General features: G+C 46.1%; 1 protein-coding gene across 1 annotated transcript; it reads right to left on the reverse strand.

Annotated features, from left to right (window-relative positions):
• Window positions 1-10,749: 10,749 nt before the first annotated feature.
• On the reverse strand, window positions 10,750-46,766 carry GLRX3 (glutaredoxin 3). The gene is made up of 11 exons (XM_066601195.1): window positions 46,653-46,766; window positions 40,288-40,396; window positions 36,179-36,253; window positions 29,405-29,606; window positions 22,771-22,943; window positions 22,626-22,687; window positions 20,481-20,538; window positions 17,525-17,577; window positions 14,470-14,509; window positions 13,039-13,131; window positions 10,750-11,030 (listed from the first exon to the last, which is right to left on the reverse strand). The coding sequence occupies exons 1-11, from the start codon at window positions 46,721-46,723 to the stop codon at window positions 10,980-10,982; spliced, it is 987 nt and encodes a 328-aa protein (XP_066457292.1). The 5' UTR covers window positions 46,724-46,766; the 3' UTR covers window positions 10,750-10,979.
• Between the last annotated feature and the right edge of the window lie 25,323 nt (window positions 46,767-72,089).

Genomic DNA, 72,089 nt, shown 5'->3' on the forward strand with positions numbered 1-72,089 from the left:
GAGGGTCGAGTCAAGACATCGCAAATGGGAATGAAACCATTGAAAATCATTGGTTTCATAATCATGCGTTTTCACTCTCTCATATCGCAGGAAAGACTATCGCCAGTGGGTACGAGCCCTAAGGGCACCTTCACGTGACATGATTGCGCTGTGAAAGGAGCGCTAGCACACGCGTATCCGCACATTCTACTGTATGCTTTTGCGCTGCTGTGCCTGTTCACATCGGTGAGAGACAAACCCATGCTGTGATTGAACCAGCTGGGCAGCCTAATTAGTCCCCAGTGTTAGCAACACAACAAACCCATTCTACTTTCTGCGCAAAAGATTTTGCGCGCATAAATGTGCACAAAATCGCCCGTCTGCAGGAGGTCTAAGGGTAAATTCAAGTCCTTTGACTTTCAAGCAAAATTTCCCCAAAGATATTTGCCTATAAGATACAGGAGACTTAGAAGATGCTTGAATTAGGGAAGAATTGAGAGTAGCAAGCAAGAGGTCCTTACAAACTCAGAATCTGTTATGCTCATTAGAAAATATAACATTTTTGATCAGGAGGGTCTTTTAACCCCCCTACCCCTCCCCTTACAGTTTAGGACAAGCTCTGTCCAAAACTGTAAGGTCTGTTACCTGACGAATGAACAAACAGAGCTCATTCTACTTTAAACAGCTGTAGCTCTTGTTCTATCGGTGCTAGCAACATTTTAAAGCAAAGATTCCCGGTTTAAGGCTGCATTCCCACGAACATATATCGGCTCGGTTTTCACGCCGAGTCGATTTACGTCGTTCTTATGTGCAGGGGGGGGGAGGATGGAAGAGCCAGGAGCAGAAACTGAGCTCCCACCCCCTCTCTGCCTCCTCTTCGCCCCTCTGCACTATTTGCAATGAAAGGAGGTGGGATGGGGCGGGGCTAAATTACGCGAATTAGCCCCGCCCCCGCCCCACCTCTCCCCATTGTAAATAGTGCAGAGGGGCGAAGAGGAGGCAGAGAGGGGGCGGGAGCTCAGTTCCTGCTCCTGGCTCTTCCATCCTCCTCCCCCCCTGCAGATGAGGAGGACGTATATCGGCTCGACGTGTAAACCGAGCCGATATACGTTCGTGGGAATGCAGCCCACAATTGACATCAAAAGTTTATCCGTAGCGTACATAGAACTGGAGTTAGAGCCAATTAAAGTGGGGCCGGGAATGCTGAATTTACAGGTCATTTCATTCTGAGTGCAGAGCAGTAAGGAAGGGGAGGCAAAGAGAAGGATCTGTGATTCTCCTGCCTATCCCCTGTCCCAGGAAAGGGGTAACAAGGACTTTCCTTTATGTTATCACCGTCTTCCATACCCAGCTTATCAATCAGAGAACATATTTGCTCTCTCATTGTCACATAGGGAGGGTCTTTTTTTACCCCCCTCTCAAAAAGTGTAAAGGAGTGATAGGCTGAGCATTTGCTTATCTAATCACTCCTCTGTGCTGGTTAATCCCACACATGCTTCAGTTATTGCTGACCACAGCATCTACACATTTTTACATTAAAAAATGTAAAAAGCTTTTTTATTGGAAAAAATAAAGCTAAAGAATCATAAATTGGTATCACATATCCATGACAACCTGCACTAACAAATATTACATTATTTATCCAGCATGGTAAGGGGCTTATTAACAGGAGCGTATATCTGCTGCCGTTATCATGGCCAGCTGATATACACTACCACCTGAGCTGTCTTCCCCCTTTCCCCCCTCGCTGGCTGTTTGCAATAAGAGTGGGGCGGGATGGGGGGAAACTCCATCCTGCCCCCTCCCATTGCTGGCTGCAGACCAGGGGAGGGGCTTAGCTGCACCCTTGTCCCACCCCCTCTCATTGCAAACAGCCAGAGGGAAGGAGAGAGGCAGAGAGTCGGCGAGGGGGAGGGAAGGGGCAATACAGCTCAGATGGTAGCGTATATTGTCCGGCCATGAAACCGGCAACTGATATACACACCTGTGAAAAAACATTAACCCTTTCCAATCCACTGTCTGACGTCTTCAGACATTCTGATTGAAGGCTGTACAGCTCCGATGTCGGAAGACGTCCGGCAGGGTATTCTTAATGTATATTACTGGCCACTCTGCTGTTGGGGCCTCTCCGGCATGTCACATACTGCAGTACTGGCTCTAGCCAGCAGATGGTGCCATTGTATAATGGCAGAAAGAGAAAGCCCCCATAGGAAACCCTGAATCCAAAATTGGATTGCAAAGGGTTAATTCTGTAAAAAAAAAAAAAAAAAAAGGAAAACACCAAACTAGCTGTTTTATGGTCATCTTATACCCCTAAAACAGTTAGCTGTGACTTTTTAATTACTTCAGGGTGGATTCAGACGACCGTATATCAGCTGGGTTTTCACGCTGAGCTGATATACGGTGTCCTCATCTGCAGGGGGGGGATGGAAGAGCCAGGAGCAGGAACTGCACTGTTTGCAATGAAAGGAGGCGGGACGGGCTGGGGCTAAGTTCTGAGGATAAGCCCCGCCCCATCCCGCTTCTCCTCATTGCCAATAGTGCAGAGGGGCGGAGAGGAGGCAGAGAGGGGGTAGGAGCTCAGAGCACTGCTCCCGTCTCTTTCAGCCTCCCCACCTGCAGAGAGAGACAATGTATATCGGCTGGGCATGAAAACCCAGCCAATATACGTTCATCTGAATTCACCCTTAATAGGTCTAAATGGTACCAATAAAACTACAAGTCATCCTGCAAAAAACAAGCCCTCATACAGCTGTGTTGACAGAAAAATAATACTGCTCTGGTCTTGGAATGCGGTGCGATAAAAAGTCTTTTTGTAAAAAAAAAAGAGTTTTTATGTTGCGCAAAAGTAGTAAAGCATAATGTATTGAATAACTTGTATTCATATGTAGATTTCATATGTACCTGAAATTGGTTCCTATAAAGACTAGAACTCATCCCACAAAACACAAGATATCATACAGCTACACAGACAAAAAAATTAAGGCGTTTATGGCTGCTGGAACACAAAGGGGTAAAAATTGGATTTAACAAGACTGAGTTCTGCGCCAAATATATTTACATGAGACTATTTCAAAACCTACTATAAAAAACAGACCTTTTCAGGAGGGTTTGTCCAATATTAACGTGATTGTCAGGGGGTTCAACTGGAAGAGGATCATCAGGCAGTGGTGTAATTGCTATTGCCAGAGTGATTGATCACATCAGCAGTTGTTATTGAGCCAAATTTCAAGTGCGCACTGTGTGCAAATTAAGGTCCCTCTCAATCTGATTAGTCGGCACCATGTGGATGTGACCTAAGCACTTTAAAGCGGCGCACACTATATTGGTACCCTGAAGGGAAGGGAATTGTAATCTTAACAACCATGAACAGTATATCTTACAAACACCTGAACATGTAGCGTAGCTCATAATATAAGAAAACCCTGAGTGGCATGAACTATGGAGCAGATGCCAATTGATCAGTTTATTTCTTGTGCTGTCCTGCCCTCTAGTGTTCAAATGATTAATTACACTCTGCAGACCTTTTAGCTTGTTCTCTGCTGCCATCTTGTGAAAATTCTTGAAACTGCAAGAAATTTTATGTAACTCAAAATCATAGTAACATAGTATAAAGGGCTGAAAAAAGAAATCTGTTCACCCAGTTCAGCCTCTTATCCTGCAATGTTGATCCAGAGGAAGGCAAAAAAAACATAACAATGAGGTAGAATCCAATTTTCCCCATTTTAAGGAAAACAACTTCTTTCAGACTCTAAATCAGGAATCGGAATAATCCCCGAATCACTGACCCTTCTGAAGTGATTAGTGATTATAACATGCTAGGCGATATACCCATGCATTGCATGGCAATTTTATGAACAGCGGTCCTGAAATATACAAAGTGGGCCACAAAAATGAGCCTAGCACCGCACCCTTATGAAAGCTGTCCAAAATCTGTGTTGTCCATAGCAACCAATCACAGCACAGCTTTTATTTTACCTCAACAGTATAAGAAATGAAAGCTGAGCTGTGATTGGTTGCTATTGGCAAAAAAAAAATTCCAGGGGATGTTGGTGAATTTTCAATTTTTAATTATACCAGTATCCATCACCTGGAGCTGAAGAACTTCACTCAAATCAGACCAGAACAGATTTTGCATTTTATATATAACAATGTTGTATCGCTCAAGAAAGGCGTCCAGGCCCCTCTTGTACTCTATTAGTGAGTTGCCCATCACCACGTCCGCAGGCAGAGAGTTATGCAGCTTCACTGCTCTTACAGTAAAAAACCCTCTTCTATGTCGGTGTAGAAACCTTCTTTCCTCTAGACGTAGAGGGCGCCCCCTTGTTAGAGTCACAGTCCTGGGTATAAATAGATGATGGGAGAGATCTCTGTATTGTCCCCTGATATATTCATACATAGTTATTAGGTCGTCCCTCAGACGTCTTTTTTTCTAAGCTAAATAATCACGATTTTGATGACCTCTCTGGTATTGTAGTCCGCCCATCCCGTTTATTACTTTAGTTGCCACCTTTGTACCCGCTCAAGCTCTGATATGTGCTTCTTGAGTGCCAGTACCCAAAACTGTCCAGACAAATTAACTTTTAAAATTGGTGGGTCTTTGTGTCCTCAGCACAATAAAACATGCCCTGGGGCAGACAAAGTACCATTTAGGACCAGCCACAGTAAATTTACAGTGGCTGATCCTGGGCTTAGAGCACCGCCGATAGTAAAATTAAGTCTCCTGCCCTCTGCAATCAGTCAGAGCCAGAAACGGGTTATCAGCTGTTAGTGACAGCTGATAACCCGGAGCAGAAGGGGTTTTTAACCCTTCCTGCCTTCTGCTTCCCCGATATACAGTGCTCAATGAGCACTGTATGGGGAAAGTGAAAGTAACATGTACTTTCACTACGGGAGCCTCGGGGGGTCATGTGACCTCCTGGGATTTCCTGCTACTGAAGGGTCAGACTAGACCCTGGCAGATCTGCAGGTGACTAATGTGACCACAGGGGTTGCTTTTCCCTGTAACTAGGGCTCCTATGGACGCCCCAGCTATAGTGGGAAAGTGTCAAATAAAGAAAAAAAAATATGTGAATGTCCCCCAGAGGTCTTACATGACGTCATGGGGGACACAGATAGTAAAAAACACAATCACATACATCAGTAAAACAAAATAACAGAATAAAACAACAATACATACAAAAGAAAGAGAATAACACAAAGCAGACGCCGTATGCGCCCTGTAAACCAAAACCATACATACTATATATCAAAACGTCCGAAACAAGTAGAGGAACCCATTCCCATACTTTATTTTAGTGTAAATAGAAAAATAATTTTTTTTAAATTATAAATGTTAAAAAAATGATTTTTTTTTAGCTTCTTACCCACAATAAAACTAAAAAAACGGGGGGAAAAAGTCAGTGAAAAAGATATAAAAAAAATAGTCCTATATGTCACGGGGAAAAAAATGCAGCAAAAATTATTTTGGTAGCTAAAGGAAAAAAAATGGAGCAGTTAAACCGCCACGTGGGTAAAATCCCTTAAAAGTGTCTGGTCCTTAATGGGTTAAATTCTGATTTTCTCCATGAATTAGGTTGAGTCAGTATTAATGAGATATATGTTCACACGGCCGGAGTTTGGGGTGTATGCAAAGCATTTAATAGCTTTCATTTATTAATATTTTGGGGAGGAACTAGAAGAAAATTTGAAATCCCATCTTATTCTGTTGAGGAGCGTGGGGGTGAGGGTTGATGTGACAACTTTTTCCTCTGGGTCTTTAAAGGGGATTTTGGGACCGGTTTACATTTTTTGCTATTGATGACCCATACGTTATCAGATAGTTGATCAGCAGGGACTCACCACTCAGGTACCAGGCGATCAAGTGATTGCCAGGATTGCTGGCACTACAGTCAGTGAATCTCCATTGCATTCGAGCACTATGGTGTCAGTGCTTTCAGCTCCCTCTGCTGACCATAGAGACCACGGATGATTGGTGGGGATCTGAGTGGTGGGTTCCCGCTAATCACATATTGATGACCTGTCAGTCACCAAGATAAAAAAAAATTAAAAGTCCCAGAATACCCCTTTAAGATTATGGTGATTGCAATTTTATCTATTTATTTTGTTACTTTTGCACAATAAAAAAAAACACTTTTTTTTCTTCAACTAATGTTTTTGTGTTCCCGCGGTTCACCATTTGTTTCTCCCCTGCCATCAGCACTTCATTGGGACTTGTGGGGGACTTTGTTGGCTGTATGGTAATTGTATGCCATATGATTTATTAGTCTTTATTCAGGCTGGAGCGCACAATCACGTTGCGCAACATAAAGTCTCAAAAAGGTTGCACAGCAAAAACATTTGCGTAACTTGTCTTGAACTCGCTGTCGTCGCACAACCGTTTCAGAGCTGCAATTTGTTAAAAAATAGGCAAATCAGACAGGAGGCAGGGAAGTAGGAGGCACCTGCGAATTGCATTGATGTCTATGGTGGAAAAGCTGCCAGCAAAAGCCAACAGATTTGGCTATTTTACGATTATTGTGTTGTAGTGGCATTAGGTCACAGCGCCACCCTGTGGACAATCATTAGGTGTGACGTCGTATTGTATGACATGCAGGTCGCTGTGTAGCGCTGAACCTTACTAGAAGGGGAGATCGATGTAAAACTGCAACTCTTGTGCCGCTTCATTATTTGGTCATCTGTGGGGGATTATAGAACAATGCCTCTACAGCGCCACCTATGAGAAGGGAGCATTCCTGCAAGTCACTGTTCAACCTATTAACAATGACTGGGAATATAAGTCAAAGTCTTCTCCAGAAGGGTGACTACCCACTAAAGTTTTTTTTCCACTGCGAAATTCGCAGCGTTTTTTTCTGCAAGGGTCTATGGGACTTGTACTGTTAAAATCGCGATCGCGCAAAATCGCAATTTACCGCAAAATCGTGATTTTAACATTACAAGTCCCATAGACCCCTGCAGGAAAAAAACGCTGCGAATTTCGCAGTGAAAAAAAACTGTAGTAGGTAGTCACTCGAAGGAGGAGGTAACCATGTACCAAAGGACTGTTTCGGGGGTTTTACCCCTTGGCCGTGTGCAGTAGGTTGCTGAGTGAGTGAGGGGCCTATGATGTGGGAGGGAGGAGTAAAGTCTCTTCTCAGGGAGACTACACAGAAGGTTTGAGGAAACTTGTAAGGCCATGCATGGAACTCTGGGCAATTATGCAAATAGGAAATAGGGAATGAGTCTTTTAAGAGGTCAGACACTGACTTGCAGGAATGCTGCCTGCTAATAGGTGGCGCTGTTGAGGCTTTGTTCCATCTTACCATTTGCATAAATTTCCCAGAGTAGCATGCATGGCCTTATAAGTCACCTCACAGCTACTAGGCGTTTTCTCTAATTAGAAGCTTCTTACTCCTGTGGGGAATGGAGTTAATAAGGTTGTGACCTGAAGGTTGGGAGTTCAATCCCCGCATGATTCAGGTAGCCGGCTCAAGGTTAACTCAGCCTTCCATCCTGCTGAGGTCGGTAAAATGAGCACCCAGCTTGCTGGGGGGGGGGTAATAAATAAATTACCTGAAAGCGCTGCGGAATAAGTTGGTGCTATACAAATAACAAATCTCTTCCCCTCCCTTCCCATAATATGATTTTAAGTTTTTTTGTTTTTTTTTATTTGGGATTTAGCTTTATTTACTTTATTTTGTAGTCTCTCTATGGGACTTCATTCTGTGGTCAGTTCATTGCTTGCTCCACAAACACTTCTTAGGAGGGAAGGGGGGGGGGGGGGGATATTTTTGACTCAACAAGCACCACAAAAGACAACTAGAGGAATAGCAGAAAAAATGTGGCCTTTTTTCTAAAAGAGCTTTGTGTGACACCACCTCAATACAGTGCAATACTCCCATACTGCAGTGTTATGCTTTAGCTAAATGCAGGCCAAAGATCAATGTTTTGATTTCCCATGCCAATATGTATTTTATGGAGTTTTTTTTTCCAGTATGCTTGGATGCATGAGGCCTTCCTCAACCATAAACAGTGAGGAAGATGTTAAATGGCAGATGTGTGTGGCCAGAATGCTGGTTCCCATTGAACTCAATGAGCTCTGTATAAATAGGTCTTCTTTAAGCTCCTCCCAAGGTTCTCACAGATTTGTTCTGATTAATTAGTGTACCCCCAAAAAACAAATTAGGAACATCATAAGTACAGTAGGCCATATGTCTGTCAATATGTTAATCCTTGAATTGGCTGCTACAGTATGTGTCGCAGCTCTGGAACATGGCACAGGGAATCTCATTAAACCCATGTTACACCCCCCCCCCCGGTCTGAGTGTTGCAGTCTTACCCCATCCTACCAAAAGTAATTGGACGCCTGAGCAAGAATCAAGTGTTTTTTTTATATATGTTAATACGTAGCGTGGCCTAATGACATTGGATACTCTCTGCGGTATACTTTCTACTAACGTCTGATACACTTCAGCTGGTATTTCCCTCAATTCATCCTGCAAACATCTTGCGAGTTCTCTCAAAAGATGGACCATGTTCATATTTCTTGACCCGCCATTCCGGTTTGTCCCAAAGATGTTCAATAGAGTCCATGAACCTGTGTAAGCCCGTCCAATTATGGAACATCCATATCCTCAAACCAACGTAAAACAGTGTTGGATGTGTGACGAGGCGTGTGGTCTTGTTGGAAGTAAGGCCGACCATTCCCAGAGTATTAACCCTTTCCAATCCAATTTGTATCCTGGTTTTCCTAGGGGACTTACTCTTTTTCTGCTGTTATACAAGGGCGCTATATGCTGGCTAAAGCCAGTACTGCATGAGGTAACACATTGGATAGGCTCCGACAGCAGAGAGGCTGGCAATATACAGTAAGAGAACCCCGGTGGACGTCTTCCAACATCAAAGCTGTACAGCCTTAAATCATGTCTTTAGACGTCAGACAGTGGATTGGAAAGGGTTAACACATTCTCAGCAGCACATTATTGTCTAGACTCTAAATATTATTTTGATTTTTGCTGGTACTTTTGATAGGACAGTGTATTACCAGCTTCATTCTTCTTCACTCACACTTCTCACATCCCACTTATCCCTCCGTTGCTATCCACAGCTCCTGCCTGCCAGAGAGGCACTTTGTGCGACATCAGTTATAAAAATGGACACATTTGCTCTCTTTTGGTTGAGAACATCTCTCAGAGCAAACAATGAGATGTGTTTAGATGTCAGTTTTCCTTTGATAGTCGGAGTCCACTTTGTTTCACTCCATTCATTTAAGTGAAATTTCTAACCTTGCAGGAACAAGGTAGCAAATGGCCCGATGTCATTCTCCAAGAAGCGCTGCTCCTGCCTAGAGCTGAAGACAAGTGATCTGTTCTCAGACAAAGTGTAATAGTTTGGGTTTCTTTAATTTAATGCACCATTGTGCACCAAAAATGTATCAAGATTTTGGCACATAATAAGGCCACAAAACAAAACCAACTAATACGGAGTTTCCCCAAAAATAAGACCCTGTCTTATTAATTTTTTGCCCCAAAAGAGTCAGTGTGTCTTATTTTTAAGGCATGTCATATTATACTTACCTAGCAGGCTCGGTCCATGTCCCTGAGCCACGGCATTGATTGGCCAATTCATAAATCCCACCTCCACAACGTGATGGCTGTGATTGGTTCTCGAGCTCCACTCAGCCAATCAATGCAGCGCTGGAAGAACAAATCACAGCCATCACATTGGTTCACTGAGCGCTGCTCAGCCAATTAGAGCCATCGCTTCCTAGAGGTAGAATTTATGAATCCCATAACCAGGAAGCGATCTTCTGTGGGCGGCCAAGAACTGCAGGAAGCATGCTGGAGTTCCAGAGAGCAGTGGGAGTGATGTGGACTGAGCCTGCTTAGTAATGTATTGTTTTTTGAGGGTTTTTCTTACGTAATGCAGATAGGGCTTATTTTTGGGGAAAAGAGGGTACATGGCATAAACAGACTAGAAGTTCCAGACTTATCATCCAGGACAGGATTAGTAAATCTGCTCCACTGTCTTTCACTTCGGTCATATATGGCCATATATTCCATCCCCGGTAGAACAGCTTATTTCTTGACATACAGATTTAGTGGCAAGAAAAGTATTCATCTCACCATTTAGAGAATGGCAAGACGTGGCAGATATCTTGTGATGTGGATTTTGCCGTGGATCTGAAGCCCATGTTTGTATGTAGATTTACATGTTTGCCCTGCAGAGGATGAATTTACAGTGAAAATTCATCACAGAGTTGGGAGGGCAACAGAACTCTATGGAAGCGCGCAGGCACAGCGGTCTGAAAAAGGTCAGATTTTCAGGGCTCATTCACAGGAGCGGATCATAATACGCTCAAAAAACCATAGCGCAAGGAATTACGTATCCCCGCGTTTTGAATCGTTTTCCTGCAAATGATCACGTATGTGTTTTTGGGTGCGCAGGCCTGCGTACACACAGTACATTTTATGTAGGCATTGCATATCATATGCGCCCATAGAGATCAATAGAGCTGTTACGCACGCAATACACTCTAAAATACAGCACGCTGCGATTTTTCTTACGCACGTTATATATGCAATAAATATATGCAAGTGCGAGTGGAACAGCGAAAACCATAACTTTAAAAATGCTATGTGTACGCCCCCTGGAGTCATCAAGGGAGGATCCAACACAGCGCCCTCTACTGGCTAGAAAGTAGAGCTGGTGTCTCAATAGGCACAAGGCAGCACTACATTCCCCTGGTACGAATGACCCTTATTATTAACCCCAACGTAAAGGAGAGCTGAATCGATTGTAACAAGTTTATTAAATTAAAACACTTGTGTCGATTTGTCCTGGAAGCAGATTTCACATAATGTGAGGACCTTGTCCTCTCCAATTCCCTATATACTGTATCCCGTACAGACTGTGACCTCTGAAGGAATCATTACAGAATAATGGCTGCCGAGATGCAAGACGTCGAGGCCGAAGACCCAGAACGGAGCAATTCATCAAGTAGTCCATGGCATCGGCAAGCATTAATGTCCAGACTTCAGCACGGAAGCCAATTCACCACTTTCTTTTAACTCCTGTATGAAGGAAACATGGAAGCAAATTATGATGTAACGAAAGGAAAGCAACACCATCCTATATCATCTGTATGCGGGACATAGTAGTGCTTCCCGCACACATAGGACTGGGGAGGACTAAATGTGCTGAAAACTTCACATCCCAACAGAACAATGCAAAAAGGAAGCTGCATTTCCAGAACTGCGGGACTAAAATGCAGCTCTGAAGTCTAGATTCAACAGGCTATGTATGGAATCTGCAATACAAAAGGGGCTCAACTTGTACAGACTGAGCACAAGCTGCAGCCCTCAAAGTTTCTTCTAGGACTATGAAAAACATAGAAGCTTAACCCTTTCCAATCCACTGTCTGACGTCTTCCTACATTCTGATTGAAGCTTGTACAGCCTCAATGTCAGAAGACGTCCGACAGGGTATTCTTACCGTCTATTGCCAGCCACTCTGCTGTTGGAGGCTCTCTGGTGCACGTACACTGGCTTTAGCCTGCAGATGGTACCGTTGTGTAACAGCAAAAAGAGAAAGCCTTTTAGGAAACGCTGAATCCAAAATTGGATTGGAAAGGGTTAAAACAGAGTAAAATAATGGGTAAAGAAAAAGTATATTCACCTGTTTCAGGGACTCCCGGTCCAACACTGCAGCCAAGCCCCCCATTCCCCCCCACCCCACCCCCCGCCACTTGGAGCCCAGAAGCTGTCAGGCAGTCACATGCCACTCATTGTAAACATGACAACTCAGCCAATCACAGGCTTCAGCGGCGATTTTTTTTCCCACGGCCACTGAAGCACGCAATTGGCTGAGCAGTCACATGTACGAAGTATGGCAATTTATTATACAGTCCATGAAAACCCTTTTAATATACTTTAGGGCTGCACTCAAAATTCTGCAGTTTTAGGGCCGAAATCCTGCAGCATCAAGGTTTGCATGAACTGCATAAGGGTACGTTCACATGTACCTGATTGAATGCAAATTTTGGTGCGGCTCTGCGGCGCATTTCACCCTCTCAATTGAATTCCAAATAAAGTGGTGAAATCTGTTGCAGGTCGGCACCAAAACACACAACCAAATCTGCAGCAAATCCGTGATGTGTGAATGCAACCTAAAGGTAAATGTTATCCTCGACCTTTAACCTCTTCCAGGTCTGTAAGTTTTACTACACTGGAAAGTTGTTGTTGTTTCCATACAATGCCATAAATGTACAATGTGGGCGCAGGAGTTTTGCAGTATACTATTAAAGCAATCAAAGCATTGCAGAATCAAGTCCCATCATGGGACTAAAACAGAAAAAAACCCTCTAAACCTGATGTGTATTCAATAAAGAGACTCAGTTGCCTACTTTTAGCCCTATGAGCTAAGCTAATGGGCTAAAAGTAGGCGACCCGCTGAGTCCAGGGGTGTAATTTTATAATGGGCGGACTACTAAGCAGCACCGCTCAATGCACTAAGTGGTGGCTTCCAGCACGGACGCCAGGGAAATGATGGAGAAGGTAGGTTTAACACTTCCATTCCCCGACTCAGCTTAAACTTATGGGCTAAAGGTATGTGACAAAGCCTCTTTAGGCAAAAAATTATGATCATGTTCAATATAGTGCATGATAGATGTAGAAAGAAAAAACAAAATTGATTAATCCTTAAACATACAACTTAGTCGGGGCCCTCAAGGGGTTAAAGGGCAATACAGAGACAAACGAGGCCGAGGCATGAACATCATACCACCGCTTTGGCGGCTGGACCACCATTGTGATAGGAATGACTGATGATTGGAGGGTTCTCTCAGGATTGGGAAACAGTTTCCACAGTTTGCCATGTGGTAAAAGGTCGGGAGTCGCTGCTTCAAAGGGGCATTCCGGTTACTAAATGTTTTTTCAAAGTTTTCACACATCCACTGAAGGGAAAAAGAAAGTAAGGAGGACAAGGAAACAGGACCCCTGAAAACTTGAAAAAACATTTAGTAACTGGGAGTAGCGGTTTAACCCTTTCCGATCCAACGAATATACAGCAGTCCTAGGCTACCTTAACAATGTCCAAGCCTCCAATAAGTTCTCCTTTGACATACAGCTGTGGGTAAGTGGGCCAATTAGAGTAGCTTTTTAATCCTTGTCGAACCTTAAAGACAACAAATAATAGAACCAATCAGAGAGAAATATAATATAACAAACATGCAGAAGCAGGAATATCTCACACAGGATGGGAGAATAGTTAGCGGTGCGCACGTGTGACCACCGCTCCCTTCGCTTCTAGAGATTAATGCACTCTGCAATCTCCGCTCAGCCCATAAAAGTCAATGGAGCGGTGGTCACCACTGTTCCATTCGCATGGGGAACTCAGGATGCGCAGATCTCCAGATTAGGGTGGGGGTCCCACCTGCTCCAGAGTCCCCAGCGATCAGACCTATAACCTAGGGATGGGGAATAGTGGTCATTACTGGGAAACACCTTTAAAAATCTGACACAAATCTGACACAAATCTGACCAACCACATTTACCAGAGGATTCCCCGTTCATCCGTATTGGTTGTAATTTAAGTTTCCTAGAAACAGAAGTATTTTATAGTCCATAAATGTAATAAATCTGGACATGGCCCACTGAAAACCTAGGCTTCTAAGTGACTTATTGACACTACCAGCTGCATGAGGTTTAATGAGCAGCAGTCACCTCTCCTGGCAGGTCTGTTTTAGTACATACTTGTGTTCCCTATAAAATAATGTTTCAGCATTTGTCATCCCTCTACTATTCCTCCTGGAAATGTATTACTAAATGTGACAGTTGGGTGTTAGCATTACTTTTGCCAATCACACGACACCACAGTGTCAGCGCTGCTTTGAAAATGTAGGAGCAAGCTCCATTGGCCGGAGGGATGGTGACCCCCAGTGGCCAATTTGGTTTTTGTTTTTTTACACATTACTAGGAGAGATAAGAGGAACTGCACAATACAAAGTTTCAGGAAAAGATGCTCCGAAATTTTTATTTTTGTACCCTACTAAAAGCAGTCAAGTCAGAAGCGCTTTAGTTATATAGCTAGTAATTTTTAATTGACTTTTGAAAAGTTCAGTTTGGCCGGTTCGCCACATTTTGGCAAAACGTCGGTCCAAATTAGTTTGGAACTTCACCCAATATTCCTAAAACTGGTGAAAAGTAAAAGCAACAAAAGGAAGAGGGAAAAAAAGACAAGAGGAAAGGAAGAGGGAGAAAAAAAAGGAGAATTTCCAGTTTTTTTCTTCCTCCTTTTCTTGCGGGTTCGACCAAGATGAACGACTGAGGTGCGGGTTCGCCCTACATCGCATTTTTGTACAGTTCGACCTGAAATAGGGTTCAACTGTTTTGGTTCGCTCAATGTTACTTACAGCAAAAAAGATGAACCATTAGATCATCAGTTTATCACAGGAGAGCGTCAGACCAAGATATGGGCACCTACTCACTCATATATACATCATTCAGTTCTTACCTCCTCATCCTCCAATATGTCGAAGGTTTCATAATCCACACTGAAAGATAGGAGAGGGGAAAACATCATTACCAAATGAAAAACTACATGTTGCTACGTATGTTACTGCCTGTAGGGGGCAGCGGCTGACCAGTACTCTTCTAGCAGACCGTCTGCCCCTAGAAGAGATCCCCAACTCTGAGAATTTCTCGAAGCATTATTTGGTGTCCCTTTGTTATAAAGCCACTAGAATATGCGATCACTTCATGATTGCTGGGGATGTGACTTCTAGGACCCCCACCGATCCTGAGAATGAAGGGGCCACAGGGCTGATACAAAACTGCCTTCACTTCACTGTTTTTCCCTACACATCTGCGCCCTCGCTACCCTCTATATGAGGTGCATTCAAGTTTGACGGTCTCCTAATTTTTTTCTTGGGAACACATGCAGATGGAAACATGGGACACGGGCATTCTTCGTGGATGAGCGAGACAGATGGCAGCATCATCCAGAACCCGGCGGCTGGAGATAGAGGGGTTTTAAATACTGCGTGAAGACACGAAGATGCACAAAGCGCACATGTTCTTCCATCGAGACGACGCGCCTGCTTATCGGTGGTCCTTATTTAAAGGGGTTGTCCCGCGAAAGCAAGTGGGGTTATACACTTCTGTATGGCCATATTAATGCACTTTGTAATGTACATTGTGCATTAATTATGAGCCATACAGAAGTTATTCACTTACCTGTTCCGTTGCTAGCGTCCTCGTCTCCATGGTGCCGTCTAATTTCAGCGTCTAATCGCCCGATTAGACGCGCTTGCGCAGTCCGGTCTTCTCCCTGGTGAATGGGGCCGCTCGTGCCGGAGAGCTGGTCCTCGTAGCTCCGCCCCGTCACGTGTGCCGATTCCAGCCAATCAGGAGGCTGGAATTGGCAATGGACCGCACAGAGCCCACGGTGCACCATGGGAGAAGACCCGCGGTGCATCGTGGGTGAAGATCCCGGCGGCCATCTTGCTAAGGTAAGGAAGAAGTCGCCGCAGCGCGGGGATTCGGGTAAGTACTAAACGTTTTGTTTTTTTTAACACATGCATCGGGTTTGTCTCGCGCCGAACGGGGGGCCTATTGAAAAAAAAAAAAACCCCGTTTCGGCGCGGGACAACCCCTTTAAGGGTTTCTTCATGAGAACAACTTTGAAGAGGTTCCTAATACTCCCTACTCATCTAAGCTTGCACCTAGAGATTTTTGGCTTTTAGCTACAATAAAGGACGCTCTCTGAGGTCGCACATTTTTACAGGGGGCAAAACAGACCCCCTAGAGAAGTGTTTGCAGCGGCCATGCAATCATGGCATCAACCTGGTTAAAAGTGTGTATATCCAGAAGGATTTTAGGTCGAGAAGCGAGAATACTTCCTGGGGTTAGTAGTTTTTAAGGGGAAAAAACTAGGAGACCGTAGAACCTGAATGAACTTCATACAGAGACCTACAGTATGACCCTACTTAAGTAATGGGGGTCGCTGGGGCATCACTTTGCAAGGGAAATGTAGTGTAAAATGCATCATTACACCATCACTGCATCCCCTTCATTCTGAAGATCAGTGGGGTCCCGGAGGTCAGACCCGCAAGGGATGGCATATCACAGCAATAGGCCTTCATTTTATAAGATGGGAATAGCCTTTAAGAAGTGAATTGTCTAAAAAGGTATCAACCCCTATAGCTTCCATTTTGTTACATTCATACGAGAACAACAGTTACCCTATGACAGACCCTCCAACGTCCAAAAATTATCATTTATACGCAAGAACACCGAGTCTAATTTTTAAAGAAACAGCGCCAATCTTCTCCATGGGCTGTGTCTGGTATTGCATCTTGTCCCCATACAATTGAATGAGTGTTTTGTTTTTTTTTTAACTTAGAGGGGTTAACTTACTGAGAGCGCAGTGCTCACCACTGAAATCCTCACCGATCTTGAAAACCGGGGGTCCCGTGTCCCCCTTCTCTCAATACTACAGGGATGCTTCTCCCACTCATAGGGACGTCGCTTTGAATGGAGTGCTGGCGGTACATGTGCGTTTGATGCTCCATTCATTCCAGTGGGGGTGACTGAAACACGTGAGCGCTTGTCACTCATTTATCTCTTCAGTCCCTTTAAAAATGAATGGAGAGCAAGTACGCTTGCTCGACCAGCGCTCTATTCAGTTTCACTGCAGGGGATGCAGTATGGACACAGTGAAGGCGACAGGGTACATAGGAACCCGGCTCTTTGGATCAGTGAGGGGTCTCAAGGTGAGACCCCCCCCCATCAGCAAATTATCCCCTATCCTTCTGGTGCAACACCTTTAAAAGGGTATTTCCATATCAGGGGAATATAAATCTGTAGGTTGTGGCCACCGGTGGCAGGATAGCGGAAACAGACGACTGACCATTCTAAGCATAGAAGAGCACAGAAGTTATAGAAATACAGAATGGCCAGTTTGATTGTTTCTCTAAAACTGGGCCACCTCAGGCAGTAGAGTCGAGCCAAAGCAAGGTGGGGGTCCCAGAGGTGTGCACACATCTATCAGAGATTTATGGAATATCCTGTACACTGACGTAACTATAAGGGATACACGGGATGCAGTTGCACCCGGGCCCAGGAGCCTTAGGGGGCCCATAAGGCCTCTCTTCTCCATATAGGGAGCCCAGAACTATGAATAAAGCATTATAGTTGGGGGCCCGTTACAGGTTTTGCATCAGGGCCCAGGAGCTTCAAGTTACGTCTCGGATCCTGTAGATGTGCCATAAACACCCAAGATGATAATACCCCTTTAATGGAGGAGCAGGGAGGGAATCACTAGTCGATTGGAGCGGTCACCCAGCAATTCTCCTCTAATACTTTCCCATGCAACAGAAATCAAACGGACGACGTGGAATAAATTGTAAGCGAGCACCTACAGAGAAAAATAACTCCACAGAACAGAGATGACGTTTCTTCAATAATCGAGGCTGAACATTAGTAATTACAACTGGCAAAGCAAACAAAGCCTCTCAATTACATCCCGCGAGCTGCAGGCAGCCAGGAGGTCGGTGCAGACAACGTACCCGGCGTTGTTCAGGATCTCTAGAATCTGTCTGCTAAATCCACACTTCGCCATCTGGAACATAAAGAGAATAAACGTTAGCAATTTCTTTTTAACCAGGATAAAAAAAACATTTACATGTACGCCGAGGGGCCGCACTATCACCCCGTCCGCCGAGGGGCCGCACTATCACCCCGTCCGCCGAGGGGCCGCACTATCACCCCGTCCGCCGAGGGGCCGCACTATCACCCCGTCCGCCGAGGGGCCGCTATATTAGAGCCCCGGCCCTTTCACGATTGGAGCTTCCCTGTATGGAAACTAGCCCCGTGTCCCCGGAGTGCAGCTAAAATCATGAGACATGTTTTCCGTGGATCAGTTTCAGTGTGAATCCACATCAGACTGGAAAAATCTACTGATCTGAGCGACTTCCAATGTGGCCAGGTCAACGGTGCTAGACTAGCTGGGGCCGGGGCTTCATACACTGCCAACCTTTTTGGTGTGGAGAGTAAACTGAGAATGATGTAATGAAGGATAAAAATCCAAAACGAAAAAGGATCCTGTGGATGGAAACAACTCATTGACAACAGGGGTCAGAGGAGGATGTCAAGAATCGTTCTGATGAACAGGCGCTGCACAGTTAAGGAAATTGCAGCTCCATACAACACTGGTGCTCTAAGTAATGTGTGCGAATGCACAACTTGTCGTTACTAAGCACGGATGGGATACAACAGCAGACGACCAGTTTTGGCGCCATTACTGTCTCAGAGAAATAGAAAGGCGAGACTTCAGGGGGGCAAAAGAGCACAAAAACTGTATCACTGCATCTCCTGGTCACATGGATCCAGATTTCTGTTCTACAGTGCTGATGAGAGGGGCAGAATTTGGCACAGGCAGCATGGCTCAATGCACTTGTGATGTCAGCTATTCAGAGTATGCCAGTACCTCCAGCTAATTTGTAGTAACTGCAAGAAGCTTCCTGTCCACATGGGCCAATGTTCTTGCGGAACAATTTCAACAACTAATGGGATCTATGTAACGATGAATTGCTAAAGTTACTAGATGGGTGTCCCTAACCAGCTGGCCATTTAGTGTAGAATAAAGATACATATGCCCACATTACAAACGGATTGTAAAAACAAAACGAAAACAATCCCTCCCCTAGAAGTTACTTTGTGTGATTGTAACATTGATATGTGTGATTACAAGATCAGAGCAACAGGATCATTTCTTGTGGAGAACTGAGCCCTTGTAGGGAGGCTCTAGTACCCTGTTGTATCCAAGCTAGAGGTGGTACCAGATGTGATACAGGTGGGCATGGAGGCTCTAGTACCCTGTTGTACCGCATGTAGCTTGGATACAAGATGTGGTACGGGCAGGCATGGAGGATCTAGTACCCTATTGTACCACCTCTAGCTTGTATACAAGATGTGATACGGGCAGGCATGGAGGATCTAGTACCCTATTGTACCACCTCTAGCTTGTATACAAGATGTGATACAGGCGGGCATGGAGGCTCTAGTACCCTGTTGTACCGCATGTAGCTTGGATACAAGATGTGATACAGGTGGGCATGGAAACTTGTTGTATCGCCTCTAGTTTGGATACATGATGTGACACGGGTGGGCATGGAGGCTCTAGTACCCTGTTGGGTCGCCTCTAGCTTGGATGTAAGATGTGATACGGGCAGGCAAGCAGGCATACAGTTTCTGTATGGTTTTCTGTGGCACCTCAGCCCACATTTACTGTAACTGAGCCTCTAGATTGACAGTCTACGAGTTTGCACGAAGTTGGCGTCCCAGATGGTCCCATACATGTTCTAGTGGCAATAAATTTGTTGTGAGTGTTGTGGGGGCTCCTGTGACCCTCTTGTGTGTGCGGCCAAGCATTATCCTGCTGAAAGCCGCCATGAGAGGAACACATGTGGCTGCAGGATGTCCTGAACATATTGCTGAGCTGTCATTGTCCCCCGTACCACTACTAGGGGTTACCGCTTGTCATCTGTGATGGTCCCCAGACCATCACACTAGCAGGGGGCGGTGTTCCGCTCCACAGCAAAGGGTCTCCATACATGAACATGGCTGTCGTCAGCGCCCAAACTAAACCTGGATTCATCAATAAAGACAACCCGGTTCCACTCCGTACCAGTCCAATTTTCATCTTAATGGGCGCCGTGAGACCAAATGTCTTCAGCCAAGCCCCTGGAAATGATTCTGACAGACACAGGAGTGTAACGATGGCGCCCCCTGTCTCTAGATGGTGGACAATGAAACATTTGAAGCCGCTGGTGTTTGTCGGACGCTCCTCTCTAACTGGTGGTCTGTCGGGGGGGTCCTGAGCCCGGTCACCTTGTGTACTCACACATCCACTGGTCCCAACACCCCCTAACAGTCTGGTCAGACGCTCCTGTCTACTGGTGGTCTGTCAGGGATGTCCTGAGCCCGGTCACCTTGTGTGCCCCCAACACCTCCTAACAGTCTGGTCAGACGCTCCTCTCTACTGGTGTTCTGTAGGGGGTGACCTGAGCCCAGTCGCCTTGTGTGCCCTCACACATCCACTGGTCCCAACACCTCCTAACAGTCTGGTCAGAACGGCCCAGTGGGGCACAATTCATGGATACGACCATCCAGCTTCTCACATCCCAATGCGCCCCTCTCAGACTTTAGTAACGGGGTGAAATCTCTTCTGTGTCGTAGAGGCGTCTAGTGGCCAACAACCTCTACACAAGTGGAAGAAGAGGTCAACTACACACAAGGAGCCTCCGAGAGCCTCTTATAAGCCAAGGGGTGAACCACTTATAGGGCCTCCGGTGGCAAGACCGTTCATCTAAATCACCACAACTCTCATCATTTGCATATCTGTCTGAGATGGAACTGCATGCCCAGTTTTGCAGCAAAATGACAACTTCTTGTAGGGGCGCGATTGTTTTTTTTGGCAAAGAGTGTGCATACACATATATTACATACACCTCTATATCATACCTGTTTATTCCCCTTCATGAACAGGATGACTGAAGCTTTATTAATGAGCGCCTTAAGTCTGAAAAACAAATCCACATAACTGGTTACCAGGGAACAGCTGACCGACGACAGCACTGACAGGCCAGGGCACCGCAGCCTTCGGTCCGGCTTCCAATGTCAGTGATTGCAACTTGAAGACTGAATTGAAAGCGGTTAATATAATTACAGTATGTTCACACGTCGCTGATTTGCTGCAGATTTTGTAGCGGATCTGCAGCAGATTTCACCATTTCAATTGAATTCAAATTGAAGGGGTGAAATATGCTGCAGATCTGCACTAAAATCTGCAGCAAAACAGTGATGCGTGAACAAACCCTTACAGGGGTTTTCAAGGACCCCACAAATCGAAGAAAAACCATTGTAATAAGTGCAACATAACTCACCTGTTCACTCCACCTCCGGTTCTTGTACTGCCCACCGATGCATTTTGACACTGCAGTGATGTCACTAAGTACCCATGTGAGGTACTTGACCTTAGTAAAGCATTTGACAAAGTATCTCATACTATATTTATTGAAAAAATGACCAAATATGGGATTGACAAGGCAACTGTTAGGTAGATTCACCGCTGGCTGAGTGATCGTACTCAGAGTGGTCATAAATGGCTGCACATCCAATTGGAAGAATGTATCAAGTGGGGTACCACAAGGCTCTGTCCTAGGCCCAGTGTTGTTCAACATTTTTATAAATGATCTGGAGGAAGGAATTGAGGGGAAACTGATCAAATTTGCCGACAACACAAAGCTAGGAGGGATAGCTAACACTAGGGAAGAGAGAGAGTATTCAAAAAGATCTAGAAGAGCTTGAACAGTGGGCAGCGACTAACAGAATGGTATTTAACAGGGAGAAATGCAAAGTCCTACATCTGGCAAGAAAAATGGAAAGAGAATACAGAATGGGACAAATTGGGCTAAGCAGCAGCACATGTGAAAAAGACTTGTGTATTCTAATAGATCATAGACTGAACATGAGTCAACAATGTGATGCAGCAGCCAAAAAGGCAAACATAATTCTGGATGTATTAAGAGAAGCATAGAGTCTAGATCACGTGAGGTCATTATCCCCCTCTACTCTTCCTTAGTCAGACCGCATCTGGAATACTGTGTCCAGTTCTTGCTCCAGACAAACTGGAGCAAGTTCAGAGAAGAGTTACCAAGATGGTGAGCAGTCTGCAATTCATGTCCTATGAGGAATGGTTAAAGGATCTGGGAATGTTTGCAAAAAAGAAGGCTGAGAGAAGACTTAATAGATGTCTACAAATATCTGAAGGGCTGTCACAGGGCAGAGGGATCAGCCCTATTCTCATTTGTACAAGGAAAGACTAGAAGCAATGGGATGAAACTGAAAGGGAGGAAGCACAGATTAGATATTAGAAAAAAAACTTTCTGATAGTGAGGGTGATCAATGAGTGGAACAGGTTACCACGGGAGGTGGTGAGTTCTCCTTCAATGGAAGCCTTCAAAGAAAAGCTGGACAAATATCTGACTGGGATGATTTAGTGAATCCTGCACTGAGCAGGGGGTTGGACCCGATGACTCTGGAGGTCCCTTCCAACTCTACCATTCTAAGATTCTTTGAGTACTGCAGCCAGTTGCTGGCCCCAGCAGTCATGTGGTTACATTATGGCCTCACCACTGCAGCGGCAAAAAAGAAAGACTGATGGGGTGCGACCCAGGAAAGAACGGTGAGTTATGCTGCTGCTATTGTTTCATAACATTCCATGACTTTTAGTAAATTAATGGGGGTCTCGGAAAACCCTTTTAAACACTAGAAGGGAAACAGTTGTGGCTGCTACTATGTCTCTAAGCAACTGACATCAAAGCCAACGTCAGACAAGCAGCAGCCGATCCAGCATAGAAGGTTTGGCTGCCGTAAGGTACATTGTATTTGTCCTGGGGGCTTCATGTTTGGCATGTGGCTGTCATGGAGCCAAAGATACTTTGGCGGTAAATGCTACGGAGGATCAACATAGCTGAGAGAAGCCAACGTGCCTCTCTGGGCCAGATGGAAAAGACGGGACAGCGGCAAGTGACAGGATTTGTCGTATGTTCTCTCTCGGAGCTTTGTACGGTATTACACATACTACGCTGCAGATAAATAACCTACCGGTCTTCCAGGCTCTGGGCTTTGGGGCACATTGTTTCCAGCTCCCCTGATGCTTCCAGCTCCTAAAAAGGAAAATTCTAGTTAGACGCGGCCATTGCTTCCAAGCACTATAGTGGCACTCGGTGCCGGCGCCACGGCGGCTCACCTTGACAATGTCCAGTCCTCCAATCAGCTCACCGTTGATGTACAACTGGGGATAAGTGGGCCAGTTGGAGAAGGTTTTCAGTCCCTGCCGTACTACTTCATCGGACAGTATATCAAAGCTGCTAAATTGGAGTTTATGCTTGTTCAGGATATCCAGAATCTGCCTGCTAAACCCTGCAAGAAAGTAAATGCGGTCTATAAAACTGCACATTAGAGCACTGGGTCAGTTATTCTTGCTGCAGTCACCTTCACTTATATAAAAGGGCCACTTCTGTGATTTTGTATTCAGTCCTGATGTAGCTATCCCACCCCCGGTATATAAGAGGGCTAGCGCTATCTTGGTTAGTTGTTCCTATCTGAAAGACTCGGCCTCTTTTTCCTCAGATGGTCATGTGATCTCAGTTCTAACCAGCTCAGATCTACGTACTTGGGTTTATGCATTCTCAAATTAAGGCTGAACGAGCACACGAGCGAGAATCTCGCATCCGCTTTTGTGTGTTGTGCGAATGAATGACGGGCGAGAGCTGCCTGTGATTGGCTGAGCACCTCAGCCAATCACATTCAGCTCTTTCAGCACCACAATGCAGGGTACAGCAGGAGAAGACGTGGCTGTGCCCCCGCAGCTGAAGGGAGGAGAGTAATTTTTTTTTGTTTTTTTAAACCACGTTTACTTGATTTTCAGGGAAGGGCTTATATTTAAAGCCCTTCCCTGAAATCAATTGCCAGCAGCAGAATCCTCTACCGCAGCTGAAATGTGTGACAGCTGCGGTAGGGAATTGAACAATTCCTCTGCTGCATCTGTCAGAGATGTGGCAGATGTAGCAGCAGGGAATTCTTTTAACTAGCGGGAATGAAGGAAACATCTTCCACATGCGGCAGATGTGTTCACCATCCCCGCGGGGGGTCACGGCAGCGGCAGAGAGGTAAGTATTTTTTTTTTTACACTAAATTGTTTATTTTTCAGGGAAGGGCTTATATGTAAAGCTCTTCCCTGAAAAAGAATGCAGGGAGGCGGTAGACCATTGTTTTCAATGGAGCCGCCAGCAGCAGCCGCGGCTCCATTGAAAACAATGCACGGACCTGCATTCACGCCTTTTTGCACGTACATTGGTGCGCACTTATGTACGCGCAAAAACATGCTCGTGTGAAGCCACCGTTATAGAAATACAATTTAGGACCTATTGGGGAAAAAAACTAAAAATAAAAAAAAATAAATAAATAAATCACCTGGGAGATACAAGTCTGCGTTTTCCTGCATGTGAAGCCTTAGGACTCTTTCACATGGCTGAGAAAATCACGCGAGATTTGTGCGTTGTGAGAAGCCCGAATATGAACCTCATTCTTTGAATGGAGTCATACACATGAGATGCGGTGTGGGAAAAAAAAATCACGGCGTGTCCTATCTTTGGGAGTTCCTTCGCATTGCCCCGTCCCTTGATTTCAATGGAGCCAGCACAGCATCGCACGGCGTGCAAGGTGCTCACAAGTGCAATGTGAGGTTTGCCATTGAAAACAATGCGAAAAACACCCCGATCCTCCGCCAAGGCTTCCCCAAAGCGATGCGAGGCATCTAACACAAAAATGCCTCGTATCTGCAAGAACATTGCACGTTGGCGAGCGTGATTTTGAGCAGAGTTTCACGGCCCAATATCACATGCTCTCGTGTGAAATTAGCCTTAAAGAGGTTTTACCACAGTTGCAAGTTATACCCAATCCCCGCTTAGACCCCCACCGGTCCGCAATACGGAACTCCCAGGTCCCGTTTTGCCTGTTACTGTGGAGGTCACTTCTTTCCCTGCACTGACATCAGCATGAACAGGGCTGACGGAAACCCCACAGCTCGGGTATCCCTGTAGCTCCATTAAAAGTAAATAGTGCGCTAGTGCAACCATTGCTCCATTCAGTCCCCCCCCCCCATCCCCCACCCTCACTGCGGGCTGTAGTAATCCTGCAGTGAGAAAAATGGGGGATACGGAACCCCGTCCTCAGGATCAGCAGACCCCCACCGATCAGCAAGTTATCCCTTATGCTGCGTGTAGCAGATAACTTACAATTGTGGTACAACCCCTTATATATTCAACTGCTCCCTTGTCGTCTGTGGAACGGCTGAGGTGGTGGGTTTAGTTAAGGTGCAAATCTTTGTGTCCCGTGGCTGACCGCGCAGAGGGGAGAGGTCCCTGCTGCAGCCAGCCATCAAGGGACATGAGGAAGAGGAGGGAGAAAGTGTTGAGACTTATTCATATTCTGTCTATGTTCCTTTAAAAAACATGGCAGCTTCCTTCCAAAAACAGCGCAACTAAGATACAGAGATGATTATCCAGTGCAAATGATACCCCCTCCACCATCCCTTCCTAGAACAGAATGTTTTCCTAAAACTAATGATCACTTTAAATGGGGTGCCCATATACAGCACTATTGTGGCCCAGCCATATTTACTTCAATAGAGTCGAATTGCATTACCGGTCCAAGATCTGCCCCCGCATTTTGACAGCGAAATTCGCTTTAATTATTGCAATTATTGAATTCCAGTGTGAAAATGTGCGCCATTTCTCCAACACATAGAGCATGCTGAGGATTTCAAAATCCATGGCATGACTAATCCGCTGTGAGTGAAGGGGGCGTCTTATAACTCCATTCACTTACATTGTACCGCTGTGGAATTTAGGCTTCAAATCCACAGCAAATCTGCGATGTGTGAACCCTGTAGCAAGTTATTGGTCTATCACACGGCCAATAACCGAGTAGGATGATTCATTAGTCCAATCACGGACAGTGCCGTCGATCATATGACGGACCTTGTTCGTCTGGTAATCGCATTTTCATGTGGCACCAAAAAAACAAATCATCATTGTCAGTGGCTCGTCTCCTCTTGTAAATGTGAGCAGCACATCCCACAATGATGAACGGTCATATGAACAATCGTTCGTCCTTCATACAGGCTAAATCGGCCTTCATAAAAAGTCAGGTAGACAAGTAGCAATCTCACTAATCAGCATTTGTCATCGCTCTCCCATCTATTACAGCGACCCTCCGGTCCTGGATAAGGAAATAACTGCAACGCTTCTGTCTAAGACATTCCACATCTGTTTTCATTGGCTAGTGCCCACATGAGCGTCACTGGCCAATCATGTAGCGTCTTAGGCCGGCTGCACACAGCCGGAATTGGATTGCGGAATCCGCGATAGTCACCTGCGTGGACGATCCGCGGCATTCTGCATCCATTATCAAACATAGAACACTCAAATGTTCACTCAGCGATTGCGAAATCTACGGAAGCCGTCCGACCTGCGGCCCTTTCGCAACTGACATTGCGGAAAGGTCGCCAATTCCGGGTCATCGCCTAGCGATGGCGTAAGAAAAGAATTAACCCTTTCCAATCCACTGTCTGACCTCTGAAGACATTATGATTTAAGGCTGTATAGCTCCGATATTGGAAGACGTCCGTCAGGGTTCTCTTACTGTCTGTTACCAGCCTCTCTACTCTCAAAGCCTATCAAACGTGTCACCTCATGCAGTACTTATTTTATCCAGCAGATGGCACCATTTTATAATGGCAGAAAAAAAAGTAAGCCCCCTAGGAAAACCAGGATACAAATTGGACTGGAAAGGGTAAAAAAAAAAACAGCACCTTAGTTAATGCAGATATAGGGACCCGGCAGTCTCCTTTAAATATAAGAGGATTCGAAAAAGTTTTAGAACTTTTCATTATTAGTTTTCTGCCATCTAAAAAGCATTGATACAGCCGGTGGTATACGTTCATCCCGTCTATGTAGGACAGCGGCTCAGCTTTGGCGCGTACGTTACTACTGATGACGAGTCGATGATTTTGTTTCCCCACGTAACATAAATCAGGCATCTTCCATTACGAGGTCGCCTCCGTCTGCCCCGGCGCCGGCCGCCAATAGCCTCTGTGTGACCTCCATTTTTATACCCTTAGCTAAAATATGGCTTTTCCTTCCAGGGCCGAAGCGGCGCTGCCATGATCTGCATGCGGCGGAGGTGCATCATGTGCACAGCGTTATTTATTCTCTACTGCTACTCAAGTGTTAAGTTCATGTACAGCCCGGAGTAAAACACAGATCCTGAGATGTGTCATTCATGCGGGAGTTCATTAGTAAATAGCTGAAGGCCGATTGCTTTTGGTTATTCTGTTTCCAATACATTCAATCATTTTTACTGTACCGGGCCCCGGCACAAAGCTGTGTGCGAGCTCTAGGCGACGGCGGGAAGATTGATGGCCTGGATTTCGATTTTAAGGGTTAATGCAGCACAGTGTAAATGTTGTGCTGTGGGACAGAACGGCGGCGCAATTTTATTTTGCGCTGAAACTAAGAAAGATGAATAGCCACTCATTATACGCTCAGACAAATCTCAGCGTTTCCTCGGGTCTTGTGTTCGCACCTGATCTAAAATGTTCTGTATACATTATTTTCCTTCATATTGTTATCTTCACTTAATACTTAACGTAAACTTAACCCATTCACAACTGCATTGCGTAAATGGAGCCGCCACTATCGCGATCAGAGTTAGCTCACGTCGCGACAGTTAACTGTTTAGATGCTACGGTTAAAGTTGACTTTGCATCTAAAATGTTAGCGAGGGATGGAGGTGGGTGGGGGACCATAAGTGTGCTCCATTGACACCCCCCTCAACATTGGGGGATTTGGGGGTGCTGATGAGCTAGTATGGCAGCGCAGAGCCTACTGAAGGCTCCCGAGGCTTCCATGCATCAATGCCTAAAAAGCCCTGCTTGTGGCAGGACTTCATAGGCAACATTAAAAATTGCGATATACTGCAATACTGAAGTATTGCAGTATACAGTATAAGCAATTAAATTATTGCAAGTTTAGGTCCTCTATGGGTACTAAATAAAAGGTGTAAAGAAGATTTGAGAAAGTTTTCCAGTTACTGGACAAACCCTTTTCAATAGGATCTCCCTGTGTGAAAATAATGAACAGAGATATACTTACCCTCCTCAGCCGCAGTCCTGCTGATTCCTGTGACTAATAAGGGACAGAAGCATTTGCGCCCATTCTCCTGGTATTGGCTCTTACATACGGAGCACCATGATGCCAAGAGTCAAGAATGTGCTGCTGCAGCTTCTTATTGGCTGCAGCGGTCATGTGATTTCCTGTGACATCATCAGTCACAACAAAGCCCAGGACCGCAACAGGTTGCAACACTGAATCCCGGTGGTCACGGAGGGCTAAGTATACTTATGTTTATTAATTTTCACGCAGGGAATTCCTATTGAAGAGGGGTTGTCCAGTAACCGAACAAACCCTTTAAACTATTTTAAAAGTTTCAAAAAACACTTTTCCCATCAAAAAATCTAAACAATTAAAAAAATAAATAAATAAAAAAGCGCACGTATTTGGTATCATCATGTGAATGAAGGTCTGAATTATTAAGAAAAAAAAGGCAGAATTGCTCCCAAAAAGTTTGAATAATCCGTTGAATCCGGGGGGAAAACAACTCCATTTATTTCAGTTTTAATTTCATTTCTCTGCTCTGAAAATGAAGCAAAGAGACAGAATTATGACTGAAATGTAGTCTTTTGGTGAAAGTAGCCTTGAAAATTTGGAAGCTGTCACCATTAGGGACTCTGCTGGGTTTAGTTAGACAGCAGTGCAGTCACGTGACATGTCACCACCAAGACCATAACCAGCGTTCCTCTGAGTGCTGAGTATGCAGCCATTAGGAAGGAAGACACAGGAAGATACCCGTAAGAGAAGGCAGAAACTGTATCTCATAGCGCTGGAAACACACAGGAGTAAACTTATCAAATATTTTATGGCGGAAACTGGCGTACAGTTAGCAAATTTTGTCACAATTCATGTTGTGTGTCAGAATGTGCAACTTTTACTTTTTTGAAAAGTGCGATGAAAAGGAATGAGGCTTATTGGGGGGGGGGGGGGGGAGGGTGAGCATGGCCTTCCGCAGCCCCCGTCAGTGAGGATAATTTATGCCAGAAGCCGTCATAGACTTATAGAAGAAATCGACATCAGCTCACAGTTGGCATAGATTTCAGTTTAGGCGCCCACGGAGCCAGAGAATTGCCCAATGTGTTAATAGGCATTCGCCTCTCAATACATTAGGCACATCTCTGCTCCAGAACCCACTTTATTAAGACTAGCTTATGAAACGCTAGTCTTATAGGAATTTCTCCAGGACTAAACTACTGGTGACCTAGCCTCAGGATAAGTAATCCATAGTTGAGCCGTAGGTGTTAGCAGCTCAGGATCCTCGCCAATCAGCTGACTGAAGTGACAGTGGCACTCAGGTGAGCACAGATGTCTCTTCAGTCCATACCGGGCACAGGACCATACATTGTATAGTGGCTGTGTCTGGTATAGAAGCTTGATCCCATGGGACTGAAATGCTCTCAGGCCATGACGTCACAGGCTTGAGAAGCAGTTGTGGCCCCTCCGAGCAGTGGAGAGGCGAGGATCCAGAGAGGTGTATTGGTCTTCAACAATTTAGTCCTGCAAATTTGCCCAAAGGAGTTCTGTCTGTCATTACGTTGTTAATGCCATATTTCGTTAATATTTTCACCTGCAGCATCCTACAATTAGTCAGTAAAGGAGAAGAGGCGAGTTGATGAACATGCAATGCTGCACCATCCCTGGACATACCACATCTAGGCTCCTGAGGGGAACCTTTCATGAACAGCATACAGGGAGCCACGTTGATCAGCTTCTTCAGCCTCTCATTGAGGTCTTCCTTAGGAGCACTGTTGGAGGTAGCTGGAAAAGAGGCGTTGGAAGCATGGCGTTGGACTCGTTTGGTCAACTCAGGTGCGTGGGCTCCATCTAGTTTGTCAATCTTCTGAGAGTTCTGAGACAAAAAACAGTGAATGTGACAATAAGCCTGTGCATCAAATGTAGATCGTACGATGGGGAGCGTTACTCCTACAGGCTACATTGCTCATATTAACTTGGTAAGCATTTACTAAAGCACCTGTAGAATCCCTGCCTGGTGTATCGTGATCAATCGTCTAAACATTATCCTAAAATGCTGCACGTTACTGTGAAAAACACATGTTCTGTCAACATATAATAGCCCATCAATAAGACCGTCGCAAAAGCATTTCTTGTAAAAGGTGGCAAAAAGAAGAGACGCGCGTCTAAACGCATCATACAACACGCACCAATGTGATAAATGTGGCATAGAAGCGAATGGGGATTATGGAAACAGTGTAGCACGAGGAGACACTTCCGTTTCCGTAACTCTGGAGCTCACACTGCTATGCGGTTTCTGCAACGGCCATTAACTTCTCTGTGGATTTACTATAAAAAAGTCCAAGATGGGAATACTTCTGTATAGAACAGGTCCCCAAAAAATGAAGCAAAAAAGCCTTCAGTAAATAGAAGACCCCAAACAGTCTATAGAAACAAACATTCTTCATCTAGTTATGCTTTAGTTTGTTTATTTTTGCTTCTGGGAAAGCTGAATGACACGAATTGTGGTCATAATTACACCTACATTACCATCCAGCTTAGCCAGACACTTTTTTTAAAATTCAAATATTTTTTATTAGATTTTTTTCCTTTTTTTTGCGTCCCAAGACACTTTTAACCCTTTGCAATGCAATTTGTATCCTGGTTTTCCTAGGGGGCTTACTCTTTTTCTGCTGTTATACAACAGCGCTATCTGCTGGCTAAAGCCAGTACTGCATGAGGTGACACGTTGGATAGTCTCCGACAGCAGAGAGGCTGGCAATATACAGTAAGAGAACCCTGACGGACGTCTTCCAACATCGGAGCTGTACAGCCTGAAATCATAATGTCTGAAGACGTCAGACAGTGGATTGGAAAGGGTTAACAGACAATACAAAACACAAACAAAAAGTCCTCCAAGTGAACATATCCCATAATTCTCTCTTGTACTGTCTTAGCACATTGCTATAGAGTCCTCTGTTTTGGGCTTGTTGTGGTCAGTATTGCTCACTGTTAATTGGAATGCAAGGGTTAACACAGCAATCTCCCTCTCCCATCTCCCTGCTCTTCTCCCCCCCAGGACACAGTTATTCCATTAAGTACTTAAAACATTATTCTCTATGCAAGTCATTATCAAGTAGTCTGAAGGCATGCAGCCATTTGAGCCATATATTGTAAGATTTCTGTAACGTTTTCCTTTTGCAATAAATGCTTTTTTCACACATTAGAATTTGAGTGACCCTTTTTTTTGTAAGCTCGGCCAGATCAGGAGGGTCTCCTCCAGCCAGTGCTGTGCCATCAATTCTCTGGCCAAATATAATATTCTAGCCACTGCCAAGCTTTTCGTTTTCGTCTAGGGGTATATCTTAGCCAGACACCTTAACGGCAAACCTATACTTGCCCCTCCGCTGCAGCCGCGGCATCTGTTATGGTCACAGCCAGCGCTCTCGATCATTTACAGCAATTCAGCGAGTGACATCATTGAATGGCTGTCATTGGTTTATCGAGCTCCGGCTGTGATTGGCTTTTGCCCGATCCAATCACAGCGCTTAGTTACACAACGCTGATGGAGGGGGAATTCAAAGCCGAGCAGGGAGAATTCTCAAGTGGCTTGCCGCACCGCCAAGGACAGCATCACGCCAGGGACACAGACGCCGGCTGGGAGGCGAGTATTGCGTTTTTTACCTACTATATGCTCAAGTATAGCTAGGCTTATACTTGAGTCAATTAATTTTACCAGTTTTTTGTGGTAAAACTTATTGACTCGGCTTATACTCGAGTCGGCTAATCCTCGCATATATACGGTAAGTACTAGAGATGAGCAAGCACGCTCGGATACAGCAGTTACTCAAGCGAGCATCGCTCATCTCAAGTAACTGCTTACTGGTCTGAGCAAGCTCGGGGGGCGGGGGTGAGCGGTGGGCGGCAGTGGTGGGGAGAGAGAGAGAGATCTCTCTCTCCCCCCCCGCCGCTCACCTCCGCTGCCCCCCCCGAGCACGCTCGGACCAGTAAGCAGTTACTCGAGATGAGCAATGCTCGCTCGAGTAACTGCTGTATCCGAGCGTGCTCGCTCATCTCTAGTAAGTACTTTTTAATGTAGTATAGTACAGATAATCGCAAGGAATAAAGACAAGTTATTTTTACTGTAACGTAAGCCCCATAAAATCAAAACCCTGAGATTGACGGAGTTTTTTGTCAATTTCACTCCACTTAAAATATTTTTGAGGCGGGTTTCACACGGGGCGTAAATCCCGCAGAATGTCCGCAGTGGGACGCACAGAAAATCCGGCCATATTTCCCCAGCAGAAAGGCAGCTTCAAAACCTGCACCACTCAGTGTGGGTTTGAAGGGGTTGTCCACCTATATTCCACTGGGGCCATTTCTACCCATAGAGAGGAGAGAGCCAGCAGCAGAAATGGCGATACAATTGACATGCCGAGAATTTGAATTCCGCATTGGCATGTCAGTTTCAGCGCTGCTTGGATGCAACGGACTGTCCGCAGCGTGTGGAAGAGATGTTTGCAACTCCCATCCACTTTTGCAGCTTAGTCTTGGGCTTAAGATTGCAGGCAGAATTCCCTTGCAGAAAGTCTGCATGGAAATTCCACAGCAATTCCGCCCCATGTGAACCCGGCCTTAAATGTTTTACAATACATTACAAAGCACACTGAAAAAAGCAACTTGTGCCGCCAAAAAGAAGCCCTCATGTAGCTTTGTTGACGGAAAAGAACGTAAAAAATTATTTTTTTTAAAGTGGAGATAAAAAAATAAAAACAAAAAGGCTGCGCTCGGAAGGGGTTAAAGAGCTGAATAATCCACAAGAGGGTTTACCATAACAGGAGTAAATGTGAATATTTTCAGTATTCAGGAAAGGTTATAGACCGTTCTGGCCAGCAGAGGGGGATCTACACACACTAAACACATTGTTAGCTGAAGAAACTCTGACATCGGAAGCAGAGCCCCCTGCTGGTACAGAATGCGAAAATACAACAAAAAATGTGTACGTTTATAGCAAAATGTTATATAGATGCAAAAAGTGCGGACTGTCAATGAAAAAAGGGCTACAACTTGTAATTTATGAGCTGCCGCAATTCCGGTCGCTCCACCCGCCGAGAGCTCAAGTCTGTGCTGAATCCATAGACCTGTAGAGAGACGGTCCATAGACTGTCTGTATAGACTGTGCTCGCAGGTCCACACCTTCTTAAAGGGGTTTTGTCACCAGGTTCATGCATCCCAAACCAGCAGCATGAACCCGGGGAGGGGATGCACGTTACCCTGTGGAGGTTTCACTGGAAATGCTGCGGCGCTACAGAATAAAACGCACTTTGAAGTTAGACTCGGAGTCATGGAGGTGGCCATGCCAGCCTCAAAGTCTGCCAGCTCTCTCCCTGCCGGTCTTCAGACTGTGGGCAGAGAGAGGCTATGGGCTTACTAGTATGGCGTCTGAGGGATCTCCACTTTTGGACGGATGTGCACCAGAGACACCATACACAGATGAGAACAGAGGCCAACGTCATTGAGCACCTAGTTACCAAACAACAAGCTCCTGTCTGACAAGAAACCCTTCTTCAATGGATAAAATACCGAAATTTTGATTTAAAAAAAAAATAATAATAATCAGCACACAATAGCTTTTACAGCGTTTGCAACGACCCAAACAATGAAAGTATTGTATTATTTATCTCGCTTGGTGAACGCCATAAAAATAATTTTTAAAAAGTAATGTCAGATTTCCTATTTTCCGTTTCTTTCCCTTCCAAAAGGAATGCAATAACAACCAATCCGAGAGTCGCCTGATGCACCTCAAACTGCTTCCAGCAACTTGTCCTGCAAAAAAAAAGATCTCACAACATAGCTTCATTGCTGGAAAAACAAAATGTTATGGGTCTTAAAGGGGTTGTCTCGCGAAATCAAGTGGGGTTATACACTTCTGTATGGCCATATTAATGCACTTTGTAATGTACATCGTGCATTTATTATGAGCCATACAGAAGTTTTTCACTTACCTGTTCCGTTGCTGGCGTCCTCGTCTCCATGGTGCCGTCTAATTTCAGCGTCTAATCGCCCGATTAGACGCGCTTGCGCAGTCCGGTCTTCTCCCTTCCGAATGGGGCCGCTCGTGCCGGAGAGCTGCTCCTTGTAGCTCCGCCCTGTCACGTGTGCCGATTCCAGCCAATCAGGAGGCTGGAATCGGCAATGGAGCGCACAGAGCCCACGGTGCACCATGGGAGAAGACCCGCGGTGCATAGTGGGTGAAGATCCCGGCGGCCATCTTACTAAGGTAAGTAAGAAGTCGCGGGAGCGCGGGGATTCGGGTAAGTACTGGACGTTTTTTTTTTTTTACCCCTGCATCAGGTTTGTCTCGCGCCGAATGGGGGGGCTATTGAAAAAAAAAACGTTGCGGCGCGGGACAACCCCTTTAATAGTGCGGCAATTGAGAATCAATTGTCTCTTTAAAAACATCTTTTTTGTGTTAAAGTAGTAAAAAAAAATTTTAAATCTCTATAAACGCGGTGCGGCAGTAATCGTGTTGATCCAGATAAGACAATCATCATGTCATTTTTACCGAATAGTTTTCTGGTTCTGTTTTTACCAATGTCGGAATTTTAGGCTGTGAGGGTGGATGTTGATGGCGCCGTCCACATTAGTGTCAGAACCAGAAGCACTACAGAAGGTATATCTCCCACTGATTCCAATAAGAGATCAGCCTTATATAAGGGTAGGGTCACGCGGCGGAGTTTAGTGGGGAATTATTCTTTGTGAATTCTGTCTCTAAAAATCACGGTAAAATCCGTGTATTTTTGCTGCAGTTTTCATTGCGGCAATAAGTGTGAATTTAACCCTGTGAATGGGCAAAACATGCGTGGAGAATTCGCAATTTTTCACGTTTTTTGCCCATGACAGGGATAAATCCATGCCAGGATCCGCAACAAAAGCCACAGCAAATAGACGTGGATTTTGCCATTATTTTTAGGTGGACTCCACGTGGAATATTCCATGATGAATTCTGCCGTGTGACCATAACTTTACGCTTCCGGCTCAGAGAAGGAAGTGTTATAGAAGGTTTTGCTCAAATTTAAATGGGTGGGAGCTTTACCTGCTAAAGCATTTCTGCCTCCAGCCCTAATGTGGAAGTCCAGCCACAATGCAGTGAGTGTGAGGGCGGAGATAAGGTGATCGCTGGGGGTTCTGAATTAGAAGCCGATCTTGCCCGCAGCCCTTGCGTACCTGTCCGGGTCTTCACTGCAGATGTGCGTTTCTGCTTTCCCGCGGACGGGCCGCAGATCGGGCAGCTTCCATTGACTTCAATGGAAGCCCTCCGTGCGGGAACCGCACTGAAATAGAGCACGCTGTAATTTGTTTTTGGACCATATGGGCGACTTGAATTGCGGATCACCCGCATGAATTCCGCAATTCAAACCAGTTAGTAGACATTGGGCCTTATGGGGGTCAAAAGATAAATAAAAGAAAAAAAAAAAATTCTTTCATTCAAGTATTGGAAAGTAATAAAACAATATAAAATTGGTATTGTTAAAAAAAAAGGTAAAATTGTAAGAAGTTTTACATGATATGGTAAGTTACAGGGCCAATCTGGTGATTGTTTTATGCATTCATTGTGTAGCTATCCCCCAGTATATATAAGCGAGCCAGTAAACCAATAACTTGGTTATTCCTTTCTAGCCGTAACTCCAGTCTCTGTCCCCTCAGATGGTCATGTGATCCCAGTTCTGACCAGTCCAGATCTACTTGGGGTTATGTATTTATTTTCTAGTCAGTTTCTCAGTTTGCGTGATGCTTTTACATGGATCTACCACAGAAACAGCCAAAAGGAGGCTAGCAGACACCCCTATCAGTTACTGATGATGACACAGTTATAATAGAGGAGATCTCAGCTCATCCTCCTGACTGTACAAGTATGGGCTATAGCTTATTCAGAAGACTATAGCAGCTAATGATAATTAAACTGTTCCCCTCAGCAGGCAAAAATGGTATAACCTCAGCTAATGCTGTGCTAACGCATCATGGGATTGAATAAAAGTGCAAGTAAATACGTTCACCATCAAGATGGTGCTTGATAGGTATCAGATAGAAGGCTGCACTGCTTCAATATACACAGAGGAGACCTCCATAGTGTGACAGACAATCAGGTGAGGGAGAGACAGGGATGGAAAAATGTATTTTCGCTGAGGCGGCCCTTTAAAAGTTACTGCTGAAAAATATAACTCCTCTCGCTAAAAACAAGCCCTCAGGTTATTATGCCAGAGAAAAAAAAATGAAAAAAAGTTATGAATTTTTTTGGAAGCGGGAAAGAAAAAAAAAAACGACAAAGAACTAAAGCAGAAGGGGGTTAAACATCAAATCGGAGTCGTGTATTAAATATGCACATACAACACGGACATCTAATATCTCTCGCTCCATATAAGCTTTCCTACACGCATGTAAATTATGCATTTCGGTCGTTTTTCTTACCTTAAAAAACAAGAACGTTGGCACAGAGGTGATCTCGTACTTTTCCGACACTTCAGGAATGGCTTCGGCTTCGAGCTTCAAAAAAAAAAAAAGAAGGAAAAAAAAACACAATGTTGAAGTAATTTTATTTTCATGTCCCTTTTTATGGCACGTGTTTAGAAAACCCTCGCAGGGATACTTGGGATGTTTAAAATGGAGTTGAATGCAAAACTTTGCAAGTCATTTGCATTTAAATGAGACTCGCCGGGCTGCCCCTGTCATCCACTGAGCTTGCACTATGACAAAACAGGTTCAAGGGTTCTTATTTTGTTGCACATTTCAAAAGATGCCCCGAGGCATCAAATAAAAATTTTTGGTGCACTAGTGACCTAGTAAATTTTCAATCATATGCAGCTACTACTATATTGAAATCCATAAATCACTGACCCCGGTTATGTCATGATTACAGTGCTTATTTTTTGCCCAAAGCAATTCTAGCTGTTTGCTCTATTGACTAATTTCGAGAGGCAGTACATCAAGACTGACATTTGCAGCTCTCTGCAAATTATGAAGCAAAAGGAAAAAAAAAAAGGAGAGAGGAAAGGAGTATTTCTTCAATAAGCTATTGATGTCTAGTAAATTTTACGCTTAACCCTTCCCGCTGCAGCTCGTTTCTGAGCAGAGCAATGAGCGATAATGCGCGGTAATTCTTAAAGACGAATGGCGGCGGACAATCGAACATTAGTCAGTCAGTCAGGACGCGGGAGGGAGCGGAGGTTTTACGGTTTATTAAAGGGCAGTGTAACACTGGCACGAAAGAGACGGCTTCTTCAAAGATGCACCAGTTCATAGGGGGGCTTTCTGGGACTTTATTATTGACGACTGATCCTCAGGATACACCGTCCTACTAAGAGGAAATGGACAAAGCAGCAAAGATCAAAAGTAATATATCTATATGTTAATACTTAGTGGGGCTCCTTTGGCCCTAATACAAGTATCAGATACTGGTATTTCCCTCCATTCATCCTGCAAACATCTGGCGATTGTGTCAATGCGGAACGCTGTTCATATTTCCTGAGCCGACGCTCCAGTTTGACTCAAAGATGCCCAGTAGGGTTTGGGTCGGGACTCAGTGCAGCCGGTCCAATTGTTGTACATCCAGATCCTCAGACCAATGTAAAACAGCGTTGAATCAGTGACAAGGCACATTGTCTTGTAGGAAGTATGGTCGACCATTCTCAGAGTATTGGCACATTGTCGGCAGTACATTATTGTCCAGAACGGCAAGGTACACCACTGTGTTCATGGTTCTTGTCACTACAACCAACAGACCGAGACCATGCCACGTAAAACATCCCACACCGTAATGGAACCTCCAATGTACTTAACTGTTGGCACAACACACTCAGGTAGAAGACACTGTAAGACTTCTCCACACCCTGATTTGAAGATGGAGTAGCGTGAATCGTCAATCCATAGAACATTCTTCCATTGGTTAACTGACCGTTGATAATGCTTCTTTCACTACTGTTGACAAGCCGATGCATCTTCTTTGAAATAACTCACCGGACATTTGCAGGATGATTGGAGGGAAATACCAGCTGAAGTGTATCAGATGTTAGTAGAAAGTATTCCACGGAGAGTATCTGATGTCATTAGAGCAAAAGGAAGCCCCACTAGTTAATATATGATAATAAATACTACTTTTGATTCTTACTCATGTGTCCAATTACTTTCGGTAGTATAGTATAGGTCATGAAGTTGATCAGTGGGGTCTATTACTCAGGATTCATGCCAATCAGCTAATATCAAGCCGGCTGTCATAATGGACAGAGCCCGGAGCAGAAAGCTTTGTCTACAGTTCGGCAGCCCTGGTTGGCAATGCAAGTACTGCATTCAATGGAAGCTGTGCTGCAATACCAACCAGGGCCGCTGTGCTACAGACAAAGCTTCCTGCTCCCAGCTCTGTCCATAACTACAGCCGGCCCGATGTCAGATGATCAGCAGAGATGTCAAGCTGTGGACCCCCACCAATCAAGTATTGATGACCTATCCTGAGGTAGATGGGACATCAATAGAAAAAGTCCCAGACAACCCATTTAAGTCCTTGAATCTGCATTTTTCTTCTATATTGGTGCAGTTGTATCTTGTTGTAAGCTTAATTCACCCTCTTCATTGGAATCAGGGTACAAGCTTCATCAGGAGAATCTCTGCAGTGTGACAGGGGTACAGCATACTTCTTGTATGAAGCATTTGCAGAACTTCCTACATCTTAAAGAGACCCTCCAGTCTCGGGACAGACCAGGGACCGGAGGGGGGGAATTAAATTTCCTGCCAATGGTCTTCTGTGCTGCTGTCCCGCAGATCCGCCAGTTCTGAGCCCTGTTTTCAGTTGCCCAAGATGACCACAGCAGTCTGCTGCAATTGTGCATTAGTTAGGTAGAAGTTTAATGCAACTTTTTTTGGACAATTGAAAACAGGGCCGGAAAGGACATATCTGAGGGACAGCGGCACGGAAGCCCAACGGCAAGAAATGTAACCCTCAATGGATCTGCAAAGCCTACGGGGATTCGGTGTGTACAAATGGAAAGCAGAACGGAGCCCACGCGGGATGAGCCAAGGTAGATGACAATGAAGAGGGACAGTGTGTACCGTATATTCCGGCGTATAAAGCGACTGGGCGTATAAGACGACCCCCCATTTGTCGCCTTATACGCCTGGAATAATGGTATACAAAAAAAAAGTGTAAAAAAAAAATGAATCAGTACTCACCTCCCCCGGCGTTCTGCGGCGCTTCCGCAGGCTGTCGCTTCCTCCTTGTTCCTGACAGAGCATTGCTTTCGGAATGCGGGGCTTGAAATCCCCGCCTCCAGAAAGCTAATGCTGTGATTGTCTAATAGCGCGTAAGTTAGCCAATCACAGCCATTCAATGACATCATTGAATGGCTATGATTGGATAACTCACGCAGCTTCAGCCAATCACAGACATTCAACATTGAATAGCTGTGATTGGCTGATGCCACGTGGCGTCAGCCATTCAATGATGTCATTGAATGGCTGTGACTGGCTAACAGCGCGTGAGTTATCCAATCACAGCATTAGCTTTCTGGAGGCGGGGATTTCAAGCCCCGCATCCAGAAAGCAATGCTCTGTCGGGGACAAGGAGGAAGCGACAGCCTGCAGAAGCGCCGCAGAACGCCGGGGGAGGCAAGTACTGATTTTTTATTTTTACAGGTTTTTTTTTCTATTACTGGCGTATAAGACGACCCCCGACTGCAAAGCAGATTTTTCGGGGTTAAAAAGTCGTCTTATACGCCGGTATATACGGTAGTTAGAGCAGTGACTCAGTATGTCTATGGCGCCGCCATGATGACTTCAGAGAGGCGATTTCCATACTTGGTGTATCACAATAAAAGTTTGTGTGCTAAATAATATTAGCAACTGACAGGAACACACGTCCAAGGCCACATTCACACAAGTATATTAACACTCATCTGTGTTACACAAATAAAGACTTTTTTTTCACGGGCGTGCAGATCTGTATGTCATCTATTTTTCCATGTCATGTCCACCAAAATTTAAAGAAAAAACTGAAACAAGTTCCAATTCATTTTTTTCTTTGCCCCCTAGCATTGGAGCTACAAAATATGGATAGTACACGGATAGCAACTGTGTGCTGTCCTTTTTTTGCATCCCCATTGCCTTGAACGGATCAGTCAACTGCAGATTGAACCAAAATAGTGCACAGTGTGACATGTATGGAGGGAGATCGCGCTGCAACCTCCCTCAATAGCTCATGGGTGTCAGCTGCTTCTTACAGCTGACATCCGCAGGCAACAGCCCCGACAAGCCATGCAGCCGATTGGGGCTGCTAACCCTTTAAATGCCGCTGTCAATTCTGACAGCGGCATTTAAATCCCCCGAACGTACGCCCCTCCGAGATGAGATTGCAGGGAGACGTGCGGGTGTCATGGCAGCCGGGGGGCCTTCTGAAAGGCCCCAGGGCTGTCTTATCAGTACACCTATCAAGCCTGATAGGCTGCCTGTCAGATTGCAGTATGATGTACTGTTGTTGATAGACGCCGGAGTATCAGAGATCCAGAATACCATGAACTACGAGGATACTATACCTTTACAAATGTTACTCCAGGTTGGACCTTCACCAGTTCAGCCATAACTTCGTTCATTTGAGAACACTGGGGGGCCCATGGTGCCCAAAAATGTACAACGAGCAAAGACCTGAGAACACAAATAGATCACGTTAGGCAGTGGATTGGAAAGGGTTAATACATCAACCCCAATGACTGACGTCTAAAGACATTCTGATTGAAGCCTGTACAGCTCCGATGTTGTAAGAGATGCGGCAGGGTATTCTTACTGTAGATTACTGGCCGCTGTGTTGTCGGGGGGCCTCTCCAGCATGTCACATACCGCAGTACTGGCTCTAGCCAGCAGATGGCGCCATTGTATAATGACAGAAAGAGAGCGCCCCCTAGGAAACCCTGAATCCAAAATTGGATTGCAAAGGGTTAAAGGAGATGTCCCGAGGCAGCAAGTGGGGTTATACACTTCTGTATGGCCATAATAATGCACTTTGTAATATACATTGTGCATTAATTATGAGCCATACAGAAGTTATAAAAAGTTTTTTACTTACCTGCTCCGTTGCTAGCGTCCTCGTCTCCATGGTGCCGACTAATTTTTGGCCTCCGATGGCCAAATTAGCCGCGCTTGCGCAGTCCGGGTCTTCTGCTGTTCTCTATGGGGCTCCGTGTAGCTCCGTGTAGCTCCGCCCCGTCACGTGCCGATTCCAGCCAATCAGGAGGCTGGAATCGGCAGTGGACCGCACAGAAGAGCTGCGGTCCACGAAGATAGAGGATCCCGGCGGCCATCTTCAGCGGTAAGTATTGAAGTCACCGGACCGCCGGGATTCAGGTAAGCGCTGTGCGGGTGGTTTTTTTAACCCCTGCATCGGGGTTGTCTCGCGCCGAACGGGGGGGGGGGGTTTAAAAAAAAAAAAACCCGTTTCGGCGCGGGACATCTCCTTTAATGCTCCAAAACCCTTTTTTCATACACCCTACAAGGAAATTCAGAGTTACTAGACGGGGTCCTCTGTTCAGTATTCTCATCGCTTGGCCAAGTGGAGAATTCTTACAAAGATTGGCTCTCGTTCCGGAGGACCCATCCTTCCTGGACGGGTTCAGGTTTCCCGACAGCAGGAAACATTTAAGAGCGGCGCTCCATAAAAGGCTAATTTTTGCTGAATTTCTATTTTACTAAAACAGGTCCTGATTCACGGGGTGTACAACACAATATTAGAAAAATCTGCCTTTTATTAGTTGCTAACTGTGCTAGAAAGGTCTTGCCCTCACTTCCCAGCATGCATTGTACCTCCCTCGGGAGCGTGCATGTTCACTGTCCAATCAGAAACCTTCTTCGCGGTCACCCCTTTTGAAAAGTGATGTCAACCACTGATAGCTCCAGGCACTGGATACTATATGGTGACGAGTTAGAGTTGTGTCAGTACTGCATACAGAACACAAGGTACCATTATTTAGAATGTTTTGGTCTCAGAATGAAGTGTAATAGAAGCGCGGCGCTCCCACCGATTACACTGGGAGTGAAGCCAGCACTTTCACTTCCTGTCCTGGCCACTAATGACGGAATCTGGCCAAGCTGCACTGACAGCAGGCTGGACGATCAGCTGATGGACAGGCGGGAGGCATCAATAAAATACTGGTGACGGGTCCAGGATAGAGGTCGGCAATCGCAAAAGGCCAAAATACTCCTTTAGGCTGGTTTCACAGAGAAAATCATGCGAAATTTGTGCATTGTAAGAGCCCTTTAAAAGGGGCCACAGACATGAACGATTTTTTTCCCACATCGCGGCACGAGAAAAGAAACAATTGCGGCATGTCCTATCTTTGGGCGTTCCCTCGGAATGCCTTGCATCGGCCATTGTTTTCAATGGGGCCAACACAGCATTGCATGGTGTGAGATACACGTGAATGTGACTCAAGGTCTACCCATTGAAAACAATGGGAAACACTCCGCAGCGGAGGATCGCTACTGCCCTGAAGTGATGTGGGGCGGTTTTAACGCAAAAATGCCTCGCATCTGCGGGGGACCTCACATATTGGTGAGCGCAATATTGGCAGAATTCCGCGTCCTGATGTCGTAGTCGCCTGTGTGAAATTAGCTTTAGTGGGCAGATAATTAGCCGTGCAATTGGGCCTTTACTTTATGTCTGTTGAGGCGCCACCACTGCCCGCCACTGACCGTTGTGCAAACAACTATTTTTAGTGACAAAACGCATAAATGGCGCCATTTTAGATAATCACGTGACCATTATTCCTGGCTCACAACACGATGTATGTGTATCAGCAGATGCCAGGAACGGCCGCCATACATCCCGCTGCGGCCAAGTAGAGCGGAATTGCGATGGTGGACACACAGAACGAGCAACTATTTATACACGCTTCCAGACAAAAGAAACAAGTCGGGAGACCCCGAAACAAAAGAGGACGTCTTATAATTGCCTTATTGCACTGATGAGACGTATTGGTCGGTGACGCCTGCAGCAGAGGCCTAAGATACCCTGCAGGCCACTTTATTAGAGACTCCAACCCTCTCACAATTGGGGTTTCCCTGCATGGAATTTCTCCCCGTGACCCCGGAGTGCAGAATAAAGTCACGTGACAAGTTTTCTGTGGATTAGTTTCAGCGTGACTCCACATTACAAGGGAAATCCAGCAATCCGAGGGACTTCCAACGAGGCCGGTCATCGGTGCTAGACTAGTCGGGCCGGGATGTCACTGCCAACCACGTGGGGTTTACTCTTGCAGTGATGTGGAGATTATACCAAGACTGGTGTGAAGAAGGAAAAACATGCAACAAAGATCTGAAAGGGGTCCGAGGAGGATGTCAAAAATTGTTCTGACCAGCAGCAGCTGAATGCAAGGCTGGAGCTCCAACTAACGTGTCGGAACGCACAGCTCAGCAGTCCTTAGCACTGATGGGGTATGACAGCCGACGACTTCCAGCGCCGTTGTGTCTAAGGGTCTAGTCACACGGGCGAGGTCCATCCAATACGGATATGGACCGAACCAGCAAGTGGTAATAACACATTGATTTCTGTGCTGATGGAAGGTCACAATTTGGCATGAGCAGCACAAATCGATGACCCCTTCCTGTCAGCTAGTCAAAACACGTCAGCCCCTCCATCCTCTGCAATTACAAGATGCTTCCTGTCCGCAGGGGCCGATATTCCTGCAGAAGGGCTTCAACGGCCAGCGAATTCCACGCCATGACGAACTGCTGCAGTTAAAAGACGGGTGCGTGTAATCAAGGTGCATTCAGTGTACCGACCGTCCTATACAGGACCTATTACTCCGCTCTTTCACACATCATAGGGGTCTCCCTGGTGCGGATTTCACCGCTCCGAGAACCGGCGCGTCAATTCATTTTTTTTCAGTAAAGCACAAATTTAAACCACTTGTGGAAAATCCACCCGGCATGAACTTCGCCACGGATGTTCATAGAATTCAATAGAAGTCGATCTGAGATCTGCGGCTCAATTCCGTCATATGAAGGGGTTAAGAAAAGAGTGGACAACGCTGAGCCAAATTCACCCAATTAAGCCGTGCAGCGCTATTTTCAGGGTAACATTTTCCATCTGACCAATCGAATGTCTGCTGGGAGTCATGGTGAATACCGATAAGTTTCTGAGAAGGACTGGCTGAAGCAGCTGATAGCATATTTCAGCGGTCGTGTGTGCATGAACGGCGCAAGAGCACAGAGGCTAATGATTGGCTGCAGCGATCATGTGAGTGATGAACATGATGTCATGGCTTGCGGCAGCCGGAGTGTAAGGAAACTGAGCTGTACTGCCATTACTGACTGTGGGGCAATTTTTTTTTTTTTAGGTGTCAGAAAACCTCTTGAAGGGCGATACCAGACCGTGAATCCCGCCGCCATATGGATACGAGGAGGTTTCATGTAAAAATAGCCTTGCATCACTGCAGGGATGAAGGGAACCTCCGCCACGGCAGAGACTCTGCAGCGCGGGGCGCTAGTGCTTCAGAAACAATTTTGCATCGCTGCTGCCTGCGATCTCGTGCAACAGCTGTTACTAATGTGAAAACCACTTCGCAAGTTCGTGCGTAGCAATAATCGGTGGAGAATCGACCCCGTCGTTTTCACTACGAGTGACCGGACCCTACAGAGGTTCCCCAGGACGAATATTGATATATTGATTACCTATACCGAGGATAAATTAAGATCAGTGGGGTTCTGCCGCTCACGATCCCCTCCAATCAGCTCTTTGAAGAGGTGGCTGTACTTAGGTGAGCACTGCGGTCTCTTCTCAGTGATGTCACGGTCATCGGTCACATGACCTGAGAGCAGCTCAGTATCATTCAAGTGAATGGGACTGAGCCGACATTCCGGGAACCGCCACTATACAATGTACGGCGCTGTGGAGCTGGAGTCAGTAGAAAAGTATCAACCAGCTTATAAAAAAAATATATATTTTATAAATATGGTAGAATTAATTCAATGCAGGGTTTGTTACATATTTCCTTTCATAGGAATTTCGGAAAGCTTTGTGTTCGGAAATTGTATTCCAATAAATATATTTTCTGTTCCACCCAAATACCCCGATTATTAGACCATAAGGACGCTCCCTCACAAGCGTTTAGAATGCCATGCTAATCGCGGTACCACGCTCCCATTGATATCAATGGGGCCTCGCAGACCTGCGCTCGAATGCGGCGTTCCTAATGCCGTGATTTTCACCTGCCGTCTGCTCTACTTTGGCGCGTTTTTGCGCTTTCAGCCACGCCTCATCGCTGGGTGCATTAAATAAGCTGCTGAGCACAGCAAATGGATTCGAGAACGCTGCAATGAAAATAGCGGCATTTTACTGACGCCGTGTGCGAGAGCGGCTGATGGTGATGACCATGTTAATACAGTAAGTCTCACACCGTACGCTTTTTACCGTGGCGTCCTGAGCGCCACGCTATTCGCGGTCCAACGATTTCATTGTTTCTATGGAGCGCCGCAGACCTGCGCTTCTAAAGCCGTGACTTCCGAGCGCTGTCTGTCCGCGCACACACACGTTTTTTAACGCACCCCATCACAATGATGCATTCAAAAACGTTTGAGCCGCCCGCTGAAAACTGTTCTGAGCCGCCATCAATTGCAACGGGGGTTCCCAGACGAGCGTTTAGAAACGCCGCGTTAATCAAACGCCGTCCGCTCTACTTTAGTGCATTTCAGCGCTTTTTGACGTTCATTACTCATTGCAGTCATGGGAGGCATTAAAAACGCTGTTCCAAAAATGGCGCGTTATTACAAACGCCTGTGTGAGCGGCCTCAGGGCGCAGGTCGCCTGTGAATTTTTCACGCATGTAATGCATTATGCTAAACGCTCGTTGATTTCTATTGGGCCGCGACACCTACGTTTTTACACGTACGTGAAAGAAAAAAAAAACGCAGCGTGGTCTATTTTGTTGCGTATTATGCATCAATGTAGACTGCGGGGATTTTACGTACGCAGCAAAGACGCCTATACATGTGTATCTGCTGTATACTTAACGCACGTGAGAAATACACGCGTCATACACACCCGTCCTGCGCAATGTCGCTAGTTTTTTTTTTGTTTTTTTTTAAGAAATTCCGCACGTACGCCATATATTGCATATTTACAGCGTTTTATATGCGCCATAGAGAATAGGGCTGTGCGAACGGAATACGCGGTAAGACGGAAATGCTGCGTACTCTTTCATGCATGTATTACACACAACAGAAAAACTGCTAGTTTGAGCGCCACGTGTGAAAATCAAGGATTGCGGCGACGTGCCGCGTATTACACGCGATACAAAGACGTCCGTGTGAAGGAGAGCGGCTGAACGAGCACCGACGATTTCAAGGCCTGTCTAAAAATGGACGGCGTGCGGAAAGCGAACAGTTAATCTTCGGTCGTCGGCGTGCGGGAAGCGAAAGGTTAATGTTCGGTCGTTGGCGTGCGGAAAGCAGACGGTTATTCATCGGTCGTCGGCGTGCGGAAAGCGAACGGTTAATGTTCGGTCGTCAGCGTGCATTTAGACCCATCGTCCACTTTCGCTCGTTTGAACGATATTCCTTCCATCTAAAAACACCTTTACTGACCGCCGGACACGGAGAGCCGTGACCACCTGCCGGGTGCTGCGCGACTAACCGCACGGTCATATACTTATTATATGGGCACTTTCCAGAGTCCGTTGCCTCGGCAACCGCAGCATCCAACATGGAGGTGCATCAATGTCATAGGAGGCAGGAGCCTGCAGCAGACAGCCACGGCAGGACATGCTGGGAGTTCTGGTTCTACAACACCCCCACCTGCTCCTATCAGGCCTCTGTGGGCTGCAGCACAGAGGGGACACAGAGGACATTGCAGGGTGGTCGCCCCCACCAATGTATGCTCACTAGCGCCCCCACTCAGTCACACACGTACTTATCGCTCTTCTGTAACAGCTCCTCAAAATGCCGCACAGAGCCGGCCTCCAGCACCGCCGCCGCCGCCATACTGCCGGGAAGTGCGCGGAGCGCCGAGCTATCGAGCGGGGCTGGCGGCGTCTATGAGGAGAGCAGCATGGCGGCCAGACCTGACTAGTCGAGCGCAGAGTGTGTGATGCTACTGTATGGTGGCTGCTGGGGAGAGTAATGGAAACAGATGAATAAAGCATCACACTGGGGTTATGTGGCCACCATGACAGTACTGGACAGGGGCGCCTTGGGGGCTCCAAATATCACATTTTTGCTTTGACCCGCACACTACAAAAACTCCAACTGTTCTGGACTTTTGTCCGCCATAGCTGCTTACGAGTTGTAAAGCAACCGCATTGGCGTCTATTACAGGGCGACGCAAAATTATACAATCCTCAGCCCTTAAGGCTACATTCACGTGCGTTGCGAGACGCACAAAACTCGCACAAATATGAACTCCATTCTTCTAAAAGGAGTAAACACTTTTTTTCCCCCTCACAGCGAGGTTAAAAAAATTGCCTTGTGCTATTTTTTCGCATCCCTCGGATGGTTGTCAATGGGACGGTCAAACACATCGCACGCCGTGTAATGTGCGAGTCCGATGTGATGTTTCCCATTGAAATCAATGGGAAACACTTGCCGATCTTGAAAAAGTGCCGGACGTTCGCAATTTCACAGAAGAGATGTGAGGCGTTTTTGTATGAGAAGCGCCTCGCATCCGTTGGTAAAACGCACGCTGACAAGCGCGATATCGGGAGGGGTTTCTTGGCCTGATATCACGCTAGCCAGTGTGAATGTAGCCTTAACCTGGTATGTCACGAGCGGATAGTAATTGCGGATTTTACAAGCGATTGATCCGCGGTAAATGCATTGGATTACGTAGTTCTGCTCACATTAGCGGATTGGAATTGCGTAATCTATGGTAAATAGAATGTAGCATGTTCTATTTTACCGTAGGATACGCAACTTAGAGGCTATTGTGCGCCATGTGTACGGATATACCCGCAGCCGATACGCAATTACAGTATGTATGGGCTGCAGGTATACGCGTCATTGCTAAGCGGCGGCGCTGGAATTATAGACGAAAAGCAAAGTGCCCTGCGCCTGACGGCCTACGGAAGTACACAGTCATACGCAGTACATTACGCGGCCGTGCGCAGGCCGGGCTCACAGCTGGAACCTACTCCAGGCCTCCACAAGCGGATTGCGCATACGGCCGTGTGAGCCCACCCTTACATAGGGGGGTAAAAAAAAAAGACCCCTCCGCGTCTAATTGTGGGGGAAACGTTTGAGCCAAGCAACGTGGCTGAATGCCTCCACCTAATGGCAGCGGGTTGTGGCCGGTGACACACACTCGTATGTCTGCGGCTGATACATCGCACTAATGTCTCCCTGGGGTCGCAGTTGACCCCCACTAAGTGAATTACCTTCATAACGCCTTTATTTGCATTATTAAAATGTCCGTTTTTGTTTTGGATGATAAATATGCTGCGGGGCCCCTGGCTGATTACAGACGAGCCGCTTCTCGTTTGACATCACTGCTGGCTCGTTCGCGCTAACGCAGCTTGTTAAGACGTTCAAGGGAGTTTTGTTCAGGCGTTCGCGGTATAAGCGACTTAGGACCGGACAAACGCTGTTTAGACCCAGCAATAACGAATGAGCCGACGATGGCTTTTATGCCGGTATAAAATGAGCGACGAGCGAAAAGGGAGCCATTCTCGTTCAATCGCCGGCTCACATTTAGAGCGAACGGTTACTCTGGAAGACAAAAATGCACGTAAAAAATTTTTCCTGTCTCAAAATAGTTAAACTACCCTAATTCTGGGTCGCGGAAAATGATTGTGACGTTATATTTTGTTTACTGGGCCTAACTCTGGTTTTATAGATACACTAACTCCAAATAAAAGGGCTTAATCACGTGAACTGATTCTCTTTGCTAGTCGCTCGTACTCCTTCTCTTGGGTGTCTTTTGCCGCTGTCCGACAGTCCACAAGCAGAGAAGCTTCCATCTTTGTATGCCGCAAAATGTTTAATGAGGCGGCGTGGGACTGGGGGCGGGGCGGGAAGGAGATAGAGAGTTTGAAAATAAAGAGCGGTTAGAGGGAAGGGGAGGAGCTATAGGCAGGAAGAGACGGGAGCGGGGAGCGGGAAAATCAGTAGGAGTGGTAGCCAGCGAGAGAGAAGGAGCGCTAGAGGACAACACACACCCGCCCGCCCAGTGGAGGGTAGGAAGGGGGGTGTTGTTTTGGAGTAGGGGTAGGTAGGAAGTTGTCACAGCAGAAGGTAAGGCCGGGAGCTTCCCATGCGGGCTACGGCGCAATGGGAAGGTTTACAGGCCCATGTATAGGGGCTTACGAACGTCCTCTGGGCCGTTACAGTTTTAACAAGAGTTCAATTAGGCATGGGAGATTAGAGTTAGAGAAAGTTAGTAAAGTTAAAATTAAATAGTAAAGTTAATATATATGTTGGAATTATTTAATAAAGCTGTGGCCAACCCACGTTTTTCACCAAGAAGTGTGTTTGTATGTTTTTTGGTTATAGGTAAGCGAGCTATATGTAAGGTAAGGTGCCCCCAGTCTCCCTAGTTCCATACTATGCTCTTTGTAATGTGCTCTCGTCCTCTTTAAGAGTGGGCGCAGGCTCAAGGGGCAGCAGCCTATTGGCGCACTATCTGGGCCCGGTTTCCGGAAAGAGAGCAGAGCAGCGAGGGCATGTGAGCGGTGCAGTGCAGTGCGGAGAAGGCCAACAAGTTGTGAAAGTAGAGCCCTATGGGCAGAACTGACAGTCGGACTCTTTCAGATCAGTGGGGTTCTGCCGCTCGGGATCCCCTCCAATTAACTCTTTGAAGAGGCGTCGCTACTCGGGTCTCTTCTCAGTGATGTCACGTTCATTGGTCACATGGCCTGAGAGCAGCTCAGTATCATTCAAGTGAATACATACCGGGAACAGCCACTATACAATGTACGGCGCTGATCAGGCATTACCATCACCTCCAGCTGTATGTCCAGCTGTAGGGAAGTAAGCCTCAGAGTTGGCAGGCCTCATCACATTTAACAGAGTTTGCAGAGACCCAGAACGTGAGCTCCAAATAGATGGACTTTTGTTATTATGGCATAACTGCTATATAAGGACTGCTGGCTATATACCCTGTTCTACGGGTAAATTGTTTGAAGACTGAAGTTATCGCTACCAGGCAGGGGCGTAACTATAGAGGATGCAGGGGATGCGGTTGCACCCGGGCCCAGGAGCCTTGGGGGGCCCATAAGGCCTCTCTTCTCCATATAGGAAGCCCAGTACTATGAATAAAGCATTATAGTTGGGGGCCCCTTCCAGGTTTTGCATTGGGGCCCAAGAGCTTCAAGTTACGCCTCTGCTACCAGGTCTCGATTTATGAGATTCAGAACTGTTGGCCAGATTACGGCCATACTGCTTGTTGTTCCTTCTCTATGGTTATTAAAGTTACTGAGCATCAAGATGTCTGATCTCGGGTCTTTTATTGCATTTCTGAGGAGTCTTCAATTATGCTGTAACATTTTAGGCCTGTTTCTTGTCCTTTGTAAATACTACAACTTGGCCATGAGGGTGTGCTACGGATGCCTCCCACCTACGCTCAGACTTCTTCCATTGCCTGAAAAGACCCAGATCCAACCTACAGTCCAGCCTGATTCTCAGGGACATAAGGGGTAAATCCTTCTCCATCCCTGCATGACCATGAACTTAATGGGTGCCTTGTAAGACATTCTTCCAGCAGCATCACCTTAAGGAGCTCTCATCCTGATGTCACATGATCTCCACTTGTACTATACTAAATTGTAGACATTAGACTAGTTCTATACACGTCTTACTGGATGACATTTTCCAAGTTACTTCTCATTTAACAATCTGGTGTAGGGGACACTCTTGGCCCTGACTCCCCATGAAGATTTGCAGCGCATCTTGATCAAAGATGCAGGAGGGGAAGCACATCTGGTCATTCCTCCAACGTGAGTGAGGCATCCAGTCAGGAGGGTCGTTTTTTATGCACACTGTCATTTTGATGTTTTCGCAATCCCTCCTCTCATTACCTAATTTATTACAGGAAATTGAAGGGTTCAGAAGCCTCCCTGGAATTAAAGCCAATTATGACAAGTCTAATATACCTATATAAATCTGTCTTCTCACAAAGGAAAGTGCATACAAATTAACAATGTCTATAAAATATCTGGGGATAAATAATATTAATTCCCATTCCACTTTACACGGCATTAATTTCTGACACTCTGTCATCACAGCAAGCTGGAAATTTCTTCAAGATAGACTTCTTGGATATTGAGGTTCGGGATAGCAGTGTTTGGTTACATAGAGATTATTATGTTGATGCGCTGTTTTAGTGACGGTTATTAAAAATGTGAATAAGTCACCTTTACTTATCTTCATGTAAGTCAGGTCTTCACTATATATTTTCATTTAGGAGATTATTGGAATCTCTTAACTTCATCGCTGATCCAGACAGTTTGTGAGAAACACCTGATAATCAGATTTTAAAGGGGTATTCCTATCTGAGGGAACCTATTGTGTGTTCAGGATTGCAAAGCAATGCATTCACCCATAAGATGTTTATTTCCAAAATGCTCCGTTCTCCAGATATTGCAGATATTGATTCCTCTGCCCTCTGATTCTGCTTGTTGCCTGGAAAACGACCACCTCTTCTATGGAAAGAAATGGCAGAGGAGGCCTTCTTTCATCTAAATGTGATCGCCGGGATTGCAGGAGCGCATGCGCCCTAACTTTCAGCCTGGCCACCACCGTTTTACTCTAATTCTTTTCCTAGAAGAGGTGGTCTGTTTCCCTGGCAATGAGCAGTAAACAACCAGGGGACAGCGGAATCAATAGCTGCAATGTATGGAGAACGGAGCATTTTGAAAATAAAGACCTTATGGGTGAGTGCATTGTTGTGACAAGTGGAATGGGCTGCATACCTTTACACTTTACAGATGGCTCATTCCTCCGCTGCTTTTAGTTTTGTTTCCATTCGCACCCCATTAGCCCTTAGTGCCACCCGTTAGTTTTGGATCGAAATCAAATGTCACATCAGCTATTGACACTAAGCAGTGGAGACTGCCCGCTTAACAATTGACAAGTAACAGGCTCCGAAATGAGAGCCATTGCAGGAGAACAGGGGGCTAGAACAAAAATAATAATAGCGGAGGAAGCAGTGAAGACCCAGCTATAAGGCTGGGTTCATATTGGACAGATTCACTGCATTAGCCAGTAAAGTGGACGAGATTTTGCAAAAATCGTCCACACTCTGCGGCCAATCCATTGCAGAAAAACAGTGCGGAAACGGCCATGCGGTGCGGAAATTAAAGACGCAGCATGTCAAATTTGGGGAAGAGAGAGGCAGAGAGCCGGGAAGGGGGGCTGCTCAGATGGAAGTGTATATCAGCCGGCCGTGAAAACGGCGGCCGATATACGCTCCTGTAAATAAGCCCTTATACTGCGGAGGTAAAATAAGAGCTGTGCATATGCACCCGAGGGTAAAACTAAAACCATTCTTTACCCGTAAGCACTACAGTAGATACTCACGTTGTATCTGTAAGAAAATGACACGTCTTGCTCAGTCGAGCCCCCTCGCATGTTTGTAACAGGATCATAAAAACGTTCTCAAATCGTACATCAGGTCGGGCAAAGCCGGCTGCATTCTATGATATACCACAAAAACAAACTTTTCACAGGTCAGCGACTTCGCCAACCGTGTCCGCTGGTGGCACTAATGTAGCAACTAATGACATTAATGAACATTTCAGCTAAAAGAAATATTACTGAAGATGATTGCACGTAAGGTTGATGTGCCGATTGTGCAGCGCCTCATAATCACATTTTTGAAAAACCAATAATTTGGAACCACTGCAAAATGGCGTTATTATGTACAGGAAGGAAATGTCTTTGAAAGCCCAATTTTCAATAACCAATCCCTGTGCTTATAGCGGGTATATCACCTAGTATGGAAGAAAGATGTGTTTGTCTGAAAACAGCCTTGAACTAAGTTCCCAACTTTTTTAAAAACCGCAATACAGTCAATAGTTCAGTGGTCAGCGCTGGGCAATGCTTACTAGGCCACATTCATAATGTACTGTAATTAAAGGGGCTTCCAGGCTGCACCATCTGTCAGTTCCAGACTACATCGGGGTTAGAGCGGAAGCTGCTGCTCTGACCCCTGTGTAGCGTCCGGTGCTCGTAATGGCAGGCACAGCTCTCAGTGAATAGTATAAAGTATTCTCTATAGTAATATGCATATGTGGTCTAAGGCTGCCTGTCCATGGGCAATAGTTCATTGCGTTATCCGCGGCGATCATCCGGCTGTGGGTAATACAGTGAACGCTTTCCATAGCAAGAGAATCATAGCGATTCTCCACTTGCGGGACTCAAATCGTGGCATGCCACGATTTGCCGCAATTCTCCGCGATGAGCCTATTTGTCAGATAGGCTCACCGCAGAGACCTGACAGCTCTCCCCCCTCCTCCGTGGCGGAATATCGCTAGCGGCGGAATATCGCTAGCGATATTCCATCATGGCCGTGGACAGGGGGCCTAAGACACTACACATTGCTCCGACTGGCCAGTGCTGCTCATGTGACCAGCACTGGCCAATCAAAGCAGCATGTAGTGTCTTATACTAATGCACACTGTGCATCAGGTAGTCAGAGAAGCTGGTACGGCCATCTTTGTTTGTCTGGATTCGGAGGGTCCATTTAACGATTAAAGGACTGAATGTCCATCTAACAATTATCACGCTGCACCTCATGGACCGAGGATGGTGGCACATACTGAAACTATTTTCTTAGGCACCAACAGAAGTTGTCTTTAGCTTCTCAGCTAATAAGGCTGCCTGTCCACGGGCGATTGTTCATTGGTTACCCGTGGCGATAATCCGGCCGCGGGTAACGCAGTGAACGCTTTCCATAGCTTTGCTATGGAAAGCGCAGCCGCGGCATCCACGATTGGAGAATCATAGCGATTCTCCGCTCACAGGATCTAAATCGCGGCATGCCATGATTCTCTGCAGTGAGCCTATCTGTCAGATAGGCTCACCGCAGAGAACTGACAGCGGCCCCCCCTGCTCCCCCGCGGCGGAATATCGCTGGTAATATTCCGCAACGGCCATGGACAGGGGGCCTAACTGTGGCTGCACTGTGGCCTCTCATTCAGAAGTTCATGCAACATTAGAACAAATTTTTACAAAAGTCATGTTACTGAAATAAAATTAGTCATTTATTATCAATTTTTATCTGCTCAACATGAATATGACAGTCAAAATGCTATATTGGCTCTATTTTTTTGTAATCTACAATAATTGTTTACATCACGAAATGCATGCCAATGGTAATAGGCCTCTGGTTAATACCTGTAATCAGGTCACAGACCACATCTTAGATCTCTTGGCCTGTCTCTTGTACAGCTGTTCGGGAGCATCTCTGTAGAGTGTCCAGCAGTAGTCAGCCAGCATGGTAATAGAGGGTCCAGCAGTGGTCAGCCAGCAGGGTAGTAGAGTGTCTAGCAGTGGTCAGCCAGCATGGTAGTAGAGTGTACAGCAGTGGTCAGCCAGCATGGTAGTAGAGTGTCCAGCAGTAGTCAGCCAGCATGGTAGTAGAGCGTCCAGCAGTAGTCAGCCAGCATGGTAGTAGAGCGTCCAGCAGTAGTCAGCCAGCATGATAGTAGAGTGTCCAGCAGTAGTCAGCCAGCATGGTAGTAGAGTGTCTAGCAGTGGTCAGCCAGCATGGTAGTAGAGTGTCCAGCAGTGGTCAGCCTACATGGTAGTAGAGTGTCCAGCAGTGGTCAGCCTACATGGTAGTAGAGTGTCCAGCAGTGGTCAGCCTGCATGGTAGTAGAGTGTCCAGCAGTGGTCAGCCAGCATGGTAGTAGAGTGTCCAGCAGTGGTCAACCAGCATGATAGCAGAGTGTCCAGCAGTAGTCAGCCAGCATGGTAGTAGAGTGTCCAGCAGTAGTCAGCCAGCATGGTAGTAGAGCGTCCAGCAGTAGTCAGCCAGCATGATAGTAGAGTGTCCAGCAGTAGTCAGCCAGCATGGTAGTAGAGTGTCTAGCAGTGGTCAGCCAGCATGGTAGTAGAGTGTCCAGCAGTGGTCAGCCTACATGGTAGTAGAGTGTCCAGCAGTGGTCAGCCTACATGGTAGTAGAGTGTCCAGCAGTGGTCAGCCTGCATGGTAGTAGAGTGTCCAGCAGTGGTCAGCCAGCATGGTAGTAGAGTGTCCAGCAGTGGTCAACCAGCATGATAGCAGAGTGTCCAGCAGTAGTCAGCCAGCATGGTAGTAGAGTGTCCAGCAGTGGTCAGCCAGCATGATAGCAGAGTGTCCAACAGTAGTCAGCCAGCATGGTAGTGGAGTGTCCAGCAGTAGTCAGCCAGCATGGTAGTAGAGTGTCCAGCAGTGGTCAGCCAGCATGGTAGTAGAGTGTCCAGCAGTGGTCAGCCTGCATGGTAGTAGAGTGTCCAGCAGTGGTCAGCCAGCATGGTAGTAGAGTGTCCAGCAGTGGTCAACCAGCATGATAGCAGAGTGTCCAGCAGTAGTCAGCCAGCATGGTAGTAGAGTGTCCAGCAGTGGTCAGCCAGCATGATAGCAGAGTGTCCAACAGTAGTCAGCCAGCATGGTAGTGGAGTGTCCAGCAGTAGTCAGCCAGCATGGTAGTAGAGTGTCCAGCAGTGGTCAGCCTGCATGGTAGTAGAGTGTCCAGCAGTGGTCAGCCAGAATGGTAGTAGAGTGTCCAGCAGTAGTCAGCCAGCATGGTAGTAGAGTGTCCAGCAGTGGTCAGCCAGCATGATAGTAGAGTGTCCAGCAGTGGTCAGCCAGCATGGTAGTGGAGTGTCCAGCAGTAGTCAGCCAGCATAGTAGTGTCCAGCAGTGGTCAGCCAGCATGGTAGTGTCCAGCAGTGGTCAGCCTGCATGGTAGTAGAGTGTCCAGCAGGGGTCAGCCTGCATGGTAGTAGAGTGTCCAGCAGTAGTCTGCCAGCATGTTAGTAGAGTGTCCAGCAGTAGTCAGCCAGCATGATAGCAGAGTGTCCAGCAGTAGTCAGCCAGCATGATAGTAGAGTGTCCAGCAGTGGTCAGCCAGCATGATAGTAGAGTGTCCAGCAGTGGTCAGCCAGCATGGTAGTGGAGTGTCCAGCAGTAGTCAGCCAGCATGGTAGTAGAGTGTCCAGCAGTAGTGTGCCAGCATGGTAGTAGAGTGTCCAGCAGTAGTCTGCCAGCATGGTAGTAGAGTGTCGAGCAGCAGTCATCTAGCATGGTAGTGGACCATTTTTCCTAATATCTTTGTTCCATTGTTGCGATATCTTGATGAAACCTTCGCCATGTTCATCACTAATCATACCGCATTTGTCTGGAAAGAAATCCAGATGGGTGTGAAGGAGGTGGATCTTTAGAGACATATTGCAGCCAAGTCTCTGATACTGTGTGATAGACATGATAATTATTTAATATAAAATGTCTATCGATTAATATAACCCAAATGTATTTTGCTATTGTAATGACTTTTAGCTCAGGAGTTTAAAGGACACACACACAATCTAATCATGGTATTTGCTAGACAATGGATGTCTGATCTAATGTTAGTTAAGTACATAGAAGTTACACAAGTTGCACAACCAGCTTCTAAGAGTTAAGGGCCATAGTGTCGTGTATATCCTTATATCCTGTGTTTAATACTGAGTGTTTGTCTAGCCCCCTTCCACTCCTCATCCTGAAGCTAGGTAAACAATGATTCATCACTACACGGAGATGACTTCAGCTAGAGGACGAAGTCCATACCACCTCAACACTTGGAGGGGGTGGGCAGAGAGGTGGGGGATTCTGTATGATCCGACAAATGAGAATCCTATATGTTACTGATGTAACCTGTTGCACGCCCATTGTGTGTCTGTACAATAAAAGGCCCTGTCTGGCTGTTTCTGGACGGAGAGCCATTTTTAACATGAGATTCATACCTTGTGTTTGACTTGGTCAGTGTGCGCATACTGCTTCCACACAATTAGGAAAGCGACAAAATACCCCAAAGCCTGCTGGAGAAATCATATTCCAGATCAGTGGCGTCTCTGGGTGGACCGAGTTAAGAGATTTTGATTTCTTTCATTCTGGAAAAATACAGAGATCGGCGGATGGCACGCAGAACTCAGGGGCCCGAAAATCTACAGAACACGGTAAGATTGCTTTATGTAAATCTACCGATGTGATCTGGGTTCTGACTGCTTTTCTGCCTGTTCCTGATCCAGAGTGATAAATCAATGAAAGGCAGGTAATATAGTTCTTTCTTACTCGGAAAAGACCACCGTTTTAACCTGCTTAAGGGGTATTTTGTATGCTGTGTCTGTTATGTCTGAGACGGTTAAAAATTGTGTATACAAGACCAAGAGATAAATTCTGTGAGGGTTAATGTGTCGGGAGGGCGGACTCGGCTGTTTAAGTCTGAGGGAACACGCCAGTGACACGTGCTCCTAGGTAAAACTAGTGTGAGGTTAGGAAGATTTATGATACGTATACTTAACTTTATGATTGAGCGTGTTATGTTCTCATATGTGGAAAGGTATATACTGTGAAGTATAGCCGTGCTTTGTGACGGCTGATTTCTCCAGAATATTATTGAGGTTTTGGTCATTGAAAATAATCGTCAGTCTCTGTGTATAGCTAAATGTCCTGTCTAGGACGTGTACAGGAAGTGCTCTTCGGGATTGCTAGTAGACCTTGGGTTGATATAAAGGTAGATGAGATATATACCTTGGGTTGATATAAAGGTGGATGAGATATATATATACCTTGAGCCGTTGTGGGTATTCTCCAGTAATCCCGTCTGTCTGGTATTATAGAAAGAATGTGCAGTGTTTATTGTTGGGGGGAGGGCTGCTGATAAGAGTGAGCTGAAAGCTTTTTCCAATTAACCCTTTCTGTTTACTTTGTCGTTCCCTGTGTTTTGTAGAATTAATGTGCATTATAATTCTGAGTGGGAAAGAGGTTATATTGGAAGGATTTGAAGAAAGCAGATTTTACAAGAGAAACACTATTGTGTCCAGAAACTTTGAATAGAATAGAATAAGCAGGTAGCATAAAGTTGAGCAGATTGAGAAGGTTCAGGCATAGACACAGGTTGTTTAGAGAATGGGGAGCAAAGTGAGCAAGGACAAAGGTCATAGAGCTTGTGATTTGGTTACTGAACAATGGGAAAGGATCAGGAAAAGTTGCAGAAAGAAATGCCAGGTTATAGACAGATAAGATAGATTGTAGAAAGTTTACAGAAGATGAGCAGGAAGCCTAGCAGAAAGAAAGGTGTTTTTAGATTGCTAGGAGGAGGTATAATGTAGTTAAGAGATTGAAGAGGAGAAAGCATGTAGGGGGGGTATGTGTATTGCTTATGAACAATGTAATGTCTTTGTGTTGACTGCGGCCCCTCCCTGTAATGGCGGCCGTGCTTGCAATGTTTACAATCCAACATAGTGTGACTCTGCAGTAAATGTAGTGAGGCCTGCCCCCACCCTGAAGTTACTTCCCCCCATGTGCTCACTTTCAGGGTGTGTGATGTTACTTCCGGACCCTCCCCATCCGGGACAGGACCTGGCCCTGCCCCTTCCTCCTCCAGCGGCCATCTTGCCTCACCTGGAAGTGCTGCTACTCAGCAGCCATTTTGCCTCACTTGGGAGATTTGTAGACCCGCCCCTTTCTGCCTCTGGCGGCCATTTTGCTGCATTTGGGAGGCCTATATTTCCCAATGCCACTGTATCCAGTGCTAACATCATGATTGTCTGAACAAAGGTTTTGTTTGACCAGACTTTGTTACGCTCCAAGATGTGGCCACTTTGGATGTGTGATAAGTTCAGGGAAACAAACCTTTGTGGAGATGCAGCTTGGGACATAGTAGATGACTAAGCTGGTTTATAGTGCATGGAAGATTGGAGTTGATGCATGGGGGGCAGAGGCCGGGAATACATGACAGGGGACGCTCTCTCATGTTCCCAGGGGCTCTGTTTTCCACTGCCCGCTTCTCCAATGGATGCTCAGACAGATGATGTTACGGAAGGCTCCTACAGATGAAATAATTTCCCTATAGTCACCCAGCAAACTTTTTCATGCAATTTGGTGAAGTAATTTTACTTTTTATGTGAAGAAAGAGGGACTGAATTGCCCAGAGTAGGATGTTAATTCATCCGTATTCTTTAGTTTTTCTTTAAGTCTTTTGTATATTCTAGTGTCAGTCTACACTGAAGCTATAATTATATTCCGACAGGAGAGTAAAAGCTAAACGCTGGCCATACCCTGAAATACTATTACACTGGGTGACGTAAAATTTTACTTGTGTTGCGCCCCCTTGTGTTAAAAAATGCTAACTGCGACCTGAAATAAAAAAAAAATTTTTTTTAAGGAGATTTTCGCTCAGACTTCGCTGCATACAATGTCACCTTGACCTACAAAGTGCTTGTTTTTGTGCCTCTTGGTTTACTAGTTTGAACGCAATGACTCTTTTTCCATTGAGTATTGCGGTTCAAAAGGGGGGAGGCATAGGTGATCTGGGTCATAGATGATCTAGGTGTTGTAGATCAGCTATTGGGTTTGAAAAAAAAATAAATAAATGATTTTGTGCTACAAGATTCCGAGCCATGTGAAATAGAACATCAGAACGATTATTTAGTACTAATTCAGTAAGAAACTGCAGATATGCAAACAGTTACCAGAACCCCTGTTGATAATGCATATGTTGAGCTTTTTGCAGATGGTACCAGGGTGAGGATTGATGACTCCACATCGGATATGCAGTGGTCACACAACAAGATGTCCTAGAAGCAGAAGCTCTGCCTCCGCATGTCACAGTACAATAAGCGGAATGGAAGGCCCTCACTGAGGCGTGTAGAGTGGCGAGAGGTAAGACCGGCAATCCTTTACACTGACTCCTGGTATGCATTTGGCATAGCTCATGATTACGGCCCAATATGGAAGGCCAGACAGTTTTTTACCTTAGCAGGACAACCAATTGAGAATGGTGCAACGGTACAGAGTCGCATGGAGGCCCTACTTCTACCTGACAAAGTTGAGAGTTCGCACCGATTCCTACACTGGAGAGGCGAGAGACGACACCCTCGCTGACAGCGCAGCAAAGGCAGCGGCCCTCAAGCCGTGGAAGAAAGAAGAAAGATACTGACAGCATGAGTCAGTGGTAAAAAAAACTTTGGACATTGACAAAAATTTGGACTTTGATATGCTAAAGACTTTTACAGTTACCAGCCAGCAAGGAAGGAAAGAATAAATGGACTAATATGGGAGCAGCAGAAACAGGACAGCGTGTGGTGAACAGTCAACAGCACTTGCCCACCACAGTTCCTGTATCCCATGATGGCCCAGCTGATGGACGCAAAGACCCACCTAGTAAAGCAGTAATGACGACGACGCTTGAAAGAGGATGGGTGACTTCTGGGTTCTCTGTAGCTGCTGCATCATTTGTCCGGTTTAGCATGATCTATGCCATGGGTAAGTCAGGGCAGAAGTAAATTTGCCACACCACACTTGCCGGGACCACTCTACCCATTTCAGGGATTGCAAATTGACTACGTTCAGCTCCCACTTGTTGGGAAGTATGAATACGTGCTTGTTGTTGATGTCTTTGCAGGTTGGAGGCCGACCCTGTTACCAAGGTAAACAAGTAGGTAACCGCAAAGAAGCTCATGAACGAGGTAAACTGTGAATATGGGGTACCAGAGGTGATTCAGAGTCAGACAGAGGTATAAACTTCGCAGGTGAATGTAACATGTCATGTCTGCTCTGGGTGTATCCCAGGCCTTTTACATACTCTACCATCTTTAGAGTGGTGGAGAGACGTAGTGGCACGCTAAAAAGTAAGATACTTAAAAATGACGCCACTTTGGAAAGACTGTCATCCAATAGCCTTATACAGTGTTAGATATGAACCCAGGGGGGATTATACATTATCTCCCTACGAGATTGTTTGGGCTAGCCCCAAGACTAGGTCGTTACTATCCTCAGTGGTTACAATTACAATCTGATGTGTTGACTGAGTATGTGATTTCCGTTGTTAAAGAACTAACCAAAGCCTATGCACAGGTGTTCTCTTCCAGACTCAGAGGCAGACACTGGGACACATATCTTGCAGCCTGGGGATTGGGTGTGCGTCAAGAAGTTCCCCAGGAAGCACCCTCCTGAGCCCCGATTTGATGGCCCCTACCAGGTGCTTCTGACTACTGCCACAGCTGTGAACTAGCCGAAAGACTTACATGGATCCACGCTTCATACTGTAAGAAAGCTTCAGATCCGGGAGACCAGTCTTAGTTGTGCAAAGGACATTACTCTGGTTAGGGCTAGTGAGAGAGGAGGGTGGCAACTGGAATCCTTAGTCGGAAGAATATGGGGGTATGGTTACCTTCTAGTATAACTCGTCCAATGCTCAAGTAGCTGCATATTCCTTCGACTATTGTACTGTGGTCCCGTGTCTGGGCGCAAGATCCCACCGCAGGCCAGATTTAGCTCAGTCCAGCTGGTTATATGACTTATATACCCGGGGAATACAATATGTTTGCGCCACTGATAACGTCTGGGGAGAAGACTGCCGTTATTGGGGATTAGTGGGATGGAACTCAGGAACAGACTAGTCCTATAAACCGCGAAGTGCCTTAAATAAGAAAAATAAGAGCGGGAAATCCCTAATTAGTCGTATAACCCTCCTTGAGAATAATAAGGACAGCAGGTATTGGAAGGCTGAACTTAGTATGCTGCTTGGTTTTAATGCGGTTGTTACACTAACCATGGAAGATCCAAGCCCGGGGGACGGGGAGACTTATAGTCTGGGGACATACCGGTACGGGAGGATAGATCCCTTAGGGAAGTTTAAAATAAGGGATATGGTAGATGCAGCCGAATGGAAGCCTTCACTTAGTCCCGTGCCCATAATTAACCCCCTCCTCCGTAAGATAAAGACCTTGACGAACATGATGATCATAGCCGACCCTACCTTTTGAGGACACCTTGACAGTAGCGACTGGCTACTCTGACCAGAATCTCTGGTTGGAGTTGATGAGGTACAATGCTAACAGGAGCAACAAGTCTAACTGTTGCGTGTGCGATAGTGCCCGACTACACTCGGGGATGGTCCCCCTAAATCTCCCTGTAGATGCTGAAGAGTGGTTTATTAGTCTCTTCACGAACATTTCCGCTAATTTCACTGTCCGTGAGAAATGAAAGAAGGAATACTCTATAACTACTTAAGTGTTTGCACCGGAGAGAGTATTACTGACTACCCTGGAAACTACACCTGCCAGGCAAATAGGCAGGGTGGAGGGAGATTTTTGGGGAACTCACCAACGGGTATTGCTCCTCCTACAGTATGATAGGAGGGGAATAGATGCAGAATCAGGTCCAGTCCTTAGGAGACGTTTACTGGCTTTGTGGAGACATGAGGTAGAGGACCCGCCTGGAGGGTAATTGGACAGGGGAGTGTGCCTTAGTAAAGCCCTTATGCTCCTCCACATCCTGTCAGACACCAACGTTTCCCTTGTTTGAAAAAGATGAAGAGCCAGTTCCGATAATGCCAACCACATGCGCTACCAAAGAAAAAGGAGAAATGTACTAGTACTGTGCCTGCCCCGATCTCCTAAGATGGATTGTCAGTGGAATTCCCATTTGCCTAGGGATAGTGCAGAAGACCTTAGGTTCCGGCGAGGGCACACCCTGTGGGGTGTTAACTTGTACAGATAGAGGGTATGGATGCCCGGAAATGAGCCCAGGGAATCCATGGCCTCCCTCTGAGGTAAGGTAGGGACCCCCCCCCCTCCTAGGAGTAGGGACTTACGGGCAGTGGGAAAGCCCTGACGCAAGGGTGAGGCGACTTGGACGTGTTCACCATTAGGACTATCTCCAGGAGGGACATTGGTGTGGGTGAAGATTAGGGAGTCCCACGCCGTGCGTACCTGTGCACGCTACTAGTATTGTAACATTATACTAGAGCGAGAAGAGAGACCCCTGGTGGTAGTTTTGATCTACACGTGTACATTGACGTCATGGGATAGCCAAGGGGGGTACCTGACAAGTTTTAAAAATTAGAGACCAAGTTAAAACTAGATTCGAGTCCATTTTCCTGATCATTAGGGTAAAATAAATGTTGACTGGATTAATTATGTTTATTATAATTAGCAGTGGTTTATAAATTATACTAGAGACGCCTTATAGGGACTAGTCGACCAATAGGACCTACCTCGACTATGACTTTTTTTAAAATAGAGTGACCTTAGATATGACTTTAGCTAAAAAGGGGAGTGTCTGTAAGGTGATAGGGGAGACTTGTTGTACCTACATCCCAGACGACACGTGACCCGCGGGTAAAGACGCAGTTGCTATTAAGAAGCTGACCGCACTAACTAAAAAGAGCTAACTTTTGGGACCAGCTCTCGCCATGGATGAGCGGGTGGTAAAGGATCCTGGCACAGACGGGCGTCGCTGTTGTATGTGAACTGATGGTTACCTTTTCTGTTCTAGTCTGCTGTGTTATCCCCTGTGTCAGAGAGACCTGTGAAACTGATGCTGGAAAAGCCGCTCCCACCATGAGTTTGCTGGATGCATCCCCAGAAGGAGTGGACAAGTCCTACACCCCCTTGAAGACCCTAAAACGAACCTTCAACGCGCTCCAGTTATAGGCTCATGCGCAGAGAACTGTGAAAATTAGAGGATAGACATTTTAAGGGGGGATTGTGATAGACATGATAATTATTTAATATAAAATGTCTATCGATTAATATAACCCAAATGTATTTTGCTATTGTAATGACTTTTAGCTCAGGAGTTTAAAGGACACACACACAATCTAATCATGGTATTTGCTAGACAATGGATGTCTGATCTAATGTTAGTTAAGTACATAGAAGTTACACAAGTTGCACAACCAGCTTCTAAGAGTTAAGGGCCATAGTGTCGTGTATATCCTTATATCCTGTGTTTAATACTGAGTGTTTGTCTAGCCCCCTTCCACTCCTCATCCTGAAGCTAGGTAAACAATGATTCATCACTACACGGAGATGACTTCAGCTAGAGGACGAAGTCCATACCACCTCAACACTTGGAGGGGGTGGGCAGAGAGGTGGGGGATTCTGTATGATCCGACAAATGAGAATCCTATATGTTACTGATGTAACCTGTTGCACGCCCATTGTGTGTCTGTACAATAAAAGGCCCTGTCTGGCTGTTTCTGGACGGAGAGCCATTTTTAACATGAGATTCATACCTTGTGTTTGACTTGGTCAGTGTGCGCATACTGCTTCCACACAATTAGGAAAGCGACAAAATACCCCAAAGCCTGCTGGAGAAATCATATTCCAGATCAACTGCATCAGCATGTCTTGTACTCGTTCCTTGTAGTTTTCTGCCCTAACATTCCCGAGAAAGTTTGTAGACACTAGGCGAAAAGCATTCTATGCCTGCTTCGCATCATCCTGCCTCGCTGAGTCGAGGGAATTTTTTATGAAGGTATCGGAAAGTTGGCGAAGTCCGGTCCATGGTTTTCACAAAGTTCTTCATCAAACCTAGTTTGATGTGAAGGGGTGGTAGCAGGATTTTGTGAGCCCCAACCAGAGCTGGGTGCTGGATATTCTTCTCTCCAGCTGCTACATTTTGTCTGCGAGTCCATTCCTTTCGCAAATAGGGCAATTCCCTTGCTCAGCTATCCCACTCAGGGCTCCTACCCACTTATCTATTTTAACGCTGCATTTTTTTTAACACGAATATCAATGGGACTTTCTAATGTTAAAAACGCATCGCACAAAAATCAGAAAGTCCCATTGACATTCGCGTTAAAAAAATGCAGCGTTAAAAAACCGTAAGTGGGTAGGAGCCCTCACATAAGAAACACGTGTATTTTATATATCCCATGGAACTGGTCTCAATGCAGATGGATTGTTCGGGTAGAGTATTATCGACTTCTTTTGCTTCATTATCCTGCCCGAAAGAGGAGGAACCAAGTAGAAGTAACAGTCATTTGTGTGGTTCCTTGGCTCCCTCCACACCATGGGGACTACAAACGGAATAGATGGTCTTTTCCCATTCAACCACTGTGAAAGCTGTGCTATACATGTAGCACAGCATATATGTGGGGCCCCAGGCTTGTCTTGGTCGCCGATCTTGCATCTGAAATAAAGCTGATATGCCTTCATCACTTGAGAAGTGATACTTTTCTTCTGGTTGGCAAATGTCACTTCCCCACAAATAGAGGAAGAATTAGCCGTGGTATTAACGCACTTTCGAGGCATTAGGCCGTCTTCACACGGCCGTGACGTAGCTCTGCCCCCTCCCATTGCAAATAGTGGTGAGGGGTGGAGATGGGGCGGGAGCTCAGTGCACTGCTCACGGCTCTTCCAGCCTCCTCCCCCTGCAGAGAGGGATGCCGTATATCGGCTGGGCGTGAAAGCCCAGCCGATATACGGTCGTCTGATTGCACCCTTAACATGGTGTACTAGTTATGTTGGGGTTGGGTGTGAGATAATGAGCTCAGAGGCAGTGGCTGATCACATGACAGTGGCATCATCAGAGGTCCTGTAAGCACACGGCTGCTGTCTGGCTCAAACTGTAACTGTAAGTGTGAATGCAGATGGGCGGAAATTCCGCGGCGAGATTTCCCGCAGAATTTCCGCCTGTGCACGTTGCGATAGGATTAGAACGCGATTAGAACGCATAAAAACTCGTGCAGCAAACAAATGGCGGCATGTTCTATTTCTGTGCGAGCCACGCAGAGGCCAGCACAGAAACATCACTGGTAACACGCCTGCTCTGCTCTGCGCATGTGCGGCGATGCGCCAGCCAGCACATAGCAGAGTAGAGACAAGACGCCGGGAGGAGGTGAGCCGCGGGTTACTGCAGACCCGGCCGTCTGCATTCACCCTAACTGTAATGTTGCTACAGTCCTACTGGATACATTTACACGGTGAAACACAGAAAATGAACCATATGAAATATCTTCAAAACGAGAGCCAATAAAAAAATGTCATGGTCCTATTCGTGTTCAGCGCACCAAGATACTACAGATTGGGGCCTTTATAAGTCAGTAACAATTTCAGTGTTGACCTGTGATCACCATGAAGCGGTAGTCCATGTAAACCACATTCCTGCAATTCTTAAAATCCTCAATTACATATTCTGCCAGAAAACAAAAATGTAATATTGGTGCGTGCGTATTGGTCCGTGGGTCAGGAAGGGGATCGTCATAGCTGTTATCATGCCCGTCCATCCTTCTCTTACATTCCGCTGGGTATCTGAAGTAAGCACTAGTGGCACTGAAATAGCACCCAGTGGAATATTAGTCAAGGAGGGATGGGTGTGATAACCTTGGTACCGTGACTCAGTTAGATGACTTACAAGCTCTGCACACTGATAGTAAATATTATTTTTCTGGACAATCCATATTAACCGGGAACTTTTTTCTAGTTTTCATGAAATAAATGGAAGCGCCCATGGGTTTTTTTTGTGCTTGTGTAGGGTCTTTTTAATAAATAAGTTGCCAACCCTGTAATCTGCTTAGTGTATCTTCACACAAGGTGTATATACTGCGGATTTTCCACCACAGATTTGGGTATGCCAGATCAGCAGCATATTACAGTACCAACAAAGTGGATGAGATTTAAAGGCGTTATCCGAGACCCATATGTCGTATTAGGGCGCCTACCCACTGGCGATTTTTTTTTCCTGCGATGCTAAATTGCGTTTTGCGTTTTTTCTGAAGAGCAATTAGTATAGAATGTGTTCCTGTCCATTGGGTTTTTTTCCGTTGCAATTTTTAACATAGGAACTGTCAGTTGCATATGTCTCCTTATTTTTCTCTTAATGCAACCATGAATGTCAATGGAAATTAACGAAAAAGCCACGGAAAACGCCGCGGAAAATGCTGCGTTTTTCACGTGCGGAAATCGGCAACGCCAGTGGGTAGGCGCCCTTAACTGGCTGTAATTGCTCAATCAATATCACATTTGGGCCTTGGGCAACAGCTATACCAGGATCACAAGTCATCCCCTATCCTTGCTGATTGGTGGGGGTCTCACAGTCACTGTTGGCACCCCCATCGGGAGTGTGTGTGCAGTAAGCTCACAGTGAGAAGAATGGAGGACACAGGACCGCCATTTTTGGGATCAGTGAGTTTTCACTGATCCACAAGTTATCCATCAATCCATGTAAAAAAAACCTCATGTGAATAGCCTAATTGGCTGTAATCAGAGTGCTGTCCGTGAAATACACAGTGCAATCTAAGGCCACCTTCACACAGGCATATTTGCGCATGCAATACGCATAGAATAGAATCCATTCACTTCAATGGGTTCATTCACATGCGCATATTCTTACTGCACGTTTGAGTCCCGCAAAAAAAAAACCACAGCATCTAGTTTTCTGAGCACTTGCGCACAATAGAAGTCAATGGGGATATAAGCAAATTCACACTCAATATTCAAGGAGGTGAGTGATAGGCTGTAAGCAGAACACATCTGGAACTCATTAGCCAGTTCAATTGGTCCATCTTTGTTTGCCTTGCGCAAATAAGAATGCCATGCGGACGGAAAAAGTACAGTGATGTACGCCAATATGCGCTTAAAAAAGCCTCACTCAGTGTGCAAAATGTTGCGCTCACTGCGCATATGCATATGGAAGGGGGATTCGTTTTTTAATGTGTGCCACTCCATGTTCTCTCCGTATTCGGTCTATGTGTCAGTTTTTCCTCTGTATGCCATGTGTTTTTTACATCCACAAAAAAAAACTTTAGGCTGGGTTCACACGGGACAGATTTCTGGCAGAATTCTCGCGAATTGGCTGCACAAAAAATCTGCGAGAATTCCACTGGCAAACCGCGAACCGTGAGTTTTAGGAGCGGCTTCACTGCTTGCATTTTCGCTGCAGCCATGTCTCCCCATAAAGAGGAGAGAGGCCACTGCGGAAAAAAAAGAATTGACATGCTGAGTATTTAATTCCCGTGTCGCATGGCCATTTCTGCACCATTTGTCGGCAACAGATTGGCCGGAGCGTGTGGACGTGATTTTTGCAAAATCTCGTCCACTTTGTTGGCTAATCCCGGGAATAAGAGCCGCGTGCTGAATTTCCGTGCGGACAACCCGCACGGAAATTCTGCAGCAAATCCGTCCTGTGTGAATCCAGCCTTAAAGAAGCCCAATTCTTTTTTTCTGCATCTTTAAAAAAAAAAAGCAGGCAGCACACGGACATCATCCGTGTGCTGTCCTTTTTTTTTCTCTTCCCATTGGCTTGAATGGGTGAGTCTCGTCCGTAAAACAAATCAGAGTAGTGCATGCGATCAGTTTGTTTTCCCGAAGTCCGTGAAAAAATTTGGCAGTGTGTTTTGGGATGGTAATTAACATTCCGGAATGGCCACGGGTCGGACAGCATCCATTGACTTCAATGGAAGCTGTCCATGTGGGTCCCACACAAAAATTGAGCATTCTGTGATTTTTCTTACTCTTGCATAAACCGCAATTGGTTTCCACCAGTATGCAGGAACATTTGATTTTCCATACATGCTTTGGGCGGCATTTGCTGTGGATCAACGGTGCGGATTCCGCAGCAAATATCCGTCTGTGGGCAGGAGGCCTTATCCTGGAACCAAACAGCGCCGAATGGACCCCATTGACTATAATGGAGTCTGTTTGGTTTGCGCTCAGCTGTCTGGCAGTTTAGCGGGCAGCCAGCACTTTTTCTTCTGGCATTTTGTGGGGGATCCGCTACGGAACCTCCAAACGGGGGTTCCATCGCCGATACGACAGTGGCGTAACTTGGTTGCAAAACTAAAGAAATTCTTGTCGGCTAATTTTGTGTATTGCACAAAAATATAGAGGACACAGAGCAGGTATCCCAGTAATCCGGGCTCCTTCGTCCCCCTTGGGTAGGAGTGAGTGAATCACTATAGAACCTGAGCCACGGAACACCAGGGGTTAATTTATCGCTCAGCTTCCCTGTTTGTATCGGGCATTGGCTAATGACGTCACCGCATTTGAATGCCGCGCGCTGATTGGCTGGAGGGAGGGCCGGATGATACATTGTAACACTATCCACGTTCTCAGCTGTGTTGTACGAGGTGTGCGGGCGGCGGCGGCGGCGGGTACCGAGCAGAACGGCTCTCCCCATAGCAGGCCGGGCGTGGGAGGTAAGATCTATACGGTGTGGGGTGCAGGGGGTGATCTGCTCGCCCTTCTGAAATCCTTCAGTCTGGAGCCATTGTGGCCCTAAAAAATACATGCACGTGAATTAAAGAGGTATGATCGGAGTTGTAGTCCCACCTATGGAGGCGATTACTGAGTTCAGCATATTAGGCACCTAATATAATACCCATAGTGATGCCTCTTACTGCAGCTATGTGTGAGCATGTGTCCCCTACAAGACCAGCACCCCCTCTCTCTGTCCTGTGGTTACAAGAGGCATGGAAACTAAAGTTTAGCTGCAGACTTGTTCTTAGGCGGGCGCTGCGGAGCTTCTTGTATCAGGAGGGTGCAGGATACAAGTTTTGTCCACTAGTTTTCCTTCAGTCTCTGCTGGCTGGAAGCGTCTCACAACTATTGTGACCAGATCGCCTGGACGCCTTGAAGTTTCCTACTGATGATTTGGGGGATAACTATGAACGTTTTTAAAGGGACCCCGTCCTCAGGTTTTGATAATGCAGCCTCAGGGTGCTTCTAAACAGAATGATTATCGTTCAAATGAGCGAAAGTGAACGATAACTGTTTGATCTCAATTAGAGACGACGGAAGGACGAACGAGACTTGTTCGCTTTTCGTTCATCGTTTTACTTTATGACATGAAAGTAATTGTTGGTTCATTCGGTGTAAACGGAAATTGTTTGGTCCCTCTCTTTTCGCTTTTTGAGGGACTGAACAGTTCTCGTTTGAACGAGTCAACGATGCATTTGCACGTGTAAGCAGGCTGCAGGAGTGCGAGCGAGTTAGCGGTGATGTCACTCAAACGAGAATTGGCTCATCTAATAGGAACCTAGGTTAAAGGGGTTGTCCCGCGTCAGCAAGTGGGTCTATACACTTCTGTATGGCCATATTAATGCACTTTGTAATGTACATTGTGCATTAATTATGAGCCATACAGAAGTTATAAAAAGTTTTATACTTACCTGCTCCGTTGCTAGCGTCCTCGTTCCCATGGAGCCGACTAATTTTCGCCCTCCGATGGCCAAATTAGCCGCGCTTGCGCAGTCCGGGTCTTCTGCTCTCTTCAATGGAGCCGCTCGTGCAGAATGCCGGCTCCGTGTAGCTCCGCCCCGTCACATGCCGATTCCAGCCAATCAGGAGGCTGGAATCGGCAATGGACCGCACAGAAGAGCTGCGGTCCACGGAGGGAGCAGACCACGGCGGCCATCTTCAGCAGGTAAGTATGAAGACGCCGGACCGCCGGGATTCAGGTAAGCGCTGAGCGGTTTGTTTTTTTAACCCCTGCATTGGGGTTGTCTCGCGCCGAATGGGGGGGGGGGGTTAAAAAAAAAAAAAACCTGTTTCGGCGCGGGACAACCCCTTTAATGTTGCAGTGGTGCTGATACAGACAGTGCAATAGAGACACAATTTGAACTTTTCCTGCCTGGTATGCAAATGAGGGGAAGAAAGTCAGCTTTTCACTGCTCTCCAGCGGCAGGTACAGCTCTGGGGTTTGATGGACAGGCATACAAAATTTTCTTCAGCTGCACACGAGCATAACGTAATCCTTTCCAATCCACTGTCTGACGTCTGAAGACATTTTGATTGAAGGCTATACAGCTCCGATGTCGGAAGACGTCTGGCAGGGTTCTCTTACTGTATATTCCTTGCTGCTATGTTGTTGGGGGCCTCTCCAGCATGTCACATACCGCAGTACTGGCTCAAGCCAGCAAATGGCGCCATTTTATAATGGCAGAAAGAGAGAGCCCCCTAGGAAACCCTGAATCCAAAATTGGATTGCAAAGGGTTAATAGCTTATTGCGCACACATAATATGCGCGTGTGCAGCGTTCATACGCAACGTCCCTAAGCGTCAGAACAGGAAATTAAAAAAATAAAGCAACAAGGAAGACTGTGCGTGAAATACGCTGTCACATATGGCGCTAGGCCAGCTGAAACAGTGGTAGAACGCTGCGTTATATACCCAGCATTTTACCACAAGCTTGTGGGAGCTCGGCCTAAATATTACACAGGCGCAGTAACGAGGGATGGCTGCACCTGCGTACTATCGTTGTCCTGGACCGGCGCCGACTTGTAGAGCTTAATGCACTAATGGCCGGCAAAGCGCAGGTGCATCACATGAACCGCAGTCCGGCAGCTTCACTCGTCCTCCCGTTATCTGTAACTGTATTCCGCCTAATGTAAGTAAACTGCCTGTTCAGTGGGTAGTCTACTTACATTAGGCGAGATCTAGTTGCAGATAACAGGATGAAGAATGAAGTTGCCGGACTGCAGGTCACATGATGCACTGATGGCCGACAGACTTCAGGCGCCTGCACTCAAGAAGTCGGTGCAGGTCTGGGAGAACGATAGCAACTGCGCCTGCGTACTACAGGTACCAGTGCACCTACAGCTACATTGTTTAGTTATTGCATGGTCTGTATCGGCACTATTACAACATTAGCCTAGATCGCATGATGAAAGCCTGACGACAGGTTCCCTTTAATTGGGCCGCTAAAAAGTTTGTTTGCTAGAGTGGGCTAGTGGAGTCTGCAATGTTCTTGTTTATTACTGGAGGTATACAGCAGAAGTCATCTAGTCCTGGCCTTGTTATTGGTAATCGTATGTAATATCAGAAAGTACAGGATGTATCAGAGGTGTGGAAACGCCCATATAAACTGAAAACTGTTCAGCAGACGATGATCTAATTTTGCATACAAGCTGCAGGAAAGGGGGAAGCTGTTAGGCGCAGGTTGTGAGAAGCAGGAACTGTCGCCAGTAAACTGAAAGAGGGCTGACCAAAAACAGCTGTAGATGAAGCATCAGCAAGCAATCTTTTGGCCTCGTTAAGGCCTCCTGCATGCGGCAGGTTGCGGAATCCGACTCTGACAGCACCGGCGTCCACGCGTACCTGCTCTGTCACCGTATTCTTTTTTTTTTTTTTGTACTGCGGATAGACCCAGTGGCCCGTCGTCGCTCATGCGCAGTACAGATTCTTTTTTTTTTCCCTTGCACTATCGCTAAGCAATGATGCGGAATCCGTGGCCTGTCAGCAATGTTCATTGTAGACGGGCTGTGGGTTGGACGGCTTCCATTAACTTTAATGGAAACATTAGTGCGGAGCCCACATGAAAATGGATTGTGCTGTGATTAAAAAAAATACCCCCCACCCCCACTACGCTAGTGGAAATCGAAATTACAAGACTCCTACCTTTGTATACGTTTCCTCTAAGGAGAAACTATACTCTTCCTGACCC

The sequence above is a fragment of the Eleutherodactylus coqui genome, chromosome 4, assembly GCF_035609145.1.
Source record: "Eleutherodactylus coqui strain aEleCoq1 chromosome 4, aEleCoq1.hap1, whole genome shotgun sequence".
NCBI classification, from domain to species: Eukaryota; Metazoa; Chordata; class Amphibia; order Anura; family Eleutherodactylidae; genus Eleutherodactylus; species Eleutherodactylus coqui.

Excerpts from the sequence above, each read along its gene's own strand:
- GLRX3 (XM_066601195.1), bottom strand. The coding sequence starts at position 46,723 with ATGGCGGCGGCGGCGGTGCTGGAGGCCGGCTCTGTGCGGCATTTTGAG. Across the intron at positions 29,607-36,178 it reads CAACGTTCTTGTTTTTTAAG|AACTCTCAGAAGATTGACAA; the intron begins GTAAGAAAAACG and ends TTTTTGTCTCAG. Across the intron at positions 11,031-13,038 it reads GAGGCTTGGACATTGTTAAG|GAGTTAAAAGAAAGTGGTGA; the intron begins GTAGCCTAGGAC and ends TCCTTCATACAG.